Source organism: Hetaerina americana, unplaced genomic scaffold (assembly GCF_022747635.1).
Source record: "Hetaerina americana unplaced genomic scaffold, ioHetAmer1.1.p SCAF_11, whole genome shotgun sequence".
In the NCBI taxonomy this organism is placed as follows: Eukaryota; Metazoa; Arthropoda; class Insecta; order Odonata; family Calopterygidae; genus Hetaerina; species Hetaerina americana.
In genome coordinates this window covers 10,905,788-10,971,720 of record NW_027286181.1, presented here as the reverse complement: position 1 = coordinate 10,971,720, position 65,933 = coordinate 10,905,788, and the positions used below count along the sequence as shown (strand labels likewise).

Here is a 65,933-nt window from a genome sequence, read left to right as displayed (position 1 = left end):
AAGTCAGTAAGTAGTTACTGTCTTTCTGGCTTTTCTCTAGGCAGAATTACATAATTCATTAACATTTTGCTATTGTATAGTTGTTATTAGAAAATGAGAAGTGTATTATTACATTTTATATATCTTCAGAGGACTAACTCAAACTGTCAATCGTGAATTGCAACTATGTGATCTTCGGAAACTTCTTGAAAAGAAACCCCTCAGTCAAAGTCTACAGGAAACAAATTGCAAGGGCAAACAAATCCAAATATCTAGCAATATATATAGATGAAAAAAATATCCTTCCCACTGCTAAATAAATTACTTTGTGGTAAAAATAATAAAGGTTTTCTACACCCTGAAAAGACTCCAGAATACATATGTGCGTAAAAGTCAGTGCTTGATATATACAGGGTGAGTCAGAATGGACTACTTAGTTTAAAAAATCACTGAAGAGCATGCAGGTGAATTGGTGGAGTGAGAGTTGTGGCGTTAGCTGGTGGAAACAACACCATTTTAAGTAGTTACCGTGCTGGTGAGCAAAGAGGCTTGGTCATAGAAACATTCTTTAAGAGCAATGATAGTGTTGTGGCGATGCTATGGGCTAACAATAAAGTGCATTTTCACCTCTCCATCTCTATAAATAAGCAAAATTTTTGTTGCTGGGTGACTGGCAACCCTCGTGAACTTGACCTCTTCATAGCCCCAAAGTGACAGTTTGGTGTGCTGTCCTCCATAGGCATTATTGGGCCTTACTTTTTTAATCTCAAGGTTCAACTGTTACCGTGAATTCAAGCGCTCTATTGTAAGATGCTGGAGAACTTTTTACTCCTCAAATGGAGGAGTATGGTGAGGAATATGATGCAAAAGCCTTTTGCTTTCAACTGGATGGTGCCACGGCTCATACCACCTGTTGTTCATACCAAATCCTGCAACGACAATTCCCTGGCCACCTGATGTCCTTATGAGGGGATGTTCTAGGGCCCCCACACTCCCCAGATTTGAGCCCATTTAATTTTTTTCTTTGAGAATATCTCAAAGCTGAGGTTTACAAAGCTCAACCAAGGATCTTAAAAGCTCTTAAGGAGGCAATTACAAATGTCATCGCTGGAATGATGCAGGATATGCTGACAAGAGTTTTTGAACGATTCAACATGTGCATCCTCACCAAGGTCATCACCTGGATGAAATAATTTTCAAAGCCTAGTAAAAAAATGGCATTGAATGCAGTCTTCAGAAATAAAAACCTTTTTTAATTATCTTGGTTGGTTTTTTCACAATTTAATTGTCAAAGCAGGGAGTCCATTCTAACTTACCCTGTATATATAGGGGTAATTAAATCAGTAATTACAAATGGGAGCATGATTTTGAGGTGAAACGTCCTTCACGAGGCCCAGTGGGTCTGCTTAATTCCGACAAGACTGCTGTAACATGGTAAGCTCTGCAGCTCTTAACATAATTGTTTTGGAACTTCCGTTAAAGTAAATAAATCCTGGAACAAGCAGCCAGGGGAGAGTCGAAAAGGTGTATTTCTACCACCAATTTAGGAAGCCAACTCAAGTAAAGAATGCCTGAGAATTAGTTCACTCTAAAAGACACAAAGAGCCATCACAGAAAAGAACTGGGGGAAGGAGTGGAATGAGTCGAAGAAGTACCTTGGCAATATTCCCTAATTTAAATTCCAGAAAATGCATTTAACTACAATTCACAAGCAAACTTTTGCAGCTTTTAACAGAGCACAGTGACTGTAAAACTTACCTTGAGAAGATACGTAAGCAAAAGGAAAAAGATTGTGAGGAATGCAATCTCACAGATACAAAAGTGCACAGAATCAGCACGTATTAGATTTGAGGTGTGGAGGTTAAAACGCACAATATGTGTCAATGAACACATATGCTTCACCAACAGGGGCAGGTCACACACTTCACAGCAAGGTTGATGTTTTTCCTCAGTGGATTGGTACAAGTGTGTCAGGGCGCATTGCCCTATCCTCAGTCATACAATCGCCACCCCTTCTCTCCAGCTCTTCCTAGTAGATGAGGGCCATGCTGATGCCACTGATTTTATTTTCAGATTACTTGTCTGACTGTTCTGTCCTGAAGTGACCAATTGAGAGGGAGTCCATTGTGTATGTTGCAGCAACTCCAGCAGTTTCTTTGGAGTCCATTGTGTGTAACTAAATTTGCGTGGATAACATCCATTAGGATATTTGAAAAATATATATAATAAGAGAACAAAAATAACTTGTTGAATGATATTCTTACCATTTCATAACATTGTATGAGGTGCATTATGTTCTAAGGTCTCTTTAATTGTTTCTAACCAACTACCTTCACCAAAAACTTGAAACTTCATTTTAAATCTCCCTATTGAAGTAAGAATTTTCACATTGTCAACACCAAGATTCCAAGGCTGTCTAGAATGAATTGGTAGGAGTTCATCTAGCCAACTGATGGTTGAAAAAGGAAAATTGCAGACGGTCCGTTGGCTATGCTTCTCCGGTTCGTCATCACATGACACCTTCTTTGAACTATGATACCTGTGAATACATTTTTTTCAGAACAATCACTGCATGGCTGACTCTACTGATGGTTAATTTTGATGGGCGTTCAACCACATAAATGAAGATGACAGATAATGACTTGCTGTTCTAGTGCACTGAATAATGCACTTTTAAATATCAAAAACACTCCCTACTCAAGCGGCAGCTATATAAACCCAGTGAATTGTGCCGTGCTGTCATCTATGTATTGCAGTTATCTTATACTCTTTGTCTTGAAAGCAAATTTTTGATACCTCATACAACTTGAATGCAACTTGTGCATTCATAAAAGAAATAAGCACATAAAGTGAATGTTTGCAAGCTTAGGCTGCAGTTCGCACCGCATTGGCAGAATATAGTTTTAAATTGGGTATACTACTTCTGGATCCTATCATTAAACACCCCATCACATCCAGAATTAGACACCAGTTTTTTGTAACCTTCCTACCAATGTTCTTCACTAAGTTTTAGGAGCTCTTTTTGGAATTAAAATAACACACTGGTAAAATTCTTGGAAGCATTGATTGATTTATTTTTGCATTTATTCGCAGAATATGAGTAAGATTTAGTATTCCAATTTCTTGTCCTGAGGCTATGAAGATATGTTTTCTTTATTATTATGGCATTATCTTTGCAATGATCCCATTCTCTACCACCTAAGGCATTAGTTCAATTAGAGGTAACGTTGGCATTGCAGTTAAAATATCAATGACTCCGTGTGTGAGTCCATTCCATGCAAACTGGAAGCATTTGAGCGAACGCAGTTTAAACAGACAGTACACACACAATTCGCTTCCACCAGGTGAACTCAGATTGCGTCCTTACGTAACCTCGTTTGGGTTTTCCGGTGATATTATTTTTTCAGTTCGCCGGAAAGATTAGGTTGTCCCAACTTCATCGTTCTTTATTGTCATCAGACGACGAGGCGGACTTGCCACATCGAATGTAGAGAGTGAAAGCGACATATCGTCCCGTTGAGGCGGTGGCGACACTAGTAATCTGTGTTGGCGGGGAACTCACCGTTATGTTCTAGTTTTTTTCATTTGAGAAGAGGGAAAATTATTTTTTTCCGACTCCCCTCAATGGGCTTATCACCCATATCCTCTTAAATACCGACCTGCCCCTATAGGCAGGAAGGAATGCAGTGGGATTCCGGCCGGTTCGTCAAGGACTTGCCATGAAAGGACTCAAAGCGTCACACTATCGTGTGTGCACCACGTATTTGAGATTCGATCACTGTTGGAAGTTCAAGAGTCGATGCAACATTAGATTCGGAGGTGTTAATTTAACGTTTATACTAGCAACATCGAGGAGCTTTCCGATCTATTTCCGCGGCTTGTCGAAAGATAGCGGCACATGGAAAATAGATATTCACTCTATCTACGCCTTTCCCTCGGCACACGGAAAATCCTAACCTGATGCCCTGGAAATGCCCGAGGTTTAATTAATCAAATCAATATCATATTGATTGGTGTGTTATTTGGGCTTATAAACAAGGCGTTGACTTCGGTCGTTCTTTGGTTAATTGTTGAACTTTTATTTGACTTCCCGAACTGTCCTAATGCATAATTATTTCCTGAATAAAGGACTCCATTAAGTGGCGGCTGATTGAAGTAATAGGGAGTAAACTTCATTAATACCTAGAGTTAAGCAAGTTTCCCTTCATCAGACTTTTGCCCTCAATTATAATGGCTGATTTTCCGGGGAAAATCCCACACGCCCTTCGGGTGATTCTGTTGACGGAGATGCAGCCATATGTTGAATAAGGCAAAGCACTCTAAAACGTCGACCGATTTCCACTCGGCACTATTGCATAATAGACTTGACAATTGTATAGACACGAATTTTTTCGGTCTCAAAAATACTATTTGCCTAATTTAAATTTAAAACGAATGTTTCATACACGAAAGAGAACAAAACGCACATAAAAAACACGCCAGACATATATTGCAGTTTACACTTAGAGAAGGGATGGGCCCTTTTTTAGGGCAATGGGATGATAGGAACGACTTTTCAGGCCTGTAATTTCGAAAATGTATTGAAAATATTGACATGTGCTTGTACAAAAATATCAGTATTTTTAATAAGCATGGTATGTCCAACCATATTGAATCATTTGTTTCATTAGTTATTGTACCATTTGCAAGCTCGTGGTATTTCCAAAAGGTCGAGAGGCATGAAGGACGCCTCGACAAATATGAGAAATGAGCTGTAGATGCGGAAATAGATCATTGGGTACAGCTAGAAATTCCAGACCCGTTAATAACAATGTTTTTTCCGCGTTCATGCACCCAGAAGCTAAGAAAAATTTAGGGGAGTGGTTGTGGAAACCATTTAACGTGCGTTCAAATGGTTCGCCCCACTATCCGCACCCTGGTGCGGATAGTAGGGCGTGTTGGACACAAACAGCCCCTGTAACAGTAGATGCGTGGCAATCGTAGCTATTGCTACAAGGACTTACTTGCAAGGGTTTCCTTCATTCCTTTAGTAGTAGTCGTTTAAGGGGAGGCGACGGACAGCTGAGGTCATTTGCGCTATTAGGGATAACAGGGTAATTTGCGAGGAGGATATTCACGAAATGGAGTAAAAACTCGATATTTGTGTCAACCTACTCTAAACGTAAGTCGCCTTGGGTCTGCAGTTTAACGCTCCATCCGACGGGAGGCGCACTCACTTACTTAAGTGCCCTCCGCATGACACCCCAAGGGATAGGGATACCACTGAAAAAAATTCTGGCACCACCGAGATTCGAATCCTGGCCCCTTGGGATGGGATTACATTAGCCTCAACACATATCCGATCCCCTCTTATCGACATTTTGTTTTAAATATGGGCGGGTCACCGATTCCAGTGACTAGAAGTGACGCATGTTATTGAACTCATGTAACCTGAGGAATACTTATGTCCTGTGATGTCTCCATCAAACCAGCCTATGCTGGAAATTATTGAGACGATAAATGTTGAGCATAAGGATTTCCTCTACGACTTGTTGTAGCTAGTAATGGAATTTTTCAAAGACCCATATGAAAAGACATTAATGAGCCTACCGTTTTCTCGAAAACCTTCGTAGTCTATACCTAAACATTTGAGAATGAGTCTTTTGAAATATTACAGCCTGAAATTTATTATTTAATGATTGTAGGTTGTCATTTAAAAACATAAATGTTAAAGGCCTCATAAAATAAATAAATGCCTCAAGCTCACAAGATAATGATAAAATAAATTTCAATATTTTTGGGGCATTAACGAGTAAATTAAAATAATAAATACTCTATTTCAAACTCATTCTACGACCCTTATACGATAAATACTAGAAACCGGGAGAATGAAATAGGTGGAATTCCCTGGCGGGATTAAAAGAAAGCGTTCTCGCGAAAGCGAAAAGTCTACGTCAGTTCAATTCTGAGCGAAACTAGAAGCTAATTTACCACAGATCTATATCGCCGGTTAAAACTCGAACTACATAGCAGTATTATATAAAATATATGCCTCGGATATATCACAGTACTTCTCAGAGACATGCCATGACCCCTCTGAGCTCAAATTGACGCATTTAAGAGAAGCTATTATGACTAGTATTCGACACATCCCATGTCGCTTCTCCGAGAGACTACTGAGGGATATGATTCATCAGCCCTATAGCAACTGGGAGATAGTCCTGACGCTCTCTGTCATGTCATTTTAGACATCTCCCGCTATTCTCATTCGGTACACGAGTTAGAAACGAAAATTTACCAAATTCACCAAAAATAAATTATAAGAGACAAACTGATCATCATCTTCATTTGATGAAAGTTGACTTTAAGGTAGGTTTGAGACGGAAATAGACTGAACACTCAAGCATTGTTACCCTCACCTAATAAGACAATCTGAGACTACATCCCTATCGTCAATTCCCTCGTGAAATATTCTTTGCCTAACGCATTTCTATATCCTTACTACTTTGACCATTTTGGTCCAGAACACTTCCGAGATAGGTAAACTATTCCAACTGCTCTAGTTTATGCAATATTATTTTAATAATGAACTGAAATTTCCTCTTTCTCAAAAATCGCATAACCTTGGAACGTTTACATTTATTCTCATTCCATATTTATCGAACTGAATTTCCAATACACTCAGCAACGCCTGCAACCCTTTGACTGACTGACAAACTAAAGCTTGATCATCCGCAAAATGAACGGATTGAATTAATTCCATAACGACTTTTATTCCCTAATCGAGTTCTTCCCATGCCTCTCTAACTATTTTCTCCGAATATACGTTGAAAAGCACCGGTGACAATGGACACCCATCTCACCCCTCTTCCTAATGCTGCCCATCCCGACCCTCCTTCCGCCACTTGGAGACATATATGGTACAGGTTACAGATGAGTCTCCTATCCTTCCAATCTTCAACTATCTTCTGATATACATTATTTAATTCTCTCCAATCCACTCTACCCAGCGCCTTCTCGGAATCTAGTTCATGAACTAGATTAGGTGGAACAGTTTACCTGTCTTGGAAGGATTTTGGACTAAGGTGGTCAAAGGACTGGGACATATAAAGGACAACTGTGTTAGGTAAGGAAAATTTCATGAAAAAGAGCGAGCTCATGACAAAGAAGCTGAGTAAGGACCTTAAGGAAAGATTGACCACGACTTCGAAATGGAGCATGGTTTTTTTTGCTATGCCGAAACAGGGTTGTTGAAGCAAGTTAATAGGCGTGGATCTTTGCGTAGGTCGGAAAAATTGAAATGTATGAATAAGAAAACAAACTAAGATTAACTAGACATAGTGGAGGATGAGAGGATTTATGGGAGAAAACCAAATGAGAGGCAGGAAAGATGGATGCAGAGCATTTTTATTGGCGGTGGGATGTTGAAGACAGTGAAAGAGAGGAGAACGTTAGGCAAGCGAGGAAGGGGTAGGAATTTAGAATTTTCAGAATTATACGATGGATAGTCTGGAACCAGCAATGGATGGATTAGAAAGGGAAAAAGAAGTATTTCTTTCTCTAAATCCTGCCTGAACAATATGGAAAACAATCTGTCACTTACGATCTTGACGGCACTATGGAATTCCGCAGGAGTTTTGCGAAGAGGGCGCACGAGAAGCGGAAGCGGTTTGCCATTGTTGACCGCTCTCACATGGTCAAGGTCATGGCTCAGCCCTTTCGCTGCTGTTGACGTACCAAGTATATTCGCTTGGCAGGCCGCTGTGATCGTACCTTTTCATCCCCTCTCTGGTGCGCTATTAAATTTTGAAATTTTATGATAAATAGGTTCGTCAAAATAAATCAATGAAAATGTTCCATTCAATAAAAAGTGAATCTAGCTTATTTTATTTATTCAATGTTATATCATTTAGATATTTTATTATTTCCAGAGGAATGAAGGTTACGGAGACATTATTCCCTCCATTTTCGTCGAATGTGAGAAATAGGATTCCGGCGGGTAAACCGCAGCGATAGGGAAATCCAGTGGACTTTGGGAGAGGGAGGAGTTACGTTGAGGAACGGGAGAGAGAAAAGTGAAGGGCTTTTCACGTAGTACATTCTATCTCTCTTGAATATCACCTCGATCACAATAACTTTCATGGCTTATCTTTGATTGTATGTAAGGATTTCCCCTTCTAACTTCTTGACGGTGCTTTCACCTTTCTGTAAAATCTTTGATATTTTGGACATAGGTAATATAAAGCACATGTTTAACCAAATAAATAAAATACCATACCATGAAAGGCGAGGCATACCCCTCTCCCAGCCCTCTCCTCCCCTAGATTCGCAACTGGGCTATTGTTATTTATTGCAAAAGCAGGGGGTGTAACAAAAGATCGCGCTTCTACCCCATAAATTCGTCTTCAAACGAAGTTCCGTTTGGTGAGAGGGGATGGAGCCCACCCTACACCAACGTATGCCCCCTATGTTGCATAATGTGCACCAAAGGGCATATTCATCTATATCTACATTATACCCTGCAAGCCAAGTGGGAAGGTGTGTGGCAGGGGTGCATCCAAACCAGACTATGTATGCGCTTTAATTTGCATTGATTGCATTAATTAATATGCATATGCATGAATACGCATTGTCTATATCGAAATTGTTGCAAATATCCCTACATACTACAGCATCATCAGCAAACAAGCGGATATTACTCTAGACTTTGCATTAATAAATATTATGAATATAAGCGTGCCTATGACGCTTCCCTGTGGAACACCCGAAGTTATCTTGACTGTATTACTAACCTTACCATCAATTACGACCCGTTGTGCGCAACTATTTAAGAATATGCTGATTCAGCGTATAACTTTAGGGCCTATCCCAAATATTTTTAACGTTATAATTAGGACTTTGTCGAAAGCCTTTTTAAAATCCAAAACTATCGCAACAACTTGAGTACTACTCGTACGTATTTTCACCCGAAACCAAAACGTCACGGACAAAAAGAGCTACTTGTGTCTCGCAACATCCATTCTTTCGGAATCCATCCCAATTCATTATCAATAAATCCTGGCTATCGATATGTCCCATAATAGATGTGACACTTGGGTCTGTGTTCTAGCACCATAGGTGAAATTGATGTTCAAGAGATTGGTCTGTAATAAGTTTCGAGGTCTGTAATTATTCTGCAATCACTTTTACTCATTACAAGTAGAAGGTATTGCCCTTAATTCGCCAACTACCGTTTCCCAAATACCCTGGTACCAAATAACACCCACATATATCTATGTTCAATAATGGGGAGCATGCGGAGGCATCGTCGTACTTGGACCTATGCCCTTCGGATTGTAGCTCAACCATGTACAGTTTTTCAAAAACCGAATTTTATACCGTTTTTCCATCGTTCACGCACCATATTAAATAACTCAAAGGTGAACTTTGCATGGGAAAATTTTTAGAATTAGGATAGGATTCTTAGTAGATTATTTAGGTTAAAGTGAGCTGCCCGTGGTTCATAGGTGTTACTTCACACAAAATCGGGGCGAATATTTTAGACTAAGCAGAGCTTCCAAGCATGCTTTAGCCGATTGCATATCACGAGGGATGCCTAGAACAATCAAGACACGATGATGATTATGAAAACACAAAAAAGTAAGAATGCTATGTTTTATTCGTGTTATAGGAACATGGTATCATTTTAAAAATGCTCTCTGCAGTAACCAAAGTCAGTCCGCGGTAAATCCCTAGTCACAGGCTGTGTCACAACTTGTGTCGCAAGTTGTATCGCAGGCTGTATCACAGGTTGTGTCACAAGTTGCAGTACAGGTAGTGTCACACGCATTATCATTACTTGTGGTTCCTAATGTGTCATCACAATCGTTGGTTCCAGGTGCATCAGAGTCTGTGCTAAAATAAGGCACGCTATCACCTGCATCAATGTCTACTGAGTCCCACTTCCGCGTGTGTTGCACTTTTCGCCGTTTTCCATGGGCTTGGCGAGGTTTCCCGGTGCCTTGAGTTGCGACCCCGCAGAGGCACAGAGAATTGCAGCATTCATCGACAGAGGCACAGCATGATGAGTCACGATCTTCAGTCCTGGCCGACAGATTCCCTCTCGGTCCCCTCCGCGGCTGCGAGATGACCACCCCTGAAGTTTGGGCGCTCATTTCAATGAACGTCACGGTAACGAGTCGGTTGAGGATCAGCCTTCCTTCAGTTCAATTGACCATTATCGACAGGGCACAAATTCCACATAAGAAAATGACGCATTTTTTAATATTTAAAAAGATAAACAAAAGATAAATGGGGAACCTCACTGAATAGTGTACTCACGAACAAGTTTTATGCGTTAAATGTAGGAATGGGATACATCGCGTTCAGTTAGAACACTACAGCAACGTTAATCACTGCGCACGAAGTATGAGCCCAAAGGCGTTTGTCACTGGAATGCACCGAGTTTACTGGAATGACTGGAATACACCAGCATATGTTTCCACCCCTTCCGTTAGGTCATCTTGTCCGACTAGCCTCTCGGAGCCTACTTTTGCCATCTACCGGTTTATATTCCAACTAGATGGGAATCGTGTTTCTTTAAATTTCCCGTTGGGAACACCGGAGTTGCTAAAGACAGATTTATTTTAACTATTATTTTTATCCATTTTTCATAGGTATTACTTTCACAAAAATGAGTTCCTTCATGCTGAATACCTGTATTGAGGGGTGCAAAAATTCCTTTGTACCTGTTACAAAACTCAACTGAGGGATAACTCCCACAGTTTGTTAATTATCTAACCGCAAAAACTAATCATATGACATTTTTCTTGTAATTGCGAAATCATTTCCTTTCCTGCAGCAATATCTTCATTTTATAATACAATTTGTCTTCCACGAATATCTGCTCTCCTATTTTCAAAATTTCCTCGCATTCAAGAGAAGAAATCCTCCTTCCCCTCTCTACGTCTTCCTATTTCTCTATGGATTATATTTTGCTTCTAAGCTTTCTTCTTTGCCACATAACCTCAGCTAAAATACTCTGCACCAAAGCTTCCAGCCTCTTATGATTTCCACCCAACAACCCTCTCTAACCTTACCCTCCAATCATACTAGGTACTTCTTTGTTTTCCTTTCCGTCCATTTTACCTTCTCCAAACCTGCATATCAAAAGCTTCCATCCTAAGACTATTATCTAGAATCAACTACCATAATTCCATGCCGTGGAAATCACGCATATCATAGTTACCACTAACCTTATCTTATTAATACTCAAACGTCCGGATCATCAGTTAAAATTTACAAATAAATTTTAGCAGATAAAAGTATGATCGAAAATAAAAAGAATGTTAGTAAATTTTGATTGTTAAAACCTTAACACTTGCTAATTTAATAAAAAATATTATATTACGCGGAAAATGGTTTATTAAGATAAATATTGCATGATGCTAAGTTCTGGATGAGAAGAAATTGGTACAGAATGTTTGAACAAAATTTGAGAGGGTGATACCAAAAATGGCACTAATTTGTTGAATTGACTTCGGATTACCGATATAATTAAGACGCGAAAAATGCAAAGGTAAATAGAATAGGGGTGGTGTTTTTATTGCGGTTAAAAACTTGTGCGTTAGCAGGGTTGAAATAATTCCAGATAACAATTTGGAAAGTATCTGGTGATCAATTTAACGTCCCGAGTCCAAAAGAATGTACGCACGCGCATTTTTTAGGTCGCCGGGGGAAAAGATAATTCATTACATGAAGTAGACCAGCAAAACAAAAGTGTTTTATCCTAAAAAAAACGATCGAAATATTATAGCCGGTGTAGATTTCAATGTCTCACCCATTGGCTGGAACACATAGTTTTAATACGGGGCAAAGACAAAGATATCGGCGAGTCGTTATTACATTTTTTACATGGCACTCCATGCATCAACCACTTCACCACCTAGGGGCAACAATATTCTTGATTTATTAGCAACGAACATACCCGAAGAAGCCTAAAACATAGAAACTATTAAAGGACTTGGCGACCACAGAACAGGAAATGGTAAGTTTTCCTTCCCTTTAAGTAGTCTGAAGCCAAAAGGAATAATTTACTTGTCTAAAAAAAGGTTTAAAGTGCGAGCTGCAGAGTTAATTTGTAAATTTTAAGAAATACACGTATAGTAAACACCAAAATCCTGAGGATACGTGGGACCACTTCCTTGACATCACGCGCTCAGCAGTCAACAGCTTCATTATGAGTAAAGGTATAAAAGATAACGCGGAACCTAGGTGGTACAATTTAGAAGTAAGGAAATCGTTAGGACATCAAAGGTAGTGTCATCCCGAGATAAAAAACATACGGAACGATATCTTTCGCGAAAATGGAATGAGATCATTCATGATCACAATATACATTTTGGTCCTATGTCAGAGATGTTCAGCTAGGTTGGCAGGCCCTCACGGAGCAAAGGTTAAATAACAGATTAAATCTCTCGAGGAAATCGGAAGCCCTCTTTAGCGATCATTTTGAAAATCTATCACTTGATCCATCGTGCTACGTTCGGAGAGTTCATGTCAATAGCATTAGAGTAGAACAGATAGTTTTACGGTTTAAATTATTAGGGTAGGAGGAAAATTATTCCGTGTCAGTAGTCAATCGCGCCCCAATCAACCCCCTGCCATAAACCCTAACCGTTATTTTTTAGAAATACGAGAGAAGAATTGCGTTGGGCAAAGATGAATTCACAATGAGGAAGATACTGAAAGCAGAGACATCAAGTAAGGGTGTTAAGAAATGACTCGTCAAAACTTATAAGTGGAGCAAGGTCTCGTTCGGTGCGGAAAAAATACTTTTAAGAAAAGATGTAAGGAATATATGTAATAATTTGATTGATGTGTGGTGTACAGTTATATGTAACAGCTTACTGATTGGTATTAATAAAATGGGGATTTTCTTGCTTTTGGAAATAAATTTTTGTTTTGAAGTTACCTATAAGTGTACTTTTGTTTCATGACTGATTTCACCAATTATCTTTTGTGATTACTTGAGACTTCGGTGCCGCCTGACACTATCTATCAGCACGTGGTTTTTCATTAATAAAAAATAAAATAAAAAACGGTCATTGAAGTAGGATGATAGGCGTAGATTGGGGGCTTTAGAAATGTGCGGGTGGAGATTGAGGGCAATTGTGAAGTGGACATAATGGACAGCAAACGAGGAAGAGTGGGTGGCGGCATTGTGGTGGAGGAGAGTGGATTGCTGGGAAAAATGCAACGGAGGCACGAAAGATGAATGCAGGGTAGGCGTGTTCGAAGAAATGAAGAGAGGAAAGAAGCACCCGGGAGTAAACAGGGACTTGGCGCAGTGTCGAACGTCAGGTTGCGTTTTGATAGGTGAGGCAAGCAAACGTATTGAGTCTGAGGTTTCCGCGGCGATTATCCACCACGATAAATGATTTCGGGGATTCTTCCGCGTCAACTCTCTTGGCGACAGTTTCTCCAACCATCTAGCTGGTGCTTCCAGTCAGTAGTGGTGACGCGTAGATTTTAGACTAATCCAGCAGGGAATCGAAATCAACAAAAACCCGGAAATCACAACTATGAGGACGATTATACGCTAGCCAATAGCTGGAAGAGTGTATTCAAGATTGACGATCAGACACCCGTCTCGACCAATCAGGGCCAACCTGGGCTAGCATTCCCCCATATGAAAAATAATAAACACAGTTATCAACCCGTAGGTCGTTTTGATAGGATTTTATAAATTAAATTAAATAATTAAAAAATTAAAAAAAAAATTTTCCGCCATCGATACATTCTTTGTGGACTCAGCTTTTTTCCTTACAACCCCGAAGAGGAACTTGTTTCTTAAAGGGAATTTCAGATCGTTAATGTTATTTCATTGCTTATATTTTTGTTACGGTCGTTCTTCTGTGCCAGTTACGATGGAAGAATAAAAATCCTTTGTACATCGCATCGTTACTTCTGACCTTAAGACGACAGCAGGATGGCTGGGGAAAATTCTGGATGAGAGATACTATGACACGGAGGAACTCCCGAAAGAAGAGAATGCGCTGTTGTACCTGTTGCATTGGCTGTGTCAATCTAAAAGATACTTTAACCAATAGCATACAATTAATAAGAAGAATCACATTTCAGTTGCTGAAGCCAGAATTTTTTAGATAATAAACTGCATTCGAGAGCTTTCATTTTATCTTATGGGTTTCTGCACTGAGTGCAAATCAAATAATCATTGAAATAAAAGTAAAGAATCTACATAATTTTAATGAAATCAATGCCATTATTTTTTTAGACAGAAAATTTAGGTGCGTGGAATATTATACGAGACCTGTATCTTCTTAAGGAAACTGTCACAGCATTTACATGAAGGAGTCTTTGATGAATTGTCACAGTGGCTATTCCAATTACTGCTACGACCACATCCAACGATTCTTCCAAATGTTCTTGTTTTCATAACCGCTAATTTGGACCAATCAAAGGTGCCGTTTTAGCGTTAATCACTGCAGCAAGCCGCACATGACTCCAAGCACGCCGCCAGACACACGCAACAGTCAGCGATGCATTGGCAGGCATAACAGCACGTTAATAATTTCCCAGGTTCGTCTCCATCCTGCATCCTCCGCGGCTGTTCAGTGACCACATCTGGATTTGGGTTCTCCATTTCGCGCGTGGGGCTTCAGCAGCGCATAAGAGCGCAGGCACGCTGCCTTCCTTCAAGTTCGTTAGGCGTGCATGCTGGACAAAGAGGAACTCGAATAAAACTCAACGGTAAAAATGCCCATTGGTAAATCACACGCAAAACCTTAGAACTTACAAATCCTCGAAAGGACCCACACTTCCTTTCCTCATAGGCTCTCGTTCACCAACTCCTGTATTTTAGGACACTTCAAGCAAATAATATTCTCCAAAATAAGTCTTTACTCATTTGGGGTCCAAATATATTTAGGTCATCCGAATTGAGGGGCCTATGGCCCTGGCCTTCCGACGCACCCGCCCCTCGAGGCAATGGATAGAACTACCACTTACTACGTATCCATGCCCCTGTACCTCCAGACCTTTACGAGCCATCTACAGGCTCCCGACCGGAACTAGGTACAAGCGTATACCAATTCCGTATCATGACGACCTTCCATCACAGGAAAGACGCGATGTTCAAAATTCATTTCGATATGCACACTAGAATCGGGGAATATACACCACCGAAACCAAACCACCAACCAATTACAAAGGCAATCGAAGGAATGGTAAACAAGTGGCGAATTCCACATAGGAAGAAAAAATACACAAACGAAGAACTAATTGCTGGAATATTGTCATTGAAATAACTGAGAACGTATTTTTATTGGAATAACGGAATCTCGCCAAGCCCAAGAGATTGCATGGATTCACCTGAATGCTACAAGCGCCGGAGTGATCGAGACGCTCCTGGAAATTTATTTGAATAAAAATAACCCGGGTCTGAGTTATTTTTCTTCTAAGTACATCTCATTAGAAGAAACAGATTCATTGTTTACACGAGTTTAGTACGGCACAACAGTCTGGATTTTAAACGCTTCATATCAAGATTTCTTTTTCCCGTTAGTTGTTAGGGACTTCCGTGGAGTCATCTTGCCAGACTACCTCGAAGAGTCAGACCATCATTGTTGCCTATTACTGCCCACTGCTGAACAAAAAACGATATGCTCTGAAAAAGAAACGGCGCGGTATGATCAACAAAGGCCGGCAGGGTACCTGCTCACTCATCTCGAGGTGCGGTTGAGGAATCAAAGCAAAGTGACTTCGAAATTTTGCCACATCTGCCCTATTTTCCCGATTTCGCCCCAAGCGACTTCATATTCCCAGAACTCAAAAAAACTATTTAAGGTCGGAGAGACGCAATCTGCAAAGTTCTACAATGACGGCCTTCAAAAGGTCAAGAAATCCTGGGAGGAATTCAATTGTCACTGCGTAGAGAAGTAAAAATAAAAAAAAGGAAAATCAAGTTTCTATCTCGATTATTTTTTGGAAATAATAAAAACTTGACGATACCCCTCGTATGTTCCATTGGCCTCTTCGAAAGCGATTTAGTTTCAACCTCTACCTTGCATCATTCCCCGTGAGCATCTGGCGACTAGAATGTCCCGGCAGGGTTAGATGCTCAAGATTTGCCTAATGACCTGTCATTCTACGTCGTTGCAAAGTGTTTGTCAACTTACTACGTGCTTATAATTTTGAATAATTACTCTTGAGCCTATCGTAAACTTCCTTAAAGAAAATGAAAAATCATATTCACAAATCATAATTAAGGGTAACAGGTGTTCCCAATTGATATATTGGAACTTCTGCAATTTTCAAGCTTAGGGCCGCAAGGAATGGGGACAATATATCAAAATTAAATCTTTTCAATATCAACATTCAAAGAAATCAGCAACTATTTAAAAATCGCCTCATCACAAAAAAGTTCTATCATTTTCCGCAGTCAAATATCGCAGTCTCTTGTTATAAAACATGAAACACTTTAAGAATATCGAGATAAGTTAATATACTTGGCAATAAATTTCAGTCAGAGATTTGAAGAACTTAATAGCAACTATCACATTAAATATTAGACCATTTGAAATTCGATCAGGGATGGGATTCTGATTTCTCAGTCGGTGCTTATTGGAACGCCGACGGTTGAAATAGAACTAAAAGAAATTAAAAAAGATCAGGCCTTTACAATGCGCCGTAAGGCATCTACATCTTGAACCAAATTTTGGAAACTTTATCCAGAATCAAATCATCCTCCCAGTTTAAGATCAGCTGATTGCCGTCTTACATCAATTTTTGGCAGAACCGATTCTAATGAACTCCAGTACAGTGGACCTTCGCTGAGCGATCCTATTTCGCACCATAATATTCTTCGTCATACGAAACACTTTTTCCTTTATTAATTAATGTAAAAATCTCAAGCTTTAAATTCATTCCAAGTGGAAAAGAATATAAAGTTCAACACGTGGAGTTTCTTCATGGTAAAAAAGCAGCAGTTTAATTTTCAAATCGCTGCTTCCATCAGCACAAATTAGTAGCTTGACACGGTCTTTCATTGGCTGGCGGTCGGGCGATGGATTGTCCTCTGCTGTCACATTGGGTCGCGTAGGCATCTTTTTTCCAGAAGAGAACCGTTTCATCACAATTAAAAACCTGTTTCGACAAGCAACTCTCGGAATCTACGAGCTTTTTGAAGTCGCCGATGAACTTCTCTAGCGCCTTTGTGCTGGCTGCTTCACCGTGTCTCTCAACGCTGTGGATGCCGGTTCATCACAATTCACCCAAGGCTTCCCCAAACACCTCTTCTTCAGTCCCTTATGAGCCGGGCGTCTTCATAACAAGGTCTGCGAAAATCACCTTCGTTTTCTCACAAATGATATTCCCCTCGTTAATAGTATCGCATTGCAATATTGATCTTGGGTTATCCATATGAGAAGTAACCTTTCAACATCGAGGAGAATAGTAATTGCATTGTGGAGAATAGTAATCGTTGCACAGATATTCTTGCAACTCCCTTTGAAATACCCATCGACTTAAATTTGTCCCAGGGAATATTGAAAATCGCTGATACACACCGATTATGTGTTCGTTCTGCATCAACCACGCTCACACCTCTTTCCAGTTTTTCAACGATTTTACTAATCATTTTTACGGTTATTTTTATTCTCTTATGGCTGTCCTCATGCGGCTTTTTTTCGGTGACATTTTTGCAAGGGTTATTACTCTTTGCACAAAAAAAGCAGCGGAGGATATTCTTTTATAAATGCCCACTAAATTCAATAAATAGTAATTATATAATTGAGAAAAAAATATATTATGGTTTTTACTGCAATGAAGAGTTTTTTCTTTAAATTGACAAATGTAGTAAAAATACTAAAGATTTCAGAGGTATTGAAATAAATGGTTAAGAGATATATGTTGTGGGTCTCGATAGTTCGAAATTTCCCTGCGAGTGGCACCAGTTAACCACCTAGCGTTTGGTTGCGTGTCATGGTAAAGACGTGTTCGGGCCTCGACCAGGATCGACCGCACCTACCCTGCTACGTGTCAGCCAATGCGGCTATTTTGGCTGTTATCTGCGATACGTGGCTGATGAGAGCACATTCGAAAAAGTCGACTCCTGTCTGGCTATAATCAAATTTCCTCACATTTTATTTGGAATATGATAACTGCATACTATATATTTACGATATCCCTACTCCAATAATCATACCATTGGAAAAAATTAATCGAGGCAAAATAATTATGCCCATTACGGCAATTGACAATCTAAACTGACCAATTGACGCTATTTTGTGGAATGCCATAAAAACCATCTCACGCTGTAGATGACGGAATTTCTGACGAATTCATCGGTTTATCGTTCACATGACACATATTATGAGCTCCGTTCATACGCCATAGCGAAATAAGACTTTACTTCAAGTGACACTGAGAGGTGGTCAAATTTTCTTAACTTACAGGTAGCAATCACTTTGGGAAGTTCAGCATTAGCTGTTCGGGTACCCGTGTGAGGCGATCGTTGAATGGTCATAAACTAAATTACACGAGGTTGTTGGGTAATTAACGATATGTTTAAAAAACGAAAATGTTACTCATTTGTACCAAGCCCAAAAAACAAAGTTGCTCTAGAGACAACAAACTCGAGTGAGGAGGAGATATATTATTCAAATATTGGGGGAAAACGGCTCGTGGCCGGGGATTATTGCGTTGTCAGGACGTGATCACCACCCCTCCTACCATTACCCTGAAAAACTCCAAAACGATTTAGTACCGGCTTACCAACTTGACATGTCCTATGGAAATTCCAAAGAAACTGCGGATGATGCCGCAACAGTAACTTTCAAAGGATTCATCCTTTAATATGCACTTCAATGCAAGGATTTTTACACTCTGAAATTATTGCATTGATGTCCTATGGAATTTCTTTACTAGGCGTATTTACGAGTGTTAAGTTACGGATTAGTGAAATCTAAGGTATGCCTTTAATTGCCAACATAGGTATATAGTTACACAGTATTACGATTGTTATTGTTAATCAAACGGGAAAAGTAGTTTTGGATGGACACAGCCTAGATAAAAATACACTGGGGCATTTACTTGCCCCTTTCACCAAATCAACCTGACATTCGACACTACAATAAACCCCCTTCAATAGTGCATAATTCTTTAATTACATCCAATATCCCAATCCTTTTCTTTCCCTTTCCTCGCTTATCTAACGTCCTCCCCTCGATCACAGTCTTCAATATTCATAGAGAACTCAAAAACAGCAGACAAAATCTTCGTCACACACTTTAAAATGGTTTTATTGATCCAGTAGCCTTCTCTTTAGAATTACTAAAACTCTTTGCACAGCCTGCAGGCATTCTCATGTTTAAATTGTGTTTTGTAAGACGATTTTGACAAATGACTACCACAGAGCGATGCATTTGTCGGTGCTATTTCAGCATGTGGCATTAAGCCACGGGCTCGGCAAACCGACACTCACATAGCATAGATAGCACACACATAGCGCCTTTTACGGAATAGCTTCTGATGTCATAATGGCATCGGGCGCCATCGTTGGAGAATAACCCCATGGTCTCACCCTCATAGGGTCATCATTCATCACCTCAATGTTGATAAATATATGTTGCCATGTGATCGTATAAGCAAAAGCAGATGACAAGTAAGTTTCGACAAAAAAATTTGGGGTTCGGATTTTTGTTGAGAACAGAAATTGGGCCTCCGGTTCGAACCTTGCTCACCTGGACTATCCGGGCGTTATAATCATTCGACGTTTTGTGGACTCTTATTAAGTTTCCTCGGGGTAAAAGGTTGAATTTTTATTCTTATAAAAATTGTAAGAGAGTTTTCCTTGAAATGAGCAGGAAAAAGAAGAGGGACAAATACGAGGACGGTTCAATAAGTATCCGTGTTTGACGACAAAGAGCGTTCCTGAGGGAAGTTTATGTTTTCATCGTGTGCTGCCATCTATCAAGAAACAAATTTCAGACTAATTTAAAGTTTAATTTGGATTTAGCAGCCATTCGAGTAAGACGTGTTTCGTGATTTTCGCTAAGATGGAAAAATAGCAGCATCGTTCGGTAATTCGCCTTTTGTTTTTGGATGGGAAGAAATGCGAGGAGATAAAAGCAAAGTTGGATGCTGTTTATGGGGACACTTCGCCATCTATGACCAAAGTTAGATATTGGTTCAACGACTTTAAACGTGGGCGAACATCTGTTTTTGATGAGGAGCGACCAGGACGCCCGGCAGACGTGGTTACCGAGGAAATCATTCAAAAAGTTCACGCCATGATTCTCGCTGATCGACGAACGAAAGTGTGCGAAGTAGCAGAGGCCGTGGGTGTGTTGACCTGAACGGCAATTAATATTTTACATGATAAGTTGGCGATGAAAAATTGTCGGCCTGATGGGTGCCGCGATTGCTCACGGTGGACAACAATCTGATCCGGCTGTCAACTTCATGAAATACGTTATGAATTGCTGCCGCACCCCCCGTATTCACCTGATCTGGCTCCGTGCGACTTTTTCTTATTCCCTAACATGAAGAAATGGCTCGCGGGAAAAAAAATTAGCTTAAACGAGGAAGTTATCGCAGAGACAGGTGTATTTTGGAGAATTCGACAAATCCTATTTTTTGGAGGGGTTAAAAAAAATGGCCGGAACGTTGGGAGAAGTGTATCTATCTAAAAGGAGACTATGTAGAAAAATTAAAAAAATGTTTTTGAAAAAATGGTTTCGTCATTTCTAACACGGGTACTTATTGAACCGCCCTCGTACCTCGGCACCATCCGCTCATAATGAACCTGTCTATATTTTTGTCCATTGAGCTGCACGCCACATCCAAGTGGATGTTCTGCAAACATCAATACCAAATCGAATGATAAGTCACGCGCAGGAATTTGGCTTTCTGAGTAGAATTCGAGATCTGTTATCATACCTATCGATTCTCCGTACAAAAAACTGATTGACTTTGGTTAACCTTCCGGTTTGAGGCGAATTAATATTAAAGTATCTCATCCAAGTAGTTCACTGAAGACATTTGCATACCATCGTAAGAAACTGCAATTGCGAGGTCACCAATTATAAATACCATTGGGTTTAAGTAAATACAGAATTGTATTTTCCTTTGTCATTTCGTTTTTCTTCGTGACAGAATTGTTAGACATTAACCACTCTGCCTCCTCGAGGAGACCGTCACATACATAACATCTTTCTTTCAGGAATTGTTACTGCAGCTATTTCACCATTCTTCTATCTGTCCTTGTTTTCATTACTGAAGCCTGCAAATTTGAACCATTCAAAGTGGCCGTTGTAGCATCATCCATTGCAGCAAGCTTCATAGGTGTCTGCACATTCAGTCAGACACCAGCAACAGTCTACGATGCCTTGACAACCACTACAACACGCTAGTACTTCCCCAGGTTCGTCTCCGTCCTGCTTCCTCCGCGGCTGTTCGGTGACCACATCTGGATTTAGGTCCTCCATTTCGCGTATGGGGATTCAGCATAAAAGCGCAGGCGCACTGCCTTCCATCCGTTCGTCAGGCGTGCATTCTGGACAAAGAAGAACTCGAATGAAACTCATTAGCCAAAATTCCAAACGGTAAAAAAAAACACCTAACCGCTAGAGACTTACAAAAATATTGCGGGGAGCCGTTACACTTTCCCTCGGTGGTTCTCGTCCAGTAGTTGTAAGTTTAATGACTTATGAAACGAAAAATTACATAGTTCTCCGACAAAGCTTTGGCTCAGCTGAACCCTAACAAATTTTGGGCGTCCTCAGTTGAGGGTCTATGCTACTTATTTCCTCCACACATCCCAGTTCCACTCCTTCACGAGCCATCTACCGGCTGTCGTCTTGTACTAATAAGTAGAAGGAAAGGACATTCAAAATTCCGCCCGATATGCACACCACATACAACCGGCAAATGTATATCACCGAAACCAATTGAGAAAATGAAAAAAGTAGCAAATATCACAATGTAAATAAATAACAACCTAACGAACTACTTATTCCTGGACACTGTCAGTGAAGATTCGAAGTATTTCATTGTCACCATTTTTTAATTTCATTCGTGTCTGACTGAAATACTCCCTCAAGTCACGCGCTAGTGGCATGCTTGAGTAATCTTATCTCCCCCCCCCCCCCCAAAAATATCTTCTCAACGCGGCGATTTGTTAAGAAGTCTCATAAAATGTTATGTTAATTTAAATAAAACAATGACTACTGCTTCTGTTCGAAGATTGTCATTTTGATGATGATGAAACTAAATACATTTAAAAAACTGTCAATGCAACATGTAAATTCCGCTCAAAAAATTTAAGTTTTGCGGCTATAGAAGATTCGACCTATCATGTTGACACAGTTGAATGGCGTCCGCAGAAAATTCCTACCGTCATCACAAATCTCCAAGTTTGAATAGCAAATTTGAACCACACTCACAATACTCCGGGGTGCTGATTGGGGCAGAATAAAGCGAGAAAGGAATATGATGCAGAACCATTCGATATTTTTTTCCAAATACCATTGAACAAAATTACTCGCTGTCCCCAACAATTATTTTATTTTTGGCTCATAAAAATGTTCACCACAATGCTTAATGAAAATTTGGGGAAGTTTTCATGAAAATTTGCTGAAATTTATTTTGAGTTTAATGGAATTCATGTATTCATCTTATATGATAGAATGATTACTGCGAAAATTGTCTTTATCATTATATTCTTAAAAGTGACTACTCTGTTGACTGTTTTAGTTTCAATGATGAAAAGGTGATGTATGCAAGAGATGTAATTTAGTCTAAAACAGCCCTACACTCATCAGGAGATGCAAGTAGGTACACTAGAACCTAGTATAGACTTTTGTCTGGAGTACAAATACCTGTACAAACATGCTCATCACTAAATGAAGAAAAAAGAGAAATAGTATTGTCATTCTAATGTGAGCAAAAATACTGACTAAACTATGTTTTCATTAATGATCATATTTTCTCCTTTTCCCATCCTAAGCATATCCACCTAAAAATAATACACAATTTTTTAGGGGTTTTTATCTTTCTCTTACAGGCTTATGTCTCAAATAGGCTTATCCTTATTGGATACATATTGAGAAAGCAAACTCAACATTATTAATACATTGAAGCTTCAAAGCTTTCTAAGTAGTCCAGTTTATCCTTTCGTCACATGCATGTAAAATGTTGGACTTGAAAATCTGATGAATGGAAAATTAAAATTAAAAGTTTAACAAAGAATGACTGATTAACACAATTGTAAAAGGATTTGAAATGTTGCTTCATTCAGAATGTCCCATTAGGACACTGAAATTCACTAAATCACAGGGGCTAAAAATAATAACCAATAAAAAAAACAGTTGACACAATAGTGCAAGCATTCAAAATTGTCATAGCCACAATTGGCAATCCAAAAGAGCTTAATACCTTTCGATTCTTGAATGTGTTCAGAAATATTTACTGTGATCAACTAAGATCAATCAATCAGGATATTTTACCTATTTTAAAGGTAGGTTTTGGAGAGTTTCAGATAACTATTTATTTCCAAGTATCGTGGGTCACCAAATATAATCCTCTCCCCTTGTTAAGTACCCTTCATTTTCTGAAACCCATTTTGGAAATAGGTTGGAATATCATATTTAACACCTCAACACTTCATATTTAATATTCTAAAGATTTCAATACCAGGATTGGTGTAAAAATTGATAGAATTCATAAACTAAACTACATATTACTATTATAGGTAATCTACCAGTTAAGGCAGATTTTGGATGGACACAAACTACCATATAATTCCCATGCTTCTCCTAACAAAACACAACGCAACATCCTACTTTACAATAAAGTCTCTCTATATCTCTGCAAACTTCCTTCCTGCCTTAATTCCATCCAACATCTATACTATTCCTGCCCCTTTCTCGATTACCTAGCATTCTCCCCGCTATCGGTCTTTCACATTCACTGCCAATCAACATGCTCTGCATTCATTTCTGCTATCTCCTAATGATTTCTCCTAAAAATCCCCTCACATCCCTCACCATGCCTTAACTTCTTCATTTGTTTTCCTTTGTATCCACTTCACCTGCTCCACACCCACATTTCAAAAGCCTCAAATCTATCCCTATCATCCTGCTTCAATGACCATGTTTCTGAGCCATACATAACTACACTCCATAACAAGCCTTTTCTTAGCATTCCTACTCAACGTCCCTGTCGTCAATTCTCTCCTTCTGGTGAAAGCTTTGTTGCCTAGGTCAATTTTTCTTTTTATGTCCCCACTACTTTGACCATTTTGGTCCAAAACGCTTCCAAGTTATGTGAACTGTTCCATGTGCTCTAGTTTTAGCCCTCCTATTTTAATGTTTAGCTTAGACTTTCTCTTCTTGGGTAAATAACCATGAAACTTTGCATGGCTTAACTAATCTTTTCTAAAGGTACCTGTCATCAACTCCTGCTTCTTTGAATAAGCTCCTTTACGTACACACTTCTTACTTAAATGCTCTTACTACTTTGCCCACCTTCTTCTTAAGCACTTCCTAAACAACTGGTTAATAATATCATTATAGTATAATTTTATCCCCCATATTTAATATTTATTTCTGCCTTCCCATTTAATTGAGAACTTCATTACCTCTGTTTTCTTATAATGAATTATCATCCCATTCCAAACACAGTGACTCTGTAATCCACTTAGGAATGTGTGCAAACCTTTGGGTTACTGGTTAGCAAAAGCATGATCCAGTCTACTCCAGTCCCTTCCGCACAATTTTCTCCACATATACATATTTTAAAAAGAATATGTGATAATGAATATCCCATCACTAGCACTGACCATTCAAAATCTCTATCTGCTATCCACACTTGTACACTCAGAATCAAGTGCAGGATCTACCTAAGTCGTCGATTCCTCCAGTCTACTTCCATTTTTGGAAATATTTCCATTACTTGTACCCTTTTTACTCAATTAAGCGTGATAATATATCCGGTTTATACTCTATGCTTCTTTCTGCTACTAACTTCTTTATTCTTATGGCATCATGTGTATCCATCCCATTTCTAATCTAACCTTCTTATAACTGTGTGTTGAGAATATGAGTCATGGTAACTATGGGGCTCGGCCCAAACGTTTGTGTGTCATGCCCAGCAGCGGGGGAGGCAAGGCTTTAGCGGTTGTCATCCCACGATACCCTTGTAAGGGAAAATTGACAGCAGCAGGACAGAAGATGCAGAAGAAGACCAAATTAGTTAGAATAGGAACTTAAGGACAATGTCAAGGGCAGGAAAATTAGAGAATATTAATCGAGAGATGGAAAGGGGCAATATAGATATTTTAGGTCTATGCGAGGTGAGATGGAAGGATAGCAGGGATTACTGGAGTGATAGTTATACAGGTAGAATAATAGAGTGGTAGGGAAGAGAGCCCACAAGAGGTTGCCATAATATTGAATAAAGAGGTAGGAAGAAGCGTAGTCAATGTAGAGAGGAAGCAACGGATAGAATATTACTAGTAGAGATAAAAGCAGAACCGACAAACTTGGCCATTGTTCAGGGATACATGCCGCTGAGCAATCATGAGGAAGAAGTCAAAAGGATATACTATCAGTTAAGAGGACATAATCACGTGTGCTCCTGCAGGGATACATTTGATAGTGATGGGGGATTGGAATGCCATGGTAGGCGAGTTAAGTAAGAGATGGTGATAAGGTGGGAAACTACAGTTTAGGTACGAGGAATGACCGTGGGGAGAAAGCAATCGATTTCTATAGAGGACAGGGTTTAGTCATCACAACACTTGGTTTAAAAACCACAAAAGGTATAGGTATGCATGGAAAATACCAGGTGACTTGGAACAGTATGAGTTAGATTTTATAATGGTTAGGCACAGATTCAGGAACAGAGTGATCAATTCAGTTTCCCAGGAGCGGATGTGGACTCTGACCACAATTTAGTTGTCATGAAGTGTCGCATCCGTTTCAAAAAGATAAGGCAGGGGCGGCGAGTTAGAAAATGGAATGTAGAAGCATTAAATGGATTGACAAAGAAGAAGTATCAGCCGGCTGTAGAGAAAATCATAGAGGATGGTATATAGCTAAGTACTGTTGAAGAAAAATGGGAATGTATCAAGGAAGGGTTATCAAAACCTGTAAAAGACACTATTAGAACCGTTTATGCGAAAAGGACTAGGAAACAATGGATCACGGATGAGATGATTACAAAGATGGATGAGAGGAGAAAATAGAAAAATATAAACACAGTTAGGCAAAAGGAAGTACAAACAGTTAAACAATTAATTGAAACGGGCAACGAATAAAGCAAAAGAATCATGGTGGAAGATGCAGTGTGAGAATGTGGAATGTTAGCATAAGAATGGTGGAATTGGTGCACTATACAGCATGGTTAAATCACTACCGGGAAGTAAGAAAGGAAGATCTGTAGTAACAGTTTGAGATAATTCGGGTAAGATAATAGTCACCACAGAAAGAATCCAAGAGAGATGGAATCAATATATAGAAGAACTGTATGGTAAATAACTTAGACCAACAAGGTTACATGTAGAAAACGAACATGACACAGAGGAAGATACTTCAGGTCCAGGCATACTCGACGATGAGATATAAAGGGCATTAAGGGAGATGCAAATAAATAAGGCCGTGGGGGGGGATAACATTCCCGCGGAACTATTAAAATGCTTAGGAAAATGTGAAAGGAAGAGGCTATATGGGCTGATCCATAGTATTTATGAGGAAGGAATCTGGCTGGAAGACTTTGTGAGATCAGTGTTATTTCCTATTCTGAAAAAGATAAAGGCTACATCATGTGAGGACTACGGGAAAATAAGTTTGATATCCTACACCACTAAAGTTGTTCTCAGGATCATAAAGGATAGAGAATAGGGCAAATGATTACTTAGAGGATGATCAGTTTGGGTTTAGGAAGGGGAGAGGTACACATGATGCCATTGCAGTAATGAGATTATTAATCGAGAAGAACATAGATTACAACCTGGAGGTTTTTGCCTGTTTCGTAGTTTTCAAAAAAGCATTTGATAGAGTAAATTGGGAAAAACTAATGAGTATATTGCAGAAAAGAGAAGTAGATTGGAGGGATAGGAGGCTAATCTGCAACCTGTATATGTCTCGGACTGCTCAGGTAAAAGTGGAGAATGGGGAGTCCAGATTGGCAGTATTGGAAAGAGGTGTAAGGCAGGGTTGCCCATTATCACCGTTGCTGTTCAACCTGTATGCAGAGGAAATGATTAAAGAGGCATGGGAAGAACTGGAGGTAGGAATGAAAGTGGGTGGGGAATTCGTAAAATCAGCTTTGCTGATGACCAAGCTTTAGTTTGTCAGTCAACCAATGAGGTGCAAGAATTGCTGAGTGAACTGGACACTCAGTGGGATGAGAATCAATATTAATAAAACAAAGGTTATGCGATTTTCCAGAAAGAAAAAGGCTAAGGTAAACATTAAAATATGAGGGCACAATTTAGAGCACGTAGAACAGTTAACTTATCTTGGAAGTGTTTTGGACCAACACGGTCTAAGTAGCAGGGACATAAGGAGAAGAATTGCTAGGTAAGGAGGCTTTCACAATGAGGAGGGAGTTGATGACAGGGACGTTGAGTAAGGATGTTAAGAAAAGATGCATAAAAACTTTGATATGGAGCGTGGCTATGTACGGTGCGGAAACGTGGTCATTGAAGCAGGAGGATAGACGTAGACTGGAGGCTTTTGAAATGTGGGTGTGGAGAAGAATGGAGAAAGTGAAATGGACAGAGAAGAAAACAAACGAGGAAGTACTTGGTATGGTGGGCAAAGAGAGGGGTTTGTTGAGAGAAATTCTAAGGTCAGAAAAATGGATGAAGGGCGCATTGGTCAGTAGTGGGATGTTGAAGACTGTGATAGAGGGGAACATGTTAGGCACACGAGGAAAAGGCAGGAACAGGATAGCGATATAGGACAGTATGAAGGAAGGAAGGAAGTACACATAGATAAAGAGGGACCTGATGTAGAGTAGGTGGCTGGATTGTAATTCGTTAGGAATCACAAAATATTTATTAGGTAGTTGTGTCCATCCAAAACCTACCTTAGCCAGTACATTGCTTAGTAATAATAATGTGTTCTATTGAGTAGGCATTGGAGTTTTGGGGGAGGCGATGGTTATTATAGGTGAGGCATAGATTTTGTGGGGTGGGTACGATTGTCTTTTACATAAACCTCTATATATCAACCTAAAAGAATGAATTTCCTGCAATTAAAAACTAAGATTTTTCCAAAACTTGCTGCAAAAATATCTACGATGCTGAGTTTTACAAATGATATCAATGCATATAACCTTAGATGACAATTATAAATTTTGGTGTTTCAAAATATTATTTTTTTACATTTGGAATTCCATTATAATGATACACATTCTAAATGAGAAAACAGGATATTACGTGACACTTTAGAAGAAGGAAAAATACAATTCAGTCACTGCAGGTAAATGGAATACAGTGAACACTGGTCAAGGTATTTATTAGATAAAATTTGGTAAAGAAGATATTTTAATAAAAATGGTAGCCTTTGAATGCTATTGAAGGAAACTTTTCAATAAATCAATATATTTTACATAGAATTTAAATTAGCAAGTGGGTCAGAAATTAACAAGAAAAATTATAATTTGCATGCTATATCAGCTATTCAACAGATGAACATTCAACTTGCCACTATGTAAACTGAAATTCTACATGGTACCTCACTAAAATTAGAGATATCAAGTTTTTAATTTGAATTGCCATGCCGAACGACAGAGTAAAGAAGAGAGTCAAAACCTTATGATGAGCTAGATGTCATAGAAGTGTGTTATTATCCCAAAACATTCCTCTTGCAATTCAGATACGATTCGATATTCTTTGGTTCCAACGGAAAATCTCTCTAGTTCGAAGGATGGATCGTGATCAAAATGATAGTTTGAGGCGGATGACGATTCCTCTTAAGAGTAGTGGCACTGTGAATAGAAAAATGTTTTCGTAGCTTCTCAAATTTTTGTTCACTTCAACATTACAATTCCAGTTACCACTGTCAAATCATTATTATTTCAACGGAAATTTCCTACCATGCAGCAGTTTACTTCCATTTTGCCATAGTGACAACATCGTAAGTCTAATACAATACAAAAATAAAAACTCCAAATGGCTTAAGTCTCATTGAAACTGGTGTGATTCCTTGCAGGAGCCTCGGATAACCTTTTTTCCATGGTTGCACGCGATAAATTGTTGATTTTTTCCTGTCAAATCACCATTCAAAAATCAAATGTGCACATAAGTCACACGACGATGGTGAACGGTGTAATGCACGCATTAAAGATATTCCTAATGATGATATAAGCATAATACGAAAAGAGATTTTACAAAGGGAACAACTCGTAAAGGGAAACACCAACACCTGACCACGAACACAGCATAGGTACTCATAACAAGCCTTCGAGGGTGATTTCAGAATGTTGTCACTCACCTCACTATCGATCGCTAAAAATTGATAATGTTACAAAAATTCCATGTCCTCATTCTGAAGAGAAGCAAACACTAACTGTCATACGGAAAATTGATTAAGAAATAGACTAACTCATGAATGAAGTTTATCTACCAGTTGATTTTGAAATAATTGCTCGAGCAGTTTTCGAGAGATATATCGATATCCGATTGTGGCGGCTGTTAAGAAATACCATTGGAAGATATTTTCATAGTTCCTCGTTGATATTCGAATACCTTAATGAGTACTTATATATAATTTTCCTTTCCTGGTTAATATTTTGTTTTTGTCCACCCGGACAAAAATGCTCGAGCATGAGAATAGCATTATTAGCACGAGAATAAAATTCCCCGTGTTAATATCTGCGTCCTTTGCGGATTTAAACGCTGTAGGAAATGCTCAGTAATGGATAATTAACTATTAAAAATATACGAATTACCTTAAAATGGCTAATTTAAATCGAGTTTGTTAATTTTTAATGATTTACATTCACTCAGGATTCACCTGTGTTCATTATTCTCATTTACCTGTCGTGCACCAAATCATTCATCTGGCTGCTTTCCAGTTTTCTGTGGACTCATTCAGATCGCGCACCACAACGTTCTAATTTTCAAAAGAAAAGGTTTTATTGCTTTTTACTTCTTGGAGAATTCGTTGATTTTCAACCAACAGTCGATGCATTGATATCATTTGTAAAATTCAGCATACTTACTTCATCTTTTTTCTGCAAGTTATGGAGAACCTCTCTTTTAAATGTTGGGTGTATCATTAATTTTTTTGTGAGATTAACTTACTTTCATTATCTGAGGCTTGAAATTATATATTACTATTGATTTTTTATCAAAGTTTTTCCTTTTTTTTGTAGAAATATATGCAAAGAAACAGGGTGCCCACCCCACATCAAAACAATCCACCATCCCATTGTACACCCCCAATTTCATCCTAATCAAAATAATCTGCATCCACTTATCTTGCCTCGTTTGAATTTTGTGTAATAAGCTACCCTCCCTCATCCTCCACCTTGCCTAGTGCTTCCACATTTGTTTTCATTTCAGCCAGTTTTCCATGCTTTTCAACCTTCATATTCAAAAGTCTCCTATCTACCTTTATCCTCTTGCCTCAACAAACCAAGATTTCAGGCCATACCCAACTAATTTACATATAAAAGTGCTCACTGGTCTATTCTGTATATCCTTATTCAGAGTCCTTGTCGACAAATGCCCCCACTTTGTCAAGGGTTTTTACTAAGAGCAAATCTTCTTCCATCCCAAGCAGCTCTCTCCAAAACACTTTACATTGGTAAATTTTTCTATCTGCTATACAAGTTTAGTAGTTTATGCCCTTAACTTTTCAAGTGTCCTACTTCCAGGAAACCTCATTACCTTGGTTTGTTTGCATTGATTATCTTCCACTCCTATTTCACCACTTTTTTAATGCAAAAATTGTAAGCCATTGGCCGACTGGCTTTTGAAAGTCAACATCCTCACTTCTCTTTGTAATAGCATCTTATCCTAATTTCTTCTTTTATTATTATTATTTCTTTGCACAATTTCACTAAAACCACTTCCTCAGATGAACTGTTCCATCTTCTCTAATTCATGCTCCACAGAGTAAATACTTATCTCTGCCTTACTGTTTCTTGAGGACACCATTGCATTAATTCCTTGTCATTGATTGACACCTCAGAACTACCCAATTACTGCTAAAATTCATTTAATGAGTAATGACCGCAATTCCTTCATAGACTGGCTAAGTTTGACTGCCAAAATCTCACACGCCTGATCAATTCCCCACTTACTTTCAAAAGATGAATTTTGGGAAAATTTTGAAAAAGTCAAAAGAAGTGGATGCAGGAAGTAATAGAGAGGATATGTTATCCAATAGATAAGAAAATCCTGGGGATGGAGGACTAAAACAGGTATTGTGAATGGAATCAAGGAAGGCAGAGAATATCCAGAACTAAACAACGAGTTATTGTAATATGGGGTTTGATATTTTGTAATGCGTCAGTAACGTATTGTTCCAGGGTCCATCAATAACACACCCTGCCTCAGCAGGACACTGAAAAACTAACTGTAATGAACCTAAGGCTATAAAAACCCTAGGTTTCAGTTCTCTTAACTATTAACAGTGGTTCTCTGGGGATGCCATCTATCCCATTGGCATAGTTCGCCTTTCTTCTTTCATTATTTTTATAAAATTTGCCAATTAATCCAAGGTTAATACTATTTTCCATGAAATCTAAGCAGACCTGACGTAATTTTCTCTTTCTGTCTAAACTAGCAGCAATAATAAAGAGGTGTATATGGCCATAAATGTACAATACAGAAAGAGGATTATCTCTAGGTCCATACTCTGCAGGCAAAAAATGGGGGAGGAAGAGGAATTCAATAAAGACATGAAACTATTTAACGAACATTATATGGAAAGATAATAAAGTAACAGAAAACATGGGTCCCCATTCTCTAACCCAGGCTTGTGACCCTTTGTAATTTGCACGCGTACACACACAGGATTCATTGGGATTCTAAACATGTGGCCATGGTCCATCAATCACACTAATATACAATATATGCAAAAGAGACAAAGCACACCATGTAGATGAACACACTCAGCACATTGATGGAGAATGCTTTTGACTAGTCTCTGCTGTGTATATGAAACACCAACTGCCATAGTCAACCCGAGGGTTGATTTCATGTTTAATTCACATATCAGGTTTGGCTGCCAATTCCTTTACTTATGTTGCCTATAGTTTCTCAAATAGTACTACTACCCAAAAAGGTCACAGCTTAGGGTGAGCCGAGGCATCACCTAGTGCCGAACCGAGGGCCTACAATCAGTACCCAGGACTATACACTCGTTGGACTACACCTGTGTAAATGGAATTCTCTATAAACCGAAAGGATAGTCACTTCCTGGGAAAATTGTACCAAGATAAAGTAATACTTAAGGACTTCATTGGGAATGTTTTCTAAAGAAAGAATGAATGAATGCAATACTTTTCGTGAGATAATAAATTTTAGATTTAGATTATTGAAATTTCAATAATGCATTTTGAGATAGGGTAGGCCCTGGAAAAGATTTACATTATCAAATCTTAAGTATCTGCTTTTGTCAACCCTGCATGTGTTGAAGGTAAATATTAATGTTTTAAAGTGTTTCAAGCATAATGATTAATCTCTTAATCTGTGGGTTAACAATGTGAGGAAGGTGGTCACTGAAAAATGACACACCTAAGTCAATTGAACCTACATAGTTTCACCTTTGGTGTACTCTGGTTCATTGCCTTATCAATCAAAAAATATTGGAAAGTGTTACCTTAAATACACATGAATTTACGAGGGGATTTAGAGCCTTTTTAAGTTGAAAATTTCTTAAGTTCCTACTATTGGAAGATGGTTTCCAAGAGTCCAGGCAATCTAAGTCTGCCTTTTTTCACAATTATTAAGAGTAGTAAGTTGAATTCACAAGCTTAGTAACACCAGGTTGACATTGGTTAATAGTTCCTTGAATGATAATAAGGAAATTGCATTCTACAAGCTTTAACAAAGTAAACATCACCCTATGTAACATGCATGCCAAAACCTTTCATTTTGAGAGTAGATGAACTGTACTTTCATTTTGCAGATAATCATTTCCATTTCATAAAAAATAAGCCTGCTGCACCTATGTATTTTTGTCACAAAAATAATGTTATTCATTTATGTTGCCTATAATTTTTCATGGTGCATGGGAATCTATGTGGGTTTAGGCTCAATATATTCATCAAGTTGCAGAATAATAATACTACTCCCATTTCTGTCCATGTAACATTACAAACTTCAAACAATATAACCAAATACAAAGTAAAGGCCATTCGGCATATTCTAATGAATGAATATTATACTTATGCGCTTGCATTTAACTCCGCTGACTTTTGAACTAGATTAATCATAAATTTAAAAGCAACATTTCGTGGAATCTACATCTTGTAAAACTTGTTCCTTTCAATATAAAAAAGTAGTTATCCCTCAATATTTTGGACAGACAACATCTTAAAACAATTTGTTATGCTTTTCAAAAATATCAATATCAGAAACTAATTATATTTACTTGCCATACCATGACCAACTCTGGTGACGTAAGATCTGACAAAAAATTATCCTGTAGTATTTCTGTATTCATAAATTTTGTACGTTCAACTTCAGACTTTGAAGCTTGAAAAATCATAAAAATTGTACTTCAAACATTGCCAAGGCATTAATCTTTACATAAACAAAACATTTAGGTTCAAAGAAGGTGATAATATCTTTGAAAATGCATTAACATTTTTGTTAACTATAGCGACTGTTGATATCCCATTATCAATTCAGTCACTGAATGGATTGGTAATGGATCTTGTATTTTTTACCCATGCCCAGTTACAATTTTTAATACCAGCTGATATGAACATGCTGGAGAATGCAAATAAAAGTTGTGAACACAAAGCAGCAGGAGACACCAGTGGAGGCATATGGGGAAACACTGACCTCATTCTGTCATGCCAATACTTTCATGCTTTATTTGTCAGTCGACTTTCTTTCTTTGAAGATACAACCTCTGCTACCTACACTACTAATTCTCACCACTCAAAACAACAGAAAAGAAGCTAAAATTAACTCTATCTTAACAAATTCCCTGATTTTTTCTGGTTTTCCCCACACATTCATGGCCTTCAATCTCCAACATATATAGTGCACTGCAGTGACCAAATGACTGCTACACTTAGCATACATATATATATATATATATATATATATATATATATATATAAACAGATGTAGATTTTTAGAATATAGAGACACAAAGAAAGGACACTCACAATTTGTTATTTTACGTTTCGACAACACGGCTGTCGTCTTCAGAATCTGTCGTCTTCTGATTCTGAAGACGACAGCCGTGCTGTCGAAACGTAAAATAACAAATTGTGAGTGTCCTTTCTTTGTGTCTCTATATTCTAAAAATCTACATCTGTGTTTTTATATATTTGTGTGTCACCGAAGAGCGTTCCATTTCGAAGATATTTTATATATATATATATATATATATATATATATATATATATACATATATATACATATACACATATATATATATATACATATATATCTCAAGACCAAATATAAGCATGCGAGTCCAACAAATAAAATGCCTAACAGAATCCATTACATCAATGTATTTTCACTTAAATTAATGAATAAAAAAACCAAGTTTACAAAACAAGAATTTTTGCACACCAGAAGTAAATGTTTCCTTCTTCAATCCATTGAAATGACCTTTCCCCTTTATCTCCTTTCAAGAACATTTCTATCACATTTTTTCTAAATCCAAATATGAAAGAGAGTCATATAAAAAGTACATTATTTCTGTAATTCATTTTTCAATGTGCACATTGATTTTTATAAACATATTAAATTACATATGCTTAGAGAGCATCAGGATGGGATACAAAATATCAGCTAGTCTAATTACCTCACCTTTACTCATTTCCCATGAAATTGAATAACAATTATCAACCATGGCAGGAAGGACAAATGCCAATCAGTCTACTCCATACTGGAATTTATACACTGATGTTAGAGCCTTATAAAATGCATCAAATTGGGCAAGATATCCAGTTAGAGACAAAGCATATGAAACTTGGAATCCAATATGGACACCAATCATTACACCATCTCACTTATTCTTATCCCAAAGAAAAATTTCTCCGCTGTAATGATGCTGGAGTTACTTCAAATTAATTCAAAGTCACACCTTCAAGCAAATAGCAATGTGACATGTTATCATGGCCATTTTGAATATCAGACATTTGAGCAGATTAGAAAAAAGAATTCTTCATAAGTACATAGGGCAAGAGCATGCTTGAAATCTATTATTTTCACACACGACTTTATTTATAACAAATTAGGCCAAATTGACAAGAGTGTTAAGGTCTCTTTATAATTGTTTCCAAATTGTACCGTTAATATTACAGCATCAGTACCAAATGCAACCTACAACGGTATATTGTGTTGACATTAACACATATATTCATCAAGAGTATTCCCAGATTGCCCTGATTTAGTGAAAAGAATTGTACGTTTACAGGAACAGATCAGCACACACATCATCATCACTCTTCGTTAATATAATTCTCCCCTAACACATTGAACCGATAAATAGAAAAAATAAAGATGGCATGTGAGAGTGCGGAATGTGTTTTCTAAACTAATCTTCACTGAAAATATTCCCTTAATATCACAACACTGCAAAATAATATTTGAGCTTTGTGCAATAAATAATTACCGAGGCCTTAGTTCCTACTCTTTTTAGCTGCTTACAATCAATGTAACAGGAATAAACAATCTATTAACTATTACTCATGAATTTCAGCACAAAATTTACACCTCATGATTGGGAGTTCATAATAATTGGATAAATGCCATTATTAATTTATACTAATACATAAACTTATTCCTTATAACACAACTAACACAATAAATAAAAGCAAGATAAACACGAATTATTATTATTACAAACACAAATGGAAATACTTCACCCATACTGAGCACTTTCTTCATCATACTTTAAAAACTTCTGCAGCTAACTGTACCAATACTCAGGAAAGAAATAATGACGAATCCAAACAACAGGACACACATACAAGTCTACATGTTGGCAGATTCTAACAACAAGGAACATAAATTGCGTTAAAAACATGCAGCCTGAAACAAAGCGGGGCCCAATTTGCTTATATCATTTCAACAAGTGGCTCACATCTTGGTAAACATGAATAAAACACAGTCCGTAACACAGATATACAACAATAAAACATTATTACAATAAAGTGAACAATCATTACTAATTTCCACATCAATGCTGGTTGGATGAGATCCTTTTCATCAGGAGACACAAAGAGATTTGAATTCAAAACATGAATAAATATACTTTTAAATTGTGAACAATAGAATTATACACCAATTTGCAATTGTGAACCACGTGAAACTATGTTGCTTGGGAGGCTCCTCTGAAATCATGACCCAAAACTTGTTTTAACAAACGAAGAATGCCTTCCTTCTTCCCCTCAGAAACATTTTCTGTCCCTGTAAGACAAATAGAAAAAAAAATATTTTTAACTCTGGCTGCTAATACTAGTTCAGCTCTCTTTCTGGTCTATTTAATAGGATAAGAATAATTATAATTATTAGTAAATAATTATTTTAACATTAGTAGTGCACTACTGGTACACTAATTATAAGCTGCAAACTGCCAATTGAAGGACTGTACAGCTTTGATAAATTCCAAAGTGAATGTGATCAAACCCAGCTCGATTAAGGATAGGAGAATGACTGGTGCATAGTCAAATAAAACAAACAACTGCCATTTACAACATGTTTTAAAAATCAATCTGCATGAGAATCAAACCTTCATATACGTATGCAAAAATTATGCACCTATAACAAATTAGGATAACCCCAAATTATGTTTGGAGAGACAATTAAGTATGCACTTAAGCTTTATATAATTGGATAATTACCTTCATCATTAGTAGTAACTTCCCTCTCCAGATTCAACTTCTCTTGAGCTATTTGGTATATTCCTTCCTCTATAGTGTCCTTTCCAATTAAGCGTATTATGGTCACATCCCTTGGGAAAGAATGGGAAATATTGAAAACAATCACTTAGTAATTCCCTTGATTTCCTTAATATAACTAGAGTAGCAGTGGCTTCACAGGAATATTTCTGTTTTTTCCAGGGTGTTAAGTCTGACATTTAATCACCATGGTAAAATTTTCACATCTATAAACTGCAAGTCTATCCAAAACCTACCTAAAACAGTAGACTACCAAATAAAAAAACTGCATCTGACAATCTTGGTGCATAAATTACACGTGCAAAGACACAGATGTTATCCTGAGGTTTAATATGACAGGAGAATGTAGGGCTCATGTGGCACAATTAGTCCTATATTGCATTTAAATATAGCGTCACATCGTGGGCGGAGAGGCAGTTACCAGAAGGATTACACCTGGGGGCATACAGAGGCATTAACATTTGAACTTGGGAACCTCTGGCAGAAGCTGAGTGTGGGTAATTTATAACTGGAGATCAGGTTGAAATTTCAAAATGGGAGCATAAGAACATCTCTACTACTTTTTAAACAACTAACCTGAAAACTAAGATTTCAGTAAAGATCTCTCATTGACCACGGACACAGGGAGATATTTCCCCCTATTCCCTAATCCACATGAATGAAGTCAGGAAACTTTATACCATAGGAATTGGTTGGAACAATTGGGAACCCAATAAAATATGTACTATGGGTATCTGACTAATAGATACCTTGCTCCTCCCCCATTCAACCCTACACATCCCACTGCTTTCTGTCTCATGGTCAGAAGTCAGGCATTAGCATAACTATTGAGGTCACAAAATAAGTATTTTCCCAGTCACCGGTTTCCATGATAAAGTTGTCAGTTTCCTTGGATGTGATGTTTCACAGAATGACATGAGTTTTTGGGAAAATGATGTTTCTATAATAGCATTATGAACAAAATGTCTATCATCGTCCAATGGCTTTCATATTTTTTATTTGGATTTTAAAAGCATAAGTTTTCAGGTTTCATATTTTTAATTGTTATAAGAAAAGAGTTACTTTCATCAAATTAGCAACCTCCACTCACTGTATTGACTTCCTTCCATTGACTCTCCAAATGGTCGAGCTATTTTTTTACTCCAACATTCACATCCATTTGCCATTACATCTGATGCATTGAGCCCAAAACAGCTAGACATGAATACAATAAAGTAAACCCTAGCTAATCCTGACTCGTACATAATCCAAACTGAGTCTGGTCATGCACTACAGGTAGCCTTTTAAGGGTATATAGAGGAGCAGCACTACTGCACCAATCAAAAAAATGTTTAATTTGTAAGATTTTGCGGATAAGTTTGAAAATAATTATAATGTTTCAATCAATATTTTGCCTGCGCATATGAAATAATGCATCAACTACTGTCACATGAAACATAATCCATATGATCATTTAAATGCCACATATTTTGCAGACGTGACATTTATGTTAAATTAATGGTTAATTCTTTCAATGCAACTTTGTGTATATCTATATACAGATATCTATTTACTACATGATTAAGGGATCTTCTGGCAGAAAAAACTTAAGAAATATTCCACAATAACACCAAATAAGGGTGCCAGTAAAAGAAAATGTAACTTTGAGAACTAAACAAGGTGAAATTTCTTGAGGAATAGGACACAGAGGTTTCTGTTGAGTTTGGTATCACTTTACACACTCTCCAAACTTAAAAAGAAGGAGACAGCTCTATTTACTACTAGGTTTGAATTATATTTAAACAAAATAGAAAGGTTCGGTCAGAAAATCACTTAACTGAAAGACACAAAATAGTATGAGACTGTTGTTAGGTGGTATGTCCAAACACAATCACACAGAATTAAAATGTGTGTGATCTTGACAAACAAAATACATCATAAAATACTTTTTGAATACTTTCATGCTGAGAATTTTATTGCACTAAAATTCAATGGTTGGCTACGGTGGTTTAGATGGAGGTAGAATATTTAAGAAAATGGTGAAACATAACTGATAATAGCAATGCTGGCGAACCATTTACAGAACATTTTCAATCATTGACAATACACTCTCAGATCTATAATACAGATAAAATGGGCATGTACTGATTGACACTGACACTCTCACACTTAAATTATAATTAGTCAAGCTCTGACAATGTCACAACAAATAACAGCAAATAAACAAAATTCATTCACAGAAGCTTAGCTAAAAACTATTGGAATTATGGATTGGATGTTGTCATTGGCCATAAACAGTACACAATATTAGAGGGATAAAATGTTCTATGGGTATACGTGTGTCAAAATTTGGATAAACCAGATTTCGCCTAATCCCACCTTATAGCCCCATATAGTCCAGATTATTGAGGTTTTATTCCATTTAAATTTAAAGGTTAACTTTCAATAATAGTGTAGTAAGCATTGTGTCATTTATAACGGTGCCAAGCTAGGTTTACATGAGCATAACACTATTCTATTGAGATGAATGCTTTGAAGCAATGATCACTTACTTTTGCTGTCCAACCCTATGACATCTGTCCTCAGCCTGCTTGTCATTGTATGGGTTGAAGTCTAGATCATGAATAATAACTGTGTCTGCTGCTGTTAAATTAATACCCATTCCTCCAGCACGAGTTGACAAAATGAAGGCAAAAATCTCTTCATCAGCATTGTAGGTATCAATTAATGTTTGTCTGAAATTTAAACAAATGGAAGAAATGTGAAAATTACTGATCTACTAAATGTACAGGCAATGAACCATATCACCGATGTAGAGAGCACCAAGATAAATTACTTCTCTCAAGTGAACTGCGAAAGAGAAACAGTAATGAAATACATGAGTGGATTTTTCAACAGGCAACATAAATTGATTTCAAGTAATGAATATCAAATATGGTATTGTTGATTTCAGCATTAACCCGTTTCCAAACGATACGGTTTATACTAATAGTAACCTATTAGCATTTGGTAATAAAATATACTGAATTCCCTCTTATTTACCGTTCAGAAACTGGAGTTGAGCCATCCAGTCGTAGGAATCTCAAACCATTGCAAGCCAAGTAATCTCCAATTAAATCCATCATCATAATAAACTGGCTAAATATAAGAACCCGGTGGCCTTCACTTCTTAACGTAGGAAAAAGTTCATCAAACTTTTGAAATTTTCCCGAGGTGAGAATGGATTGCTTATCGAGTTTATGGTCAAGGATACTCTGTAATGAAAAAAGAACATTATTAGATTTGGTGTTCATAAATGGTGCATCCCACTTTGACTGCTCATACCAATTTAACATAAAACATCAAGCAAAGAAATACACTGATAATTATGGCTCATTACTTCCCAGATATACGAAAAATAGATTTATTGATTGTACTTGTACTAATGATTAAAATTCTTAAAAATACTCTCCCCATGCATCAATACAATTTCGGAGACATGTCTGCCATGCCTGGAGGGCACCCTGAAACTCCTAGACGAGAATGTCTCTCAGAAATTGTTGGGGGCTGGGGGACCACTGGGGTGGTGCTCCAGGGCAGAAAGTTGGTGACGATCAAGGATGTGTGGCTGGGGGCATTGTCATGGTAGAGCTTGACCATGTCTTTGATGTCAGCTCTCATGCACACGACCTGCCATTTCAATCTCTTGAGCACCTCCAGGTAAAATGCAGAGTTGACAGTTTCTCACTGTGGTGCAAACTCAAAATGGACAATTCCTCAGACATCAAAGAAGACAATGGGCATCATTTTGATGCGAGGCTGGCTCATTGGCACTTTCTTGAGGCGGGGGATGATTTCGTGTACACGCTGCTGCTCTGTCTTTTTGATTCTGGGTCATACTCGAACATCCAGGATTCGTCTCCAGTTATGAAGACAGAGCTAAGAGAGTCCAGCTCATTTTGAATCAAACCCTACAATTATTGACAGCATAAGGTCGGAGCTCTTTTCAGTCTTCCGTCAACACTTTCCACGTAAGCTCCGCTCAGCTCTAGCGCAATTCAAGCTCCTTGGTCACTATCCCATGTACCGCAAATGTGGATATGTGTAGGGTGTCAGCAATTTGCTGGATGCTCAATCAATGGTTGGTCCAGGCAATTGCTGGGCATCGAGAATGGGATTTATCGGTGACGACCTCCTGGCCCTCCTTAAACGCCCTGTGACCTTGAAATGCTGTCATCCTTGAAGGACTCATGAAGCATCAAGAATGTTTCTGCTGCATTCTTTCCAAGCTGCACACGAAACTTGATGGCGCATCGCTGTTCAAGCAAGCACTCCATCACTCTGTGTAACAAAGTCGAAAAACACACTTCACGCTGAGGTACGTCTTTCCGCTGAGACTACTCGGAGCAAACTGGCGACTAGCTGCATTGAAAGGGCAGACCCCCCACCACATTTCCTGACTGGTTTTACCACGCTGCCATGGATAGTTGGGTCACAATAAAATCATGCACATTACTTTCATAATGGCCTACGTATATGTCAGTAAAACCTCTAATCTAGAAATTGAGACAGGATTTGGGGACTCAATAGAATCCTAACAAATCTTTAAATGCAATCATTATACCTCTATTCCTGATTTAACATATCACATACTTGCAGCACCTCAGGATCAATGTAAACATGCTGTGACGGTGGATTATAGCTGTCTACATTTCATTTGATTTTGACAGAAAACAATAAAAATACCTTGCCTCGGAAAAAATTTGATATGGCAGAGATTAGAAGCATGCTCATAATTCCAGCGCAAAATTCCTAGGCAACACATCTTTAATTATGATATTAATGTTTTCACACATTACAATTTGAGCTGTTTCCTATGGTTACAAATTAATGCTCTGAAAAAGAATTTGTGACTTAAAAACCTGGGAGTGCAAGTAGGTCGATTGGTTGAGCCAAATGGTATGAGCAAACAATGCCTGGACTGATCATTCTGCCGCATTTGTCTTATTTTTTTAATAAATGTAGATGGAGTGAAAGCAACATAGTTGAATTGTATTACATATTCTGTAAGTTTGAAGAGCATGAATTTAAAACTGGCTTTAGAATATTAATATTAGATTATGCATAAATCTACATCTAAGAATGTAAACGGTGGCCGAAAAAAACTCAATTTGAAACTCCCACAGTTTTACACCACATGAAGAGGTTGCCATTCGCACCCAAATAAACTTGACATATGAACCGAACACTCAACCATAAAACAGTCACCATGCTGAGAAAAAGTGCAGAGTATAACTGAAGAGTCGAGATTATTGAAAGTGTACGAGCTGATCACTGATCAAAAGAAATTTAGTTCTTTGGGTACCTCTGAACAACAGTGCAAAGTTATGACAACAAAGACAAAATTATGTCAATGCAAAGTATAATGAGTCGGAAAAATCTGACAATGGTTTTGCAAAACTGGCGAGGAAAAATCACTTGAAGAAGCACGTTATCAGGAAGCCTGACATCATCCAACAGACTCAGGAGCTCATTTTTGAGGATCCAGGGCAATCAATTTGAAAATTGTCGTCAGTGTGAGTGATAAGACTATGCATGGCATGGTCAAGGAGGACCTCCACTACAAGTTGTACACGGTTAAAATAAGACATACTTTCTGAAGCCGCCAGGGAAAAGTGAGTTAAACGTTACAACCTGCTTTTGGGTTGCTGGGGTTAAGGCTGCTGTATGAATCGGATTTTCTTCTGATGAAAAAATTATTACAGTGGATGCTTAATTCAACTGCAGGAACAACCGCTGGTACAACCATGAAGATGTCCATCTTGTTTCCAGAATGAAATTTCTGGTGAATGTTCACATGCCAGGAGTTGTGCCCAAGGGTGATGTCATGCCACCACATTTCTTTAAAAAATGGAAAAATATCAACAAAGAAGTTTATTTGGCTGTTCTGACTAATGTAGCGGAGCCGTGGATGGAAACTGTTTTTTCCAGCAGGAAGGTGCACCAGCCCATACAAGCCATTAGGTGCAAAATTGGTTGTCAGACAATGTGAATAAGTTTTGGTCCAAAGAATTCTGGCCTCCCAACAGCCCAGATTTAAATCAACTGCACTACTATGGGTGGAGCATGGTCAAAAGGATCACCAAAAAGTCCAGACATTAGAAAATTTTATCATTGAGAGCAATGAATAAAACAACATTTGCCAAAATGTACTGTGGCCCGTTAAAATGGGCCAATGAATACTTCAGACCAAGAATAGAGGCCAGAATTCAAAGAAGTGGGGGATACATTAAATTAATTTGTTGTTTATAATCATACACACAATTTAGCACAAAAAATTTTGTACAAATTTTCAATATTTGAATTAAAAAATATTCGGAAAAATTGTTTAATATGTCTGGATTTTTGCACCACACCCTGTACACATTCAACTAAAAAGCTCTTTCATTTTATTTGTCACTGTCAGGTAATGGAGGCTGGCACAAAATGGGACTAATTCAAAAGAACTTTCCATGATATTACTCCCAAAATTTCATGCACCATGGTACCACATGAAATTTGGCCATGATATATAGCATTCCTTCAACATATAACATAAATCTACCATAAAGATAATACAAATCGATTTCGTAGCTGCAGAATGGTCACCCACAATTGGTAGCATAAAATGGTGATCGATGATGAAGCAAGAATAGTTGTTTAATTTAGGGTACACTGGAGGTGTAAGGATTCATTAACTGAAGGTAATTTGCAGGGCATTCCAGATCAGGAAGGATACAGCATAATCCAATCACGACTTCCATGATTGATATTGTAGTGATTTCTCAAGTACAAAAACAAATTAGTGTTCAATGATTGCTGCATCCACTAAGCCCCTATGCCTTAAAAAATCTTCCCTTATAATTTAAAGTATCTTTACTCATAAAATATCTCTGCATAGTTGCTTTTGATTTACAACTAATGTTATTCCATGGAATAAAAATTGCATTGACTTGGGAGTTGCATTTCCATGCAATAACTTGCTTCAGGTCATTACATTTACATTTATTCATTTTATGTTTAGTGAAGAAATGGTAATGATGAAGTAGGAATAAATGTTATCAAAAGAAAATCATAAATAAGCCCTGGATAACCCAAGAAATTAATTGACATTGGACTGCAAAAGATAATAGTACACTGATTCCATCAATAACTACAGATTCCTTAATCATAATGATTTAAAATGAAATACCAATGACAAAACATTAAAAGCAATCCTAAAAAATCTATTAATGTGTTAGCAAAATGCATAAGAACTGATATGAGAAAAAGAATGGGAGAATAATCAAATGATGATATATAGGGATGTAGGGAATGTAGGGAAACAATGTAATCCATGCAAATTTTTATATGTTTAAAATAACAATTACGTGCACACTTATGTATCTGATACAAGGGGCCTTACACAAGCCAATGCCATGAAAATATCTCTTCTTGGCAAATTATGGAAGGGCAGAGGTTCTGCTCAACCATTTATACCTTTGATTTGGAGCAGAATTTCAAATCATCATTAGCTTAGCAATAATTACTTTTTAGCAATCTTTCTTCTGGGAGGGGATTTTTCAAACCTGACTTACCCTGTAACCCAAACACAACCTGTGCAGCTCATAGTCACACAGTATACTAAGATCTTCAATAATATAGTTAAGATTGGTCTCATTGTACGCAGAATCTTTCTGAAGTTTGACAGCCATTTCGCGAACAATTTCATCACTATAAATGTTCCTCACTAGCAGGGGATGATTTGCTAATTTCCTGAGTTGCATCATAACTGACATTCCCGAAGCCACACTTCCTTTGTCTTTTTTTCCCGACTGCTCCTGCCTCTTTCTCTTTTGTGGTGGTTTTTCATCGTCGAGGTCACCATTGATGTCTTGCTCCTCATCTAAATGACTCACCTAAATAGAAGAGTAAGTAATTCAATGAGTACACTGGACAAGAAATTGGGAAAGAAATTTTCCCAAAAATTAATACAATAATGTTCAACTACATAAAATATTTGCCCTTATTTAAGCCACTGTTTTCGTTGTGCTTCATAATGATAAATCATCCCTTTGGCTTAGAGTCTCAGTCACAGGAAAAATTCATTCAACTTCTCAGTACCATGCACTCTGTCTCAAAGAATAAAGGCTAGCATTCATTTTCATTAAAACTAAAAAAAGCTTAATTTTATTTTGATAACTGTTGTTTACATTTTTCCGATGATTTCCAAGATTCTGTTCAAAAATAATATGCTAATGAAAGATGTTTACCAATAATTTGGTGGTGGATTTAAATGCTTAACTGTTTGAATTCTGATGCCCATAATGTAAATAGAGAAACATGGTCTCCAATTGAATAAATGAAAACTCCAATCGAGTATTCATAATAGCTAATTTTCACAATAATGTGTTCATTTATTCAATACTACTAGCCGTAAGAGCTCAATTCAATCTACATGGCCTCTAATGATTTAAAGAGCACTACAAATAATAACTGATTAAGGATGGAACAGAAAAATCACATGACATGCAGCAGAGACAATATCTATCTAAATAGTCAAAACCTAACATGTTCTATGAGTGGTCCTAACCACGGCAGTAGTTATTGGTGGAGGCGAACAACAGCAGAGGTCACTCGCACAAGAAGGAATAGGTGTGTAATTTGGTACAGGAGATTCAGGGAATGGAGGAAGGGTGGTGAGAAACCAGGCATCAGCATTTAGCCTTATCTTATCAGAAGGTGTCAATAGGTCCAAAATTCAATGTCCCATCTCACAGATGGCATACTAAAAGTGCTGTCCACATAGCACCCCAAGCAGGGATCGGGATATGAATGAACAATCATGTCACCACCAGGATTCGAAGCTGGGCTCTCAGGGTGAAAGCCAGTACCGTACATAGCCTTCCAGATCCCCAGAGTCCTCACCATTCTGCATCCCAAATTTACAATAAGCATCCAACACCAATTAAATATATTATTTCTTCAACTACTTTTTGAACTAAATTGTGTAAAGTGTTGAAAAAGTTATTTTACGGAGTTGATGAGTTCTTTATTACTGGAAGAGGATGCCTGGGTAGCTTCGCTGACTGAAGCACTCGATCCAAAAAACAAGAACAAGCCAATCTTATTCGTAATGTATTTTTCCGGTGATATTTCCACATTGGTCTTTTTTCCTGAACTCAACATTTTACAGCATGAAATATTGTCATTGACTGCCATGGATGCCTTCTCAAAATGCTTCGAGTTTGGGTCATACACCTAAAAACATGCTAGTTCATCCTCTGTAATGTGAAAGTATTCCACCATCATTTAATTATCAAAAGTCCTTAGAGTTTCCAGTGTTTTCCTCCTTTTCCAGTGTTTCCAGTCCTTAAGAGTTTCCAGAGTTTTGGCTTCCCAAGAGTCACATATTTCCGGCTTCTTACTTAGCTTATTTTTTACCTCTTGACTCTTCGTTTCATCAAACCTTCATTTTTTTTAATCTTTTAAGTTATTTATAAATAATGGGTGCTTTTGAAGTGCCGCAAAAAATTGGATCACATCAGAAATGAGCTCTTTGAAGGAGCAACGTTGTTCTGTGAAATTCTATCTGTAACTCTCTAATTTCTTCACGGAAAATTTTTAGTTGATTATCAAGACTTACGGTGAGGATGCTATGATGCTATAATGCTTATGGTTTATGGATAAAACATTGAAACAGAAGTGCAATCTTCACAATGGATTGGTGAATCATCCTCTCACCCCAAAAAAAGCTCGACAAGTTTGCTCAAGGTGATGTTCACTTTTTTATGCAAGGGGGGTTGCAACTCATGAATACCCACCTTAATGCCTCGGGGTTATGAAACGTCTAAGAGAGAGAATAAGGCAAAAACCAACCAAACTTTGAAGGAGTAGTGACTGTTTTTTTTCATCACAACAATGTGCCGGCTCATTCATCTCTCAAAACTCATGAGGTTTTATCAAAAAACAAGGCTGCTGTGCTTCCCCACCCACCTTACTCACCACACCTGGCCTCATGTGACTTCTTCCTGTTCCCCAAACTAAAAACCCCAGTCAAGGAAAACACATAAACACATTGGCCACCATTCCAGGGAGAGAGAAAAATTCAATGGAGCAGCTTATGAGCATTCCTGAAGAAGCATTCCATGACTGTTTCAAAAAGTGGAAACGCGGCTGGGATAACACATTGGGGAGGAGACTACTTTAAAGGGGGCCCTGACCAATGATTTGTCATGGAAGTATTTTTTTATATAAAGTTCGGGGACTTTTTGAATAGACCTTGTAATCAACCAAATGATTAGTTTGATAGCAAGGGCAAAGCTCATTAAATGCTAAGCCCAATAGCATGTGAAATTCACACACTAACAGGGTTATTAGGATGGGCAACTCTTTTCCCTGTGACATCTGGGGTTTCCCAGGAAGATCTAGCACCCAAAAAACACACAGTTTTGGGTGAAGTTGCGGGTGCCCAGAGGCATCACCTGGAATTGAACCTGAGCCCTCTGGTGAGTAGTCCAGCACTCTACCCACTGGACTACTACATTTCTATAAACTACAATGTGCAATAAAGTCACATGACCTTTGCAAAACATAATAGCATCTATGTACTCACTGCAATAATATTTTAAAACAATTGAAATTCAAAATGAAATTCTGAAACAGAATCCAATGTAAAATATTCTAAGACTGTAAAATTCAAACCAACTTACAATTTCCTCCGCATCCTTCGAATACTGGCCAATTAAATTATCATATTGCCCCTTTTGAGATTCCACCAATGGGACATAAATAACTTTCTCAGTCTTGGACGGAAGATCTTGAAGGACATCTTGCTTCAACCGTCGCAAGAAGAAAGGCCTCATTATCTCTTTGGCACGTCTTACTTGTTCCCTCTCAAACTTGGATTCATCCCTAGATGTACTTGTAATATTGTTTGATGTGGACTGACGCTGAAAATAATAACAATCTAGTTTTATCATGAATAGAACTATCATAAGAATTATTTACATGTACATGAGGTTATGAATGATAAAAAAAATTTAATTCATGAAAAAAATCATGAGGATTATCAGCAATTTAAACTGTCATTGACACTTTTCAATGCAATACTTTAAAAATGCAATGGCCTATTGGCAATTTCAAATAATAAGTGCCTTGATAGCAATTGAAATATTTCCTTTTTAACACCCGGTAATTTCAGGGGATCCACTCAAGTAATGCAATGATGTTGATAAACATACATTTAGATTATAGTGGACTTTAACACATAGCAATTAGAAATCACGACCAATAACATTTAATCAACCCTTAAATGTCTTAAAGATGAAAATGCAACATTTTTTCACTAGTGTAGAATAGGGGAAAGTATAACTTGAGAGATTAAATGGAACACACAAAATGTGTCCAGTGTTTTAAAAATAAGTTGAATTTATCAGCACAAATTATTCTTAATTCTAATAAAATATTAAAAGGCACTTACAGGGTACATGGAAAAGAGTTGTTTCAAATGATCTTTCTTTCCAGCAAATATTCCAGGCATAACAAAAACTAATAGAGACATGAGTTCAACGAGATTATTCTGTAACGGAGTTCCTGTGAGTAAAATTCGATGATTGCCCTGTTGGAGAACCAAAAAGATGACAATTGGTAACATGTTAAGGAGAACACCAATTAAAACAGCTTCAGAACTTCCTTATTATGAAACTTAGAATTTTACACAGTTACAACTTAAGTTGATAACATAAATGCATTCTTTAATAAAAAGAATTAAGAACAATTCCAGTTTATTTTCACCTTTTTTGGTGCATATTTCAAAAACTAGCATTAAGTTTTTTCCCAGGAGAATCTATAATCATTAGGTGTTTACACGCAGAATGACGAAACTGCATTATAATAACTTGCCCTTTGCGTTAAACGCATGTGTCAAATCTATGAAATCTTGGCATTTAGTTGAACATGTGAATTATTAATTTTAAGCAGCAAATGGTTCATGCATCATTTAAAATGCACAACTGAAATACAGTAATTTCTTGATTATTAATGTTCAGATTATCTGTGCTATTCTCTCTTCTTGACAGCTCAAAATTTTAAAAAAATTAAAAGTTTAAAGATAATTAAAAAATACTTTGAAACTTCAGCATACTTTAAAAAAAATACAATTTGGAAACACCTTGGCTTTCTTAAAAGTTTTTAATTTTGATCACAAAATCAAAGCTTGTCCATCGTATGTATATAATGTTTTAATATAAAAAATGTTGTACTATTTGTACTTCCCCAATATTGTTTCCCCAGCATTTGTTGACCCAAACAATTTCATATTCTTCTTTAAAGTGAGAAAATACATAGTTTTACTATATAACAAATAGGTCATTGGCTACCTACACTGCATTATTTAATCAGTATCAAATAAAAAATATGAATTTCCATTATAAATCCTTTGGTAACATTCATTCTTTGCCAATCATTTCTTTTTTTCCTAGCGATGTGATTGGCTTAGCTTGGTGACAATACGTTCTACTGTTCACTTGATGATAGTGCTGGGTTCCTGTAAAACTATAATTCCAACCAAATAAAAAGGACAGAAAAACAGGGAAAAGAATCGAACCCAAGGTGTGTCCGAAAAGTATCCAACCTGAATTTTTAATTATTTTTTGTGAGGGTGCTGTGCACTACAAATTTGTTCCAAGAGATCAGACGATCAACAAAAAATATTACTTTGAAGTTCAGAAAAGATTGCGTGTTACCGTGAGAAGAAAACAACCGCATCTCTGGTCAATCAGTGATTGGCTTCTTCACCATGGTAACGTGCCAGTGTATTGACTGAACCTTGGGCAACAATTTTTGGTGAAACACAAGATAGCCCATAGAGGTTTGCCAGCCTACATACAGTCCTAACATAGCTCCCAGCAACTTTTGAATGTTCCCAAAATTGAAAATGGCAGGATCGATGGCAAATCGAGACAATTCAGAGTAATGCGATGCATGAGCTGCAAGCCATTCTGAAATCCACGTTTAAAGACTTCTTTAAGATGTGGAAGTACCACTGGGAGTGTCTGGTTCAACCAAAGGAGGACTACTTTGAAGAATGCCACAGCCCGGGTGACAAAGAGTGGCACCAATGCGGAGATATGAACACAGGTCGGACAGTTTTAGGGCACAACTCGTAGTAAAGAAAACTCAAAAGGAATGAAAAAGGAGAGTCCATTAGTTTCTCAATAACAGTCATTTGTTTTTTAAAACTATTTTGATTCATACAAATTGAACTTGTTCTTATCATGATCAATTTTCTCTGTATTTTGGTTATCCTGTTTTTTTTTCATGCTTCATCATTCATCCATTTGCATGGATTATCACAAAGTTACTTTACTGATAATTTAATGAAATACTATAATTATTTTCAACCTCATTCACAGGTACATGCAAGTAAAATTAATTTTTTGACAAAGTTCAGCAGCATTGCCTCTCACAACGCTACAACATGGTAACAACACTACAATGTCCTGATTCTGTTTGACTTGTGTGGGAGTTCAGATTACCGAGGGTTTACTCTAAAACACAGTTTCACCATCACTTACAAGTAATCCAGTCATTACGAATTCCCCACACATAGTTTTCCATAAAAGATAATTTTGGCATGATGGCTTCATAAATGCTTTTAAAAGGTCACAAACTCAATGCCATTTAAATTACAATACATCATGTAAAACACACGAAATATCCCATCTTTTCCCAGAAATCATAAATAATGGTAGCCCATAACTAGTGAGTACATTGTGGGACACTGACATGCCCATACTATATCATGCGAAGCAGGCACACTTAGTAACTTTAAACTCATTTGCAAGTGTAGCAGCAAAAATGAAGTGAACTTTTATTATAACTTGATAAATATTCCTAACTTGGCGTGAACAGCAGAAAACTATATTAGTAACGAGGAAGTCTTCTATTATACTTGTGATAGGATTGCGGTGTCTACATTAGAGCCATTAAAATTTCCCAGAAATTTCCAAGGGGTGATTAATATCTTCCAGGACACTTTATACCCTCAAGCAAGTGTATTTTTAGGAAAAATTATGGTCACAGGGTAACCATTAATGATTGCAGGAGTCAAAAATTATGAGGAATGGTGGTATTCAAATTGAGACATAGATTTCCTATAAAATTAAACCCAAATGCTGAAAGAATAGGCATGGATTGTTACACCTGAATTTGAATGCCAACAGTGGCAAGTGACCATGAGTTTTCCAGACTTTTCAGTTTCGTGAACACCATATTCTATATACACATTATTCTTCAGGGTTTCCACTGAATGTTGTAATGGTAGCTCCATGAATAGCAAGCACTTGAACTATGGCATTAGGAAATACCAATAAATTACATGCCTAGACATGAATAAAAAAATCATTCATAAGTTCAGCGTATATATTCCAAAATTCTTAATTTTTTCTATGTGCAGCAACATCCAGAGCTTAATGTGTACCATGGCATCAAACCATTTTGAAGGAGATTAATACTGCTAGTTAAACAACATAACTCAATTAGCAATTATCATATTCTAATGAAATCTGACATTAGAAAATTTTATTGAGCATGAAGCACTTCAGAGTGCAAAAAAGTATCCAATTACAAAAATATGATCTATTATGATAGAAAAAATATTTCATATTTTTTCATACTGGTAAAAATGATTTAATACCTGTGAACTATTACCCTGTTGTAAGTTCGAAATGTGTACAAAAACAAGGAAAACAGGAAACCTTTCCTTAAAAGCATGAACTTGCACTTAACAAATGTACAATGCTACAGTTTGGAATAGACTCCTGCATTTGGAGCAGTCAAGGTGTGAAGAGTATTCATAAATAGGCTTGAATTCAAGTGCCATTAGGTTTTTAATCGAGAAAGACTTCTAATATCAAAATTGTAATTAAGTGCATAAGGGTAGTCAAAAAAATACTTATTTTTTACCTGAAGGAGAAATGGACAATAAAATCAAAAGAAAAAATACAATACAGTAATGGAAATGACAGTAGACTCATAATAACTAAATGGATGACAAGACACCACTAAAAATTAATAAAGAGAATAATAATGGAAATCTGAGAAACTGAATAGCACTCATGCAAAGGATCTCTTATGGGTCACATTTCAAGATCGTAATCTTTTTAGGATAATATGTGAGAAAAAAAATTCCTCCATTTCACTATCGCTCTCAAGAATGAAAGACAGGAAGAATCAGACAATGCACAGTCATATGTAATGCAATTTGAATTAATTAATGGCAGCTTAGAAGAGAATGGACGGAGGTGACTTTAATTCCTCCAATTACTAACTGATGATATTTATTTGAATCACTTCTTTCAAACCATCTCATATTTATTTTAGTTTAAATTTTAAGTTCCCATAAACAGTACTAAACATTCTGGGACAGTAATTTTCACCATTAATTTACCTGAAATCATCACTTAAGTACACATACATAGGTTGGATAGGTACATTTCAGTTAATAAAAAAACACATGAAACATCTCATTACCTTAACTTTAATCAACGTCCCATATCGCTGGGTTGCCATATTTTTTAACATGTGGGCTTCATCAAATATCACGTAATCCAAAGGTAGTTTCCTGAATATTTTCCCCTCTGCACTTCCACCAACCATATGGTAACTGAAAACGAAAAAATATTAATAATAATGGATTTTACATTAAACCTATAATATGTTTGAGGCTAACATCATGGAACGTGAAAACAAAAATACTTCTAATCAAATCACTCTGCCAAGAGAAGCTTTAATACCACAACTATTATCATTATTCCCTTCATTAATTCATTCCGAGCAATTATAAATGAATTTCATTCTATTCAAGCATGCTCTTACAATATATACTCATCAAATGAAGTCTGCAATTGCAACAATAACACACTACAGTGGCACATTCAGTGAAAAGTTTAATTGAGGGAACTATAAAATCAAATGAGATTTTTAAATTTTTGCTATAATAATAATGCATAAATAATTTATTTTGCATCCTTGTGATGTGTACTACACATTTTGCTATTCACCCTCTCAGTGTCACAGGATGATACATTAGCTAAAAAATGCACCAGCATGAATTTTAAAGTTTTGCAACACCCAGGGAGGAAAAATTAATACAAAATAAATTTTTGAAACATCAAAAATAACCCTCTATACTTCACCATAAATGGACTGCTAGGCTTAATATTCTGACAAATTGCATCAAGGTTAAACATAATAATTACAACAATAATAGTGTAAATAATAATTTGTAAAAAAGTAAATTATTGTTTTTGTGGCAGCAAATTTATACAGTAATTGTCATATTCACCAAAAACTACTATAATTATATAAAGAAGTTAATTTGGAAGTTCGATACAAAAAATGAAAAAGAAAAAATGAAAATTTAGGGGAATGTGTAACTTTTTGTTGGTTCCTACACACTGCCATTTTCTGATTTCCCCTTTTCTTTCAAACTTCTACCATTAGATTGCTCATCTAACACCTTCGTTAAGCCAGGCCAATTCTGTGCACACCTTTCTTGCGATTTATGCATACAGTTTCAGACCTAGATCTCTTCCAACCGTGCTCTCCACTGCAAGCAATGGAATTCTTTTCTTTCTTCCCTGGAAGTCCAACTTTTAACCCAGTAAATTGGCCTGCAGGTGTTATCACATCATTGCCTGTTATCCCAAGCCATTCAGACTTCAGGGCTTCTATGATCTGTATTGATGAATAATAATACGCACTAGCCGACACCAAGTGACATAAAGTGGTTCTCAGGATCATCAACATGAGGACAGAGGGCAGGGCAAATGATTACTTAGGGGATGATCAGTTTGAGTTTAAGAAGGGGAGAGGCAAGCGTGAGCCATTGTAGTAAAGAGGTCACTAATGGAGAGGAACATAGAATAAAATCACAATGAATTTTTTCATTTTGTAGATTTTGAAAAGGAATTTGATGGGAAAAACTGATGAATATTTTGCAGAAAATAGTAGTAAATTTGAGGGATAAAAGACTAATCTGCAACCTGTTCATGTCTCAAACTGCTCATGTACGAGAGGGGGATGGAGAGTTAAGATGGCAATGTTAGGATAAGGCACAAGACAGGGGTGTCTATTATCACCATTGCTATTCAATGTATATGCAGAGAAAAGGGTTAAAGAGGCATGGGAAGAACTGGAGATAGGAATGAAATTCGGTGGGGAATTAATAAAATCAGTTAGGTTTGCATAAGATGCAGTTAAGGTTGTCAATCAGCCAAGGGGCTGCAGGCATTGCTGAGTGCATTGGAAAGTCTGCAATAGGTATGGGATGAGAATAAATGTTAACGAAACAAATAATTTCATTCTGTGCTAAACCTACAAGATCCAGGTAGAATTATAACTGAACCAACTAACACTGCTTCAGAGAACCAGTGTGACCTGGCAGAATTGGTGACAAATATCACTGATTTTACACAATGTTTTCATAACATGACAACTGCAGAAATGTGCATGAATCAAATGCTGCAATCATTCACTATGACATCAATAAAGATGTTGAGCAGAGCCTTGATAAATATGGAATGACTGATGAAATATCAATTTCACCGGTGGAAATTAAATGAAAAATTTTTAATAAACCTGACGAAGAGAGGATTAAGAACCATTGCCAATGAGTGTCACATTTGAAGATCTGAAATACCAATAAAATAGCATTAAGATCTGCCTCTCTGTGAAGCATTTTCCTCTTACAAAAAGCAACTTATGCAAGGTAAACAATAAACTCTGTAGTAGTAGTTTTAGAGGAGGCAACCGAAAGCTATGTTCCATATGCTATTTGTGCCATTAGGGATGGATGGGAAAGGAAGGGTGGAGAGAAACCCGGCATCAGCATTAGCCTACTCTTGTTAAAAGATCCCCAGGGTTCTGCAGTTTAAAGTACAATCCGACGAATGTCATACTCGCTCTAAGTGCTCTCCATGAAACACTTCAAGTAGGGATCAGGATACCATTGAAAAATATTTGTTGTCTCCAGTATTCAAACCCAGGCCCTCTCGATGGGAAGCCTGTACTATTGCCACCACACCATCGTGATCCCCAAGTAAATCTGATAACAAGCAGTGTGGCCCTACTAAACGTGGTCTGTGCAATAAATCCGTGAACTGGTGCAATCTGGCATCTATGACACCGCCCACTGGCGGCACTAGTTGTCTGAGACCCAACGAGCCGTCTCTGCTTGGCGGATCGTCAAGTTGTGCTTATGGTGCCAGTTATGTTAGCTTCTGTTGTCCTTGTTTTCACTGTTTGTCCAAAATGGAAATTGATGAAACCACAGAGCAACAAATCAACATCAAGATTTTTGGTTAAGTGCGGTAAAAGTTAACAATAAATTACTCAAAAGTTGACAGCTGTTTACGGTGATAATGCTCCGAAGAAAACATTCGTTTTCAAGTGGATTAAGCATTTTAAAGATGGCCAATAAGATGCCACCATGGATGATGCAAGGCCAGGATGATCTTCGATCACCTGCATTGACGACCACATTGATCGTGTTTGGTTCCTTGTCCTTCACCTGCACCTGCACATTCAGCATTGATTGTTCGTCAAGGGGATCGAGATGGTGCGGGGGCTAATGTACTGGCTTCCCACCCAGATGGCGCAGGTTCAAATCCCGGCGGTGTTGAATATTTTTCAGAGGTATCTCGATCCCTACTTGAGGTGCTTTGTTGAGGGCACTTTGAGTGAGTACGCCGTCCATCGGATGGGACGTTAAACTGCGGACCCCTTGGCACCTTTCGTAAAGAGTAGGCTAATGCCGACGCCGGGTTTCTCTCCACTCTTCATCCTTTCCTGTCCATCCCCTATGGTGCAAATGACCTCAGTTGTCGGTCGCCTCCCCTAAAAACTACTACTACTTGTTCGTCAATTTCTGGCTAAAAATTCAATCACCATCCTTGATCACTCTACTTATTCATCAGATCACGCCCCCTGTGACTTTTTCCTATTCCCAAAATGTGATGAGGGGACATCACTGGGAAGATGTGGCCACAATAAAGTAAGAATCGAGGAGAAAACTAAAAAGCCTAACTGCCAAGGACTTCCAAAGGTGCTTTCAACAGTGGAAAATAAGATGGAATAAATGCAAAGCAACAAATAGAAAGTACTTTGAAAGGGACAATATCCATGTTGGAAATGTTAAGTTTCTTTTTACCCTCATAATGAAGGAATTCCACAAAGTTAAACCTGAAACTGTTATGTTTCAATTTTGCAAAATAAAATTTTGATGGCCTCAGTTTGCGCATTTATTGGACTGAGTATTATGGTTCATTCAAAAGAAAAAATTAATAAATTTTAAACCTGAAAACTACCAAATGTAGGGAGTCATGATAAAAATAAATATTATTTGCTCAGAAGTGAAAGACATTGATATACCAACAGTTGATGAACTGGGGGTTGTCACTGGTAAAAAAAATTTCAGCCAATCAAAATACTCAATACCCATGATTTTAGCAATAGAAAATGTAAAGATATGAGACAAAAGAAGAAACAAGCCACAAGATTGCAATAGCACTGAAAAGAATATTGTACTAGCAGAGGCTGAGCCAAGAAAAGAACGCAAACAACAGATGTTGTCCATGTAAAACCTTGGCACAAACTTATTCTTAGCAAGTAGCATGGCATCCATTGGTTTAATACAAGTTTTCACATAAAAGAGATGCTGATTTTTCATGGATGTCAGACTTGTTGTCACTTTTGTTGATATCTGTCCATTAATTGATGGTTAATATTTAGTCAATTACTAGGTGCTCCACATTTCATTGCATGTCTTGCTTGGTAAAACAAAATGATGAGACTTATAATTATGATTTTGCTTCTATCTCCTTCAATATTTTAATGCAAGGGGAACAAAAATGTATATTATATGTTACTTTTCTTAACTTACGTGGTGACAATGATGTCTAAATCATCAAATCCTTCCTGCAGCCAACGGCATCGAATTTGCTGTCGCTCTTCTTGAGATCCATAATATGCGACAACATTCAAGGAAGGGCACCACTTCTCAATTTCATTCATCCAGTTTTCTGAAAAGGAAAGAGAAAATAACAACAATTCAGTACAAAAGAGATTGAACCAGATATTACCAAATCTTTCCCATCGAGGCCATTTCCTTTTCTTCAACCATTTTCATACATAACAGCATGGTTTTAAAACATAAAATCCCTGACAAAATTTTCGGAAGAATGAATAAAACTGGAAAAATATTTTTTGAACTATTTGAAGAAAAAAACCCATGTGTACACATATAGTTTAGATATCTTAAGAGAACTTACCTAATGTTGAAGATGGTACCACTATCAGGTGAGTTTTGGCTTCATTGTTAAAATCATCTTGCTTTGCTGACTTGTCCATTTCTTCATCAGATAATGCACCAGTCTCTTTCTTCGCCATATTATGCTCCTTCAAGTGAGCCAGAAATGCTATTACCTGTATTGTCTTTCCTAGACCCATTTCATCAGCCAAAATACCACTCAAGCCTTGCTTCCGCATTAGAAATAGCCAGTTAAGACCAATCATCTGATAGCTGGCAAGTTTTAGACTAGAAAGAGAGATACACATGAAGATAAAACATTTGTAAAATGGATAATTGTAAAATAAGAAGAGGACAATAATGAATCATTTTTAAATGATCAATAACATTTTTTTAAATTGGGAGTTATGTACTTTTAACTTTTATGCTAACGAAACCATGACAGGAGCGATACATGGATACGTTGAGCTACACCTAAAACCATGATTGGAAAATTAACTTTTTGAATAGGTTATGTTCCCAATAAATACTACAATCCATAAGTACATTATGGAAATTATGTGACAGGGAGAATATCGATCTAACTGGTCAAAACCATATCTATTCTATTTGAGGTCCTCACCACTCTGCTTCAAAAATTTACAAAAAAACTTAGAAAAATCAATGAAATCTATTATTTTCCCCGCTACTTTTAAACAAAACTGTGTAAACTGTTATAAAGATAGTTTTTCAAGACATGGATAAGTTATTCAATGAAGAAATCAAAATGTGAATCTTTAGCCATCACTATTTATTATATTGTTCATTATCTCAAAAAAAAACAGAACTCAAATCGGAACGACGGGAGCGCCACACGGTGGTTATTCCGGTAACTTTTTGTTCAAGGTAGTATGCTGCAATTGGAAGTTTTCGAATATAGTTGGCAGAGTTATATTGCTTAGCATACTTGGTCAAATGAAAATTACAAACGATTTTGAGCACATGGATAACAATTTGGTTAGAGTTGGGGACACTTGAAGAAAACCTAAAAACAGGTTACAGATCTATGGTTTTGTACATAAATTAAATTCCACTCTACCTTTTATTATTCATTCTGTTTACAGATGATTAAAATTTTCAGTACAAATTTGATAAAAGTAAACTTTTAAAAAATTCCCTTTAACTGTAATTATTTAATGTTTCATGCTACCAATTAAACCTTTCAAAATTGATGAATATGGACTTCACCATAATTTATTTATTTTTTTAAAGATAAGAAGACATAAATTCAATGATGCGTTTCAATAAATGCTTTATTACCTCACGAAATATGGTAGAAACTTTGACAAAGTAGCACTGCTGTGTAGAGGAAGAATTAAACACTGTTTAGGCTTAATTGGTCTAATTCTGTATGCTTACCTTCTCAACTCAGGGCAAATCTACATTAGTCATTAACTTAATTCCTTTTTAGTTTTCTTAATTTCAATATTTAAAATATACAATCTGATGATGATAAAGTCTAATATCAATCACTTAAATGTATATGATTAAAAAATAAATTTAGAATTTATATACTCACTGAGGTGAAATAAGTTTCGGTTGAGCTTTTATGCTGACTGATTTCAGCTCTCCAGAAGTAATGCTTCGAACAATACCTTTCATTCCATCAGAAAGTTTTTTGCATTGCTGCATTAAACGTGCTATGACAGCTCGAAGTCTAAGTACAGTATGAGAAGAATTTAGAAGTTGTGGTCCAACAGTTTTGTTTTTCTGCAATTTTTCCACCTAAATTTAAATGAGAAAGGGGATGCTGAATTCAGGGAAAACCCAAGAAAGAAATAAATAGCAATTGACAAACAAAAAATCTGTAAATGAATCATGGATCATGCACAAAATGCAAGATTCATTAAAAGAATGGCTCCCTTTTAAAAGATGACAAAGTTTTTATTGGGAGCATGATTTCTCAACACTATTGGAAGATAGTTTGCACATCAAGCAAGATATTTCAATTCAATTAAGTTTATCATTAGATATATAAGGCAACTAGAATATCTGGGAACAATGTCATCAAATTCAAAAAATATTAATGCCACACCAGTCTGTTTTTTTACTACAAACTACTTGGGGCTACAAATGGCCCCAAGTCTATGAGTATAAAACTATATAATAATCTACCTGAATGTATAAAAAGAGGACGTGTACCTGTGTTTAAGAAAATGGTTCAAGAATTGCTCATTAAAAAGTGTTATTATAGTGTCAAAGAATACCTAAGGCCTAATTTATAAATTTGTAGCATGTTCTAATTTTGTAATATTTCTTATTTTTGTAATAATTTATATTTTTGTAAATCTTGTACTTGACAAATCCTATGCACTAGCCAGTATTATTACTATGCACTGTGTCTCTTGGACGAATAAATATTATTATTATGCAGTTTGCACAATGAAAATCGGTTGAAAACCCAAACTGATACTTAAGTTTCATCAACTCTGTTTTAAAACTTCCAAACTCACCAGGTCAGCCCATGATTCAAAAGGTCTTAAGCTAATTATCACTTCAGCTTTCTTTTTTGAACAGGTTGGGACTCCAGAGAGCTCCAACAGTGTAGCATTCGAGAAAAAATCCAGCACTGCTTGCTTATCTGAAGACATTGTTATCCTGTCAACTTCCACCTCTTCTTCCGAGTCATCACTGGAGAAAAAGGACATTAGATAGCCTACTGCAAATAATGGTAAGAGGAATAACAGAGAATCTGGATTTTATATATCAATCCACACCATGAGATAATTTATTTGGGGGTTTACAGGGACAGGAGTGCCATACCTGTATGGGTGAATGCTTTGCCGTTTAAGAATGAGGAGAGGGAAGTATTTCAAAGCAAGGAAGTCAATTTATTCCTGCACCCAAAAACCATTGCACTGGATGATAAGAACTCGATACAACTACCTTAGGCCATACCTTATGAATATCCAAAAAAAGTTCTTGAGCAAGTGCCTACTTCTCATCGAGTTCATTTTGAAATTTCTCATTTATTGCAATGCAATATTTTTTTGCTTGAAGATTGCTAAAGCGGAAGCTTTATTTTTGGGAAAGACCTTTTTCATTCCATTTTAACCTTCAGATTGCTAATTGTGCAATTTTACACATCAGTATGAACTATAAATAAATTCCTGAACATCCAGAATCCCTGTCACACCTCTACTATTATGATAAGACAAGAAAGCAACCATGAAATGGGTATTTGAAATGGAGGAAATACCTTTCATAGACCTTGTTTTCTGAATAAGGGTTCCCATCATCATCTTCATCATCCTCCTCCTCCTCGCTTTCATTTTTTTTTCTTTTTATTTTTTTCTGAGGAGGGACAAACAGGCCTGCAAGTAAATTTTTAAACATCACATTAATTTTTTCAAGCATAAAGAAGTAAATTACAAGAAAATGAAAAATATTATAGCATATCATTGGCTTTTCTAAAATCACTCTTCTAACATGGAGATTCAAAAACACACATTTATTTAAAACTATAATTACCTTTAAATTAACTGATACTTGAAATACTATCAAATTCAATGAAACTAATATAACAGCCAAATATTTCAAGGAACGAAAAACAGAGGTTTAAGCACGAAGAAAGAATCATAGACTTTCCACATTTACATTTCCACAAGAAAGAATTTATTATTGTTGACTAGTTTCGCTAGACTGTAGCATCACATGGACTGATTGAGTAATATAAATTTTTTTCCTGGGGAAATGCTTAGTCTTTGATCCTTCCTTCGGTCTTTACAAAGGGACTACCACAAAGAACCGGCCTCAACCATCTCTAAAAAAAAAGAGGTTAACCTTTGTTGAGTATTTTCCATTTCTGCCGAATGCAACCATTCAACTCTTGCTTAAGATCTTCTGATGTACTTTTAAGAACTGGTGACTTCTTGAATCTAGGAATTTTAGCCTTCAATAATTTATCATCCTCCTCCATGGCTTGCATTGCTCTCTGCAGATCCATTCCATGCCTTGCCAAAACATCAAGCAGTTCCTGAAAAAAAGCATAAAACATTTAATTCTTAATCACTAACTAGTTGGCTCCTCAGTTCCCACATTCCAATTCCTGACTTTATCCTAGTTCTTAATAATAAAATATATGGCTGATTGCATCAAACTTTTTAACACGATTCTTTTGACTTCTTAAACATGAAATTTTATCACATTCCTCAACTGAATGATCCAGAGAACAGAATTTAGTGAAGGGTTGGTCCACTTTAGGAACAATAATTGAAACCAAGAGGAAGACGAGTTTGGGAGAGTACAAATTTAAGGGAAGACAATGCAACAATTTTAGAGAGTAAAAATCATTTGCTCTGTCCGGGATTCGAACCCAGATCCCTCGATGTCCAGCGGAGTGCTTTAGCCAGTTAAGCTATTGAGGTATTCTCTTACACTACAAGATTTTGGAGGCTTTAAAGAAACAAGATTTGACAAAATAACGTACATACAATGTCACAGGCATTCATTTTAGTGCGTGATGCGCCCGAGTCCATGAGGTCAAAGCCAGCTTTTAAACACAAGGGGTGTTTCACCTTTGACAAATTCCAAAAAACTGTGGGAGATGTCGCGGCAGTAGCTTTTAACAGAGTCTTAAGAGGCCAAAGAACTCAAGTTTCCTAGATTTTAACGGAGCCATCCGCTAAATGTGCATTAACAATTTCAGAGGGTTAAAATCATTAGTCTTGACTGGGATTCGAACCCGGATCCATCAATGCCCAGCTGAGTTCTTTAGCAAGTTAAGCTATCGAAGCGTCCTCTTACACTCCAAGATTTGAAGTGAATGACTATAAAAGCACAAGCCATTGGCAGTTATGCTGTCCGTTTCCAAGGTAAGGCACACTGGTAGAACAAGTATGGATAAGCCAATAGACAGTAAGGTACATTAGTATGAGCAAGAAAGGTATACTATCACTGATGCAGTAAAAAGTAAATAGCTAACTATTGATTTTGGCATTTTCCCAAGATTTTGCTCTACTTTTGGCATTCTTCCTAAAAAAAATCAGTACATGAATTGATAAATTTGAAAAAAATGCCATAATTGTCACAAAGATTAGCCAAAATATAGTCAATTGCATAAAACATCAGTCTGATAGGCTTGAATGAACGACTGTCATAAAACTATAGAAGACATTTAAAATTACTATTTCCCAATCTTTCTATAGCATTGGAAGACATAATCACACATTAATCCATACTTTCTTCCCCTGATGGCCAACCCATATTTACCTAGAGGACATTTAATACCTCCTATATTGTTTAAATTTGATTAGCAGGCCATTGCCTGGTAGATGTAACTACTGAGATTGAGGAAAGAGACTACGGTAATCTAAGGAAACAGGTTTTGAATGAGTACAGTCCCAGTGACTAAGGACACACCAGTTAATTCTTACCTCTGGGAAAAATCTGAGAGGAACTTGGGATGTGGTTATACACGGGTTGTTCTACACTATAGAAGTGGACTTGGGGAAGCAGAGTTAGTGGGAGGAAAACCAGAGGTGCGGTAGGAAAATGTAAATTAATAAGTAACAGTCCTCCATGATGCGGATATGTACTTAGACAGCATTTCAGGCTCATTTGCATACCAAGCAAGTCTCATGCATTAGACATAATTTAAACTCAAAACTTTATTGTGTAGAAAAATGGGCCGAACCACAATTTATTCTTCGACAATAAAATTTCCCAATTTTAATAATAGGTTTTCAATGAATTCATAATTATGTCTGTACATTCCAGAAGAAAGCACCTTGGGGAAAAATACACGGCTGTCAGCTGAATAAGACAAACACCAAGAAAATTGTTTAAAATTAAGATTGACCCTTTTGAAGCAGCAATCCATTTAAGGCTTTCGTTTTCATAAAAGATAAAAAAGATTGATCTTTCCACATGAAGAACAGTTGAGATTTTTTCCAAAGCTAATATACCACTATAAAAACTACAGATGTGGCCAGAGAGACTGGGAGCAAGAATAACCTTTGAAATATACAACAACTGTCTATGCATCATGAGCATCTGAGAAAAATCCAGGATCCTGAGGAGAAGCAGCATCATGGCAAGGCTCACAGTATTCTGAACTTTGTCATCACATTGTGTACTGGTCAGAATCCTGCTGAAACTGTCACTGAAAAGAGTCATCCCGCCAAAACTGTCCAGTAAAAAAATGCATTCTTGCTCAGGGAAATAAGCAGGTTATAGCCCAATAGGGTAGGAATTCTGCTGGAATAGTATACCAACTTATTTAAAAAAATGTAGTACTACCTCATCTTATTGATCATATTTTTACTCAACGGGGGCTTATAGATTATTTATGTGGAAGATTAAGCTCATGGATACCCACCTAATATTCCAAAACTTGTAATATTTTGCATAATTTTAAAAAAGGTTAAATTATTGAGCTATAGATTCAACTAACATTTTGAATTGTCTCATTCCAGAATTTTAGCTGATTGAAAAACATGCACATAAATGTGTTTTATACACATGAGTGTAAGCAATATGTCTGACCTACATTCCAATTTGCTTTATCTAATCTTCATATGAAGGAACTAACCGTAGGGTCAGTGATAATATTACAAGTTAAATACATAAATAATATGACAAGAAAATTCTTCATAATTAATATGCAAAATATTGATTATTAAAAATTAAATAGAATTATCAACATCATATATAACTATCATGCTACAACCAACATTATTTATAAAAGTCAACACTCTACAATTATCACAATAGAATTATCAAGATAGTTTCAAAAGCAAGATTAGCCCGAATTATGTCAATTACTTTCCTATGGAAAAGTGTCTCCATCAAGTTATTGCTGTTGAGCTCTTACGGTTCCATTTCAAATTATTTTTTCTAAACTTTCCCAAGTAAAGTAATGAAATAGTCTCCCAAGTTATTCTCAGACCAAGTTATTTTATTAGGTAGGCATTTTAATTTTTAAACAAGGCAAAAATAATTTGATGAATGCAACTTATAAATACAATAAGTCCTAGAGGTTTACACAAAACCTGGAAGAAACTCAATTTGCATATACTGCGATCAAAATTACTATCACCTACCAATAACTAAGAAATTTTGATGGCAAGTTTTTCGCAGTCTATTTAAACAGGTCTCAAAAAATCTACAAAAATGAGCTGTTTACTTGACAACTTCCATACAGCCGAACCAAAGTTTGAAATAAACCCAGACCTTGTTCGTCAGATTGACCTGATCTGAAAACAGAGCCATACATTTTTAAAAGAATACCAAAGAAAACTTCCTGTGTATACCGTTAGACAGTATCTCCAAGCAAAAAACAGGCCTGCCAATGTACAATGAGATGCATAGTTTTGTATTCACAAGTTAAACCATAAACTTATTAAGTTAAAATATGGTTTAAACATGCTTAATTATTTTGTCGAAGCATACCATTTCATCCACCTTGGGATAGGCTTTGATTAATTGCTGCAAACTCTTTTCTTTGGTAGAAACATCATCTTCGCTGTCAGAATCAACGATGTTATTTCTATCAGTCTTTACACCATCAGTAGAATTGGCACATGAGTTCTGCGAGAGAATTTTATGATTAGTAATGAATTAGAAACTGCTCTGGAATTACCAGAGTAAGCGAATCTGATTAACTTAATTTGCTCCACGTCGGTGAGAACAATGCTCTTGTCAAGGAACACAAAACTATACTGTTTTCTTCCGTGTGAGATACTAACCTGTTGCGATGAAATATTCGACGGCGTAGCATCCTTTTTAATTTTGCTGGAACCGGAATCGTCAGAGTCCGAATCAATTATGCGGCCAATAGCCCGACGAACAGCAATTTTTAAAGTCTCGCCCTCATTATCAGTTGATGGAGACTTCGCTTCTATTGGGATAAAACTTTTGTTACCTCAGGCTACATAAACTAACCAGAGAGATCTCAAGACAATATGTTACCTTCGGAAATATTTTCTGTGGAATCTCTCACTTCTCCATTCACAACTGTCGACCTTTGAAACCTAAACTTTCTTAAAGAACTCAAGAGACTCGGGCTAGCTTTCTGAGCGCATTTATTTTCTGACATTGTATTCACTTGATAATAAAATAACTTATACTCAAAATTCGTAAACTCAATCTAATGAGGATATAATGAAAAACACAACTCACATCACGCAACTCACATGCCTAAGTTTCCTTCCACAAATATTTACTTTGCTCCAAAGATAACACGATTAGAAGGAAGGGAAATCAGGAAACAGCAAGAAACGCAATATTTAAAGACAATAAACTGAAAATACTTGGCTGACACAGTGTTATTCATTAGAAAACCGCGTTATTTTTCGGCAGGTTTCGGATACCGTTCGCCAATTGTTATAATTAAGCGGATTGGCCCGAGTTGCCAGATTGGGCCGTAGCCCCCGTCTCTACAGGCGCCTGGCGGCGGATTTGAAATGACCGAAGTCATTATTCGGCCAACTGGATAGATGGATGGTTCAACGAGCACAAACTTTGGGGAATATTTTTTGGACTATATAAATTCAAAATAAATGAAGATATTTTTTCTTATTACTCATGCAAG

The 65,933-nt window shown here is 37.0% G+C and overlaps 1 protein-coding gene and 2 long non-coding RNA genes across 3 annotated transcripts; all 3 read right to left on the bottom strand.

Moving 5' to 3' along the window:
* Positions 1-14,185: 14,185 nt before the first annotated feature.
* Positions 14,186-14,930, bottom strand: LOC139700798 (uncharacterized). The gene is made up of 2 exons (XR_011703892.1): positions 14,756-14,930; positions 14,186-14,676 (listed from the first exon to the last, which is right to left on the bottom strand). It is a non-coding gene; the product is annotated as an uncharacterized lncRNA (long non-coding RNA).
* Positions 14,931-21,034: 6,104 nt separating this feature from the next.
* On the bottom strand, positions 21,035-29,407 carry LOC139700927 (uncharacterized). Its single transcript, XR_011703905.1, has 4 exons — positions 29,065-29,407; positions 28,781-28,956; positions 21,597-21,823; positions 21,035-21,514 (listed from the first exon to the last, which is right to left on the bottom strand). It is a non-coding gene; the product is annotated as an uncharacterized lncRNA (long non-coding RNA).
* Positions 29,408-34,681: 5,274 nt separating this feature from the next.
* Etl1 (SWI/SNF-related, matrix-associated actin-dependent regulator of chromatin, subfamily a, containing DEAD/H box 1) lies at positions 34,682-65,687 on the bottom strand. The gene is made up of 17 exons (XM_071599396.1): positions 65,312-65,687; positions 65,089-65,240; positions 64,793-64,930; positions 61,184-61,376; positions 60,600-60,714; positions 59,854-60,031; positions 58,920-59,125; positions 57,384-57,649; positions 56,996-57,134; positions 52,585-52,717; positions 48,533-48,670; positions 47,763-48,002; positions 44,649-44,969; positions 40,096-40,307; positions 39,606-39,788; positions 37,018-37,127; positions 34,682-36,583 (listed from the first exon to the last, which is right to left on the bottom strand). The coding sequence occupies exons 1-17, from the start codon at positions 65,436-65,438 to the stop codon at positions 36,486-36,488; spliced, it is 2,949 nt and encodes a 982-aa protein (XP_071455497.1). The 5' UTR covers positions 65,439-65,687; the 3' UTR covers positions 34,682-36,485.
* Positions 65,688-65,933: the final 246 nt, after the last annotated feature.

Coding starts and splice junctions, on each gene's coding strand:
- Etl1 (XM_071599396.1), bottom strand. CDS start 65,438: ATGTCAGAAAATAAATGCGCTCAGAAAGCTAGCCCGAGTCTCTTGAGT. Junction 44,970..47,762: donor CGAAGGATGCGGAGGAAATT/GTAAGTTGGTTT, acceptor TCTTCTATTTAG/GTGAGTCATTTAGATGAGGA. Junction 39,789..40,095: donor TCAACTCCAGTTTCTGAACG/GTAAATAAGAGG, acceptor TTTAAATTTCAG/ACAAACATTAATTGATACCT.